At 33.4% G+C, this 70,656-nt stretch overlaps 8 protein-coding genes and 1 long non-coding RNA gene across 19 annotated transcripts in view; 5 read left to right on the top strand and 4 right to left on the bottom strand.

The window, feature by feature from the left end:
- Nucleotides 1-3,584: 3,584 nt before the first annotated feature.
- Nucleotides 3,585-4,214, bottom strand: LOC129877162 (histone H3.2). The gene has a single exon (XM_055952648.1). It carries the CDS (start codon nucleotides 4,142-4,144, stop codon nucleotides 3,734-3,736), a length of 411 nt encoding a protein of 136 aa, XP_055808623.1. The 5' UTR covers nucleotides 4,145-4,214; the 3' UTR covers nucleotides 3,585-3,733.
- Nucleotides 4,215-5,796: 1,582 nt separating this feature from the next.
- LOC129877494 (dirigent protein 22-like) lies at nucleotides 5,797-6,977 on the bottom strand. Its single transcript, XM_055953003.1, has 2 exons — nucleotides 6,674-6,977; nucleotides 5,797-6,085 (listed from the first exon to the last, which is right to left on the bottom strand). The coding sequence occupies exons 1-2, from the start codon at nucleotides 6,962-6,964 to the stop codon at nucleotides 5,804-5,806; spliced, it is 573 nt and encodes a 190-aa protein (XP_055808978.1). The 5' UTR covers nucleotides 6,965-6,977; the 3' UTR covers nucleotides 5,797-5,803.
- A 993-nt stretch (nucleotides 6,978-7,970) lies between these two features.
- On the top strand, nucleotides 7,971-17,100 carry LOC129877756 (OPA3-like protein). Its single transcript, XM_055953283.1, has 4 exons — nucleotides 7,971-8,334; nucleotides 12,101-12,235; nucleotides 16,015-16,101; nucleotides 16,760-17,100. Exons 1-4 carry the CDS (start codon nucleotides 8,206-8,208, stop codon nucleotides 16,916-16,918), a joined length of 510 nt encoding a protein of 169 aa, XP_055809258.1. The 5' UTR covers nucleotides 7,971-8,205; the 3' UTR covers nucleotides 16,919-17,100.
- Nucleotides 17,101-19,360: 2,260 nt separating this feature from the next.
- On the top strand, nucleotides 19,361-23,547 carry LOC129876309 (transcription factor VOZ1-like). 3 transcript variants are annotated; one of them, XM_055951718.1, is made up of 5 exons: nucleotides 19,361-19,588; nucleotides 20,112-20,373; nucleotides 20,747-20,884; nucleotides 21,956-22,472; nucleotides 22,576-23,547. In XM_055951718.1, exons 2-5 carry the CDS (start codon nucleotides 20,146-20,148, stop codon nucleotides 23,124-23,126), a joined length of 1,434 nt encoding a protein of 477 aa, XP_055807693.1. In that variant the 5' UTR covers nucleotides 19,361-19,588; nucleotides 20,112-20,145; the 3' UTR covers nucleotides 23,127-23,547. The 3 variants fall into 3 exon arrangements, with proteins under 3 accessions (XP_055807693.1, XP_055807694.1, XP_055807695.1); XM_055951719.1 differs by lacking the exon at nucleotides 19,361-19,588 and adding an exon at nucleotides 19,720-19,829; XM_055951720.1 differs by lacking the exon at nucleotides 19,361-19,588 and adding an exon at nucleotides 19,800-19,877.
- A 1,050-nt stretch (nucleotides 23,548-24,597) lies between these two features.
- On the bottom strand, nucleotides 24,598-27,947 carry LOC129877509 (transcription elongation factor 1 homolog). The gene is made up of 6 exons (XM_055953022.1): nucleotides 27,832-27,947; nucleotides 27,694-27,741; nucleotides 26,068-26,191; nucleotides 25,576-25,646; nucleotides 25,133-25,154; nucleotides 24,598-24,934 (listed from the first exon to the last, which is right to left on the bottom strand). Exons 3-6 carry the CDS (start codon nucleotides 26,178-26,180, stop codon nucleotides 24,865-24,867), a joined length of 276 nt encoding a protein of 91 aa, XP_055808997.1. The 5' UTR covers nucleotides 26,181-26,191; nucleotides 27,694-27,741; nucleotides 27,832-27,947; the 3' UTR covers nucleotides 24,598-24,864.
- A 13,985-nt stretch (nucleotides 27,948-41,932) lies between these two features.
- Nucleotides 41,933-44,510, top strand: LOC129876902 (cyanidin 3-O-galactoside 2''-O-xylosyltransferase FGGT1-like). Its single transcript, XM_055952380.1, has 2 exons — nucleotides 41,933-42,074; nucleotides 42,906-44,510. Exon 2 carries the CDS (start codon nucleotides 42,921-42,923, stop codon nucleotides 44,298-44,300), a length of 1,380 nt encoding a protein of 459 aa, XP_055808355.1. The 5' UTR covers nucleotides 41,933-42,074; nucleotides 42,906-42,920; the 3' UTR covers nucleotides 44,301-44,510.
- Nucleotides 44,511-44,884: 374 nt separating this feature from the next.
- Nucleotides 44,885-50,651, top strand: LOC129875971 (uncharacterized). Of its 7 annotated transcripts, none has more exons than XR_008763262.1 (3): nucleotides 45,896-48,254; nucleotides 48,973-49,060; nucleotides 49,969-50,651. XR_008763262.1 is itself a non-coding variant. In XM_055951236.1 (2 exons), exon 1 carries the CDS (start codon nucleotides 44,979-44,981, stop codon nucleotides 45,336-45,338), a length of 360 nt encoding a protein of 119 aa, XP_055807211.1. In that variant the 5' UTR covers nucleotides 44,885-44,978; the 3' UTR covers nucleotides 45,339-45,346; nucleotides 49,969-50,651. The 7 variants fall into 7 exon arrangements, 2 of the variants coding, with proteins under 2 accessions (XP_055807211.1, XP_055807210.1); XR_008763261.1 differs by lacking the exon at nucleotides 45,896-48,254 and adding an exon at nucleotides 48,261-48,679; XM_055951236.1 differs by lacking the exons at nucleotides 45,896-48,254; nucleotides 48,973-49,060 and adding an exon at nucleotides 44,885-45,346.
- A 9,480-nt stretch (nucleotides 50,652-60,131) lies between these two features.
- Nucleotides 60,132-65,039, top strand: LOC129877608 (GDSL esterase/lipase At5g45960-like). The gene is made up of 5 exons (XM_055953133.1): nucleotides 60,132-60,466; nucleotides 60,950-61,080; nucleotides 62,010-62,246; nucleotides 63,758-64,016; nucleotides 64,716-65,039. The coding sequence occupies exons 1-5, from the start codon at nucleotides 60,160-60,162 to the stop codon at nucleotides 64,910-64,912; spliced, it is 1,131 nt and encodes a 376-aa protein (XP_055809108.1). The 5' UTR covers nucleotides 60,132-60,159; the 3' UTR covers nucleotides 64,913-65,039.
- Nucleotides 65,040-66,589: 1,550 nt separating this feature from the next.
- The window catches only part of LOC129877609 (uncharacterized), a 10,642-nt gene continuing 6,575 nt past the window's right edge, over nucleotides 66,590-70,656 (bottom strand). For all 3 annotated transcript variants that reach the window (XR_008763568.1, XR_008763569.1, XR_008763570.1), the window contains one exon: nucleotides 66,590-66,783. This is a non-coding gene — a long non-coding RNA (uncharacterized LOC129877609). The remainder of the gene's footprint in view (nucleotides 66,784-70,656) is intronic.

Raw genomic sequence — 70,656 nt, forward strand, 5'->3', positions numbered from 1 at the left:
AAATGCTTTTTTCTAAGACAAATGGCTTCCTTGTTTGAATCATCATTTGGAGTAACCTCTTTAGCTTTGGCAGATTCATGATTTGCGTGATTATTTGTACTAGCCTCTTTAGATTTGTCATAAGTAGAACCATCACCTAATTCATCCTTAGTAACTATAGCTCGGACAAAGTCATCACCGTAATCCACTTCACCACCTCTTACATGTGGAGAAACATCTTCTAAGTTAACCTCACTACATTTTACTTGGACATGATCATCACCATTGGCACGTTCTATAGCACACCATACACTGTCAAAATCATCACAGAACGTATCCTCTGTAACTTTGGCATGAATTAAGTCATAACTAACAGCAGCTTCTTCATGTTTGGGTGCAGCATGAACTATGTTGGTGACAAGAAAATCTTCATCAGTTGTAGTGTGAACAAGATTATCTGTATCCATTGTTCGAACAGATTGGAACTTGTCTCCCTTTTTGGCTTTAGGCAATTTGAACCATCCTTCTAAAGGCAGAGACAAATTCTTTAGAAATGAGGACTTCTTTGGAGCTTCTGCCAATTTTTTCTTGTCCTTTGTGGTGAAAAATGTTATGGCGATCACGCTGGATATGAAAAGCTGACAGATTGCACATTTGATCTGCTCATGTCTCTCAAAAGACGAAGCCTGTGTAAGGCCAATCATTTTCTTGATCCCAAGAACTTTGCGCGCCAAATCTCCTAGCTCATATCTCTTGTACTTTGAGTCATTGAAAAACTTGGCAGCCAGGTAGCCTATGTCAACTTTATCTTTAGTCAAGCCTAGTTCTTCAAATGGGAACATATCTTTCTTTTCGGGGATTGCAAAACCAACGAAACGGATCCTCTTGTCTGTAACAAATTTGAGGAATGAATCAGGTAGTTGTTCCCCAGAATGAAACCTGAGGATCAGACAACCTACTCCAAAACACAAGAGAACCAAGATTATCTTGGGATCGCGAGGGTGGCGCATGACATCAATCCCAACAACAGGTGGTTGTGCCCAAGTCTTACCTTCTGGGAAAAGAATATCAGCTGTGAATAATGATTCAAACTCTTTTGCCTTAAAGGTTATACCTTCTAGTTTAACCTCGAATCGATTGGTTTTCAAGTACACAATTCCTGCCATATCTTTGATCTGGTGAATGATATGACTCTAACTATGACTGGCATGAGCTGATGGGAACAAGAATAGCAATAATCAAAGATGAATCTCACAATGGATGCAGGAAAAAGGAAAATTCTTCAAACCATGATGATATTTTGCACAAATATTGCAACGCAATGAGTGATGAAAACTAGCAAGATGGAAAAACAAATTGGGAGTCAATGGTATCCTAACCACAAATAGAAAGGGAGAAAAATGAGGGAAACTAGTGGTTCTTGAGAAATAAACCTGTGAACATGGATGGTTCTCATCTAAAGTTGTTACATTTGAGAGGTTTATGTTTGTCAGTTTAGGAGATTTCACATCCACACAAATTAGGAATTTCACCATGGTAGTTATCTCAATAATTTGAGGATTTTCAGATAATTACCGTGAACCAGCCCCTCTTCACTTGAACAGATTCATTCCAGAACAGAAAACCAATTTGAGAATCAGAATCGCGCTTGGAGCCTATCGCTAGATCAAACAACACACCAGCGACCAGACTTGCTACGCTAGTAGGGCTTGTGGGCAAAGCAAGAGATCTTATTTTAGTGGACGGGTGAGGCCCACAGTTCTAATAGGTTTTCACTTGTGCTTTCCGCAGCAAAGCAAGTCTACAAGCCACTGCCACTGCACTGAGGTTATCTGTTCCACTAAAAAAGGAGATCAGTAAACCTGACTTCAAGGACCTTTTTCTAAGTATTCATAGCCAGAAGTTTAAAGATTAGCCATTTACCATAATTTCCATCTTCTAATTAAAATCATACATCACCACAACAACAACAACATACCCTGTGTGATCCTACAAGTAGGCCAGACTCTAACCTTGGAAGGTAAATTGGCTATTTCCAATAGACCCTCAGGTAAAGGAAAAACATATCAAAGCAGATACTATAGAAAGCATGACAAAACAAAGAAAAAAAAAGATAAAGGAACAACAATTACAATAAATTTGTTTGATAATCGAAATACAAGAGATAGTAGATAGTAATAGAAATCAAAGGACTAGAAACTACAAGCAAAAATACTACAACTACTAATATGGAAGGATAAGCAAGACAACGTAAGCTATCTACACCACAAATACATGATTATGTTTTAATGAACTTCAAAGCACAAGGACATAAATAGGAGAGAAAAAATAAATTCCACTAACATCATATGAAAATCACTATGTTCACACCATCACCATAAGATTTTAACCAAATCAAATCCAATCTAAGAAGCTGAGAATGACTGATTCATAATCTCTCTACAGAGCAAAAGAAGTTTAAAGATCAATTGCAATCACTGACCTTGTTCATGCAAGAAAAAAAATATAGCAAAACTTTCTAAATGCACATAAGTATATAGACACAGACTTCAAGGACTTTTCTTAAGGATTCAACATGGCGTAAAAAATAGTCATTTACCATAACTTGCATGGCCTAATCAACATAGTTAGACCGCACATTCATGTTTAATAATGTGATAAAACTTTGAAGCAAAAAGACGTAAATACGATGAAACAAATTGCAATAACCTGAGATGAAAAAGATATTGAGCATTTAACTTCATTGAAGCAGAATATTACTGGATACACACCCATGCTATCTATGATTCATCCTCGATGTAACCTTCACAAAAGTTTGTAAAAAAGCAAACTTTGTGGTCACTGCATATTCAGATCATTAGAACTTCGTCAAGCTGACACTACAGACTATTTACCTCCATATCAAAGTAAATTCTCGTAATATTTTCTGTCTTTCCATCCAAGTGACATGCTTTATCAATGACACTCTTGGATTATTACCCACTTAACGAACAAGATCTTATAATACAATACTCTACTTTAAAGTAATGCAAGGAGTAAATATAGATTCTGCCATTGAATGGAAGATAATTTGTGCTGCAAGACAATCAACAAACAACAACTACAACAAAATAAGTGTTGAAAGTAATAAAAATTGGAACTTCATCCAACATATTTACTCACTACTCAGTGCAATATTTCAATTTCATCTTGCAAATTTTTTTGAATTGTAACTAGTTATTTAGGAGACTTACAGGTTTCTCAATGAATGAAAAAGATCAATCCTCACAAAGTAGATGAACTCCTTTTGTCCACAACCAAGATATCCTTTAGAAATGCACATCATTTCACAAACCTTAGCAGACATCTAATATGCTAAGAAGCTAATTATGAATAATTACACTATTCATAAGCATTAGAGTTAAGAAGAAGGCACACTAACAGGCCGGCAAGCTAATTAGCACCTCTTATGGGTGAACACAACCCAATATTTATTTCTAAACAAACACAGCAAGATGACATTGCAAATACTTAGATATCACCTCTTAATAAATAGAAGACAAATGATAATCAAATCTAAGAAAGAGAGAACTACACCTCCCACACACATAGAAAGAGAGATTCAATTGAACGAAATGATACTGATATTTCATTGAAAAAGACTTCATACATATTCAGAATCGAGAAAATTCTGAATCAACACATTTTCAAAACCCAGTAAAACGCACCAACTATATACCCAAAATCCACTACTACCACAACCAGAAAATCCATTTTAAGCTCTCTCACCCCTAATCCTCCTAGCAAGCTGAATATCTTTCGGCATAATAGTAACCCTCTTAGCATGAATCGCACAAAGGTTGGTATCCTCGAACAATCCAACAAGATACGCTTCAGCTGCCTCCTGTAGCGCGGCTACAGCAGAGCTCTGGAAACGAAGATCGGTCTTGAAATCCTGAGCAATCTCACGAACCAAACGCTGGAACGGAAGCTTTCGAATGAGGAGTTCAGTCGATTTCTGATACTTTCGGATTTCTCTGAGCGCCACAGTACCTGGCCTGAATCTGTGTGGCTTCTTCACTCCTCCAGTAGCTGGAGCAGATTTCCTGGCAGCTTTTGTTGCCAATTGCTTCCTTGGAGCTTTGCCTCCAGTTGATTTACGAGCAGTTTGCTTTGTACGAGCCATTGAAAATTTCGGGTTTTCAAAGAATTTAGGATTTAGAGTTTAAGCTTTGAAGATTTTGTTGTGAAATTATTGAGAATAATGGGAGAGTATTTATAGAGGAGATTTTTGAAAATTTCGGCGGGAGGGAGGATTAATCGTGGCCGTTGATTTTGTTTGAAAATCAAGTGACGCGGATCGATGACGTGGAAGAATAAGGAGGTGATTCTGACCGTTGGTTTTGAAAGAGTTTAATTGTGAATTAACGGTTCTGATTGATTTGAAAGAGGTGTGAGATGCGGATCGATGACGTGGAAGGTATTGTGCTTCTTTGTGATTAGAGGCGTCGATAGTGATTTGATCGAACGGTTCAGATTGATTTAAGAAGGGATTTATGGATCGATGACGTGGACAAATTGAACATAAGCAATTCTTTCTGTTTTGTTTTTTCTAAAAAGTAATAATGTTTGGTTAATACGTTTTTCTTTTCTTTTTTGGTTAGTTTTACAACTATGAAAAATTGATTTTGATTAATTTTTAAAGTGAATTTTTTTCTCACATATTTCTTTCAAGTAAAACGAATGTTCAAACCACTCACCATAATTTCATACACCACTCACTATAATCACGTCATTCTTAATAATAATTATTATCTTTGACAATTATTACAATCAACAGTTGTCATCACTAGTCATTTTTTACAATCATTTTACCAAACAATCATTAATCATCATCGACAATTACTGTCATCAATCATCACTATATATAAATTGTTAATCACATCTATAAATTATTACTACCACCATTAACCATCACTATATATCATCCACCACAGTTATCAATTGTCACCACTAACTACCACCATCGTTAGCCACTACTATCAATCAGCATTAGCTACTACAAATAAGTAGTTAAAATCGTTAACCCAACTACTTACTCATCCCAATTCATCAATTGAGGTATGATTTAGCCATTAATGGCTTCATATCGTTTCCACCCACAAAATTCATCGATCATACGATTCAAACTTCGTTATACGTCATAAAATTACTAACTTTAGTAGCTAGATTTCCATGATAAAAATCTTACTTTGGGTTGTTTGGTGAAGTTGTAGTCCCCTTTTTCTCTCAAAATATCCATAAAATGTTGCGAAAATAAGTGAATTTCTTCCCCTACTCTCCCTCTCAAAGTACCTTTAAATTTATATCCGACGAAAATTTGATCTTACGCCTATGTTGCGACCACCAAGCCAAATTTGGATTATTTTTTTCCCAGTCTTATGGTTGTGTGATGCATAAGTTACGGTGCAGTCTTAAGATATTTTTATTTTGTCCGTTTTGAGTAGATTTCTCAAGTCATCCTATCACATTACCAAGTTTCATATCATATTGTACGTCTATTAACATACTAGCTACTCCATCAACCTCAAATAAGTTATGAATTAGTTATAAAATGTACTGAGCATTACAAATAAGTCCACTCATGATAAGACGATCGTCCAAAATTATATAAGCAAACACTTTTAGATATCCAACCGACATAAAACATAACAAAAACATTGTACTTTATTGTTTTGTTACTACACACATTATTACATTATTTCCATCACTTCAAGTCAATGTACCACAAGTACATGAGCAATTACCAAAACAAACTAAACAAAGAGGGAGGAAATTAAGGAGTTCAATAATGTAAAACCACAACATGACATTCAATTATTACATCACGAGTAGTGGCATTGTACCAATAGGTTCTCGCCGTGAGAGTACCTCGTGCTAGTCGGAAAACACCGGAGCCACCAACCACTGGCAACTCACGATATTCGCGAGACACCCTGTTGTGTCCGAGGATACTGAGTGTGCTACCGTTGTACTTACCTTGGGTGAACACAAAGTTGAAAGTCATAAGTAGTTCCCTATCTTCAAATGAGGTGAAACCATATATCCCTTGAGCTCGACCAATTATCTGTTAAAAATATAATTGAGTAAAATAAAAATGTTTTATGATAATTTAAATATTTAATAAGATAATCACAAACGACAATATGATATCAGAATAGGTAAATATTTTGGTTTAAATCTCACTATCATTCATTATAATAATATTTATGTGTTTGACTATTAAAAACGAATCAATCCGCATGTGGGCACGTTACATTGCCAAGTAAGGAAAAATGTTCAAATTTACCCTTATTTGGCCTTCCCTTTCACAATTGTCTACCTTGACTCTGGTATTTACCACAGTAAAGTCACGCAAATAAATAAAAGATTCAAAATTTACTCCAAACTATCAAATTAATTTATTTTACCCTTGTACGATAATTCAAAGTATGCCCCTAAACAACTGAAAGAGTTCAAATATACTTCTATACAACTGATTTTTTTGGATATATCCTCACATGCTAAGTGACTTGACCAAATTTTTCATGGTAAAAAATCATTAAACGAAGGAACATATTTGAGATGAAAAATAACATTAAAGCTCCTATGAGCTAAAAGGTAAACGTAATAACTTTAACTTGTAAATAAGATGGTCACAAACTTCAACATTTACCTCGGAATTGATATTTGGTCCAATAGTCATTGGATTGTCCATCATCCTCACTAAACCAAAAGATGTGGGAGACAAAGAGGTAATATTGGCCTGTGCTATCTGAATTGCTGATGGATTCTTTCCACTCACAATGTCATGAAAATAAAAGTGAAATTTGGTCATTTTTTCCTTTGCATATGATAACTTCTTGAACCATTTTTCAACTTCTTTTGGGCTTAAATTGTCCCCAAGAGTTGAAGGCAAATTAGTAATTGCAATTAACAAGCAAATCAAGAACAAAAACTTCTTCATATTTTTCCCTTCTCTCTTCTCTTGTTTACATTCATATGAAACTAGCTATTTATGTATATATATTTGCACACATAGAAGTTTAAGTTAACTTGGGAAAAAAATGTGAAATTTGAGTTGACCTTGGGAAACTCATAAACAGCTAAGTATTGACCAAATAAAAAATGTGAATCTTAAGAACCATTAATCAACTTGACTTTCATATAATATGCAGCTAGAAACGCTCCAAAATGCTTCTTATTGTGAGTTTGTGACCATGCCCCGAATGGGCGGGTTAATAATATGCATATGTATTGACCAATTCTCATGTTCTAACTTTAAATTTTTCGGAGTTCGAACGTCTGAAGTTGAGTACTAGCTAAGAAATTTCAAATGAAAGTCTAAAAGTTCAAACTTTTGAAGATTGACTTGTTCAATCCTCAACTTTAGACCCGATAAATTGAAGTTAGAAACTTCAGGCTTAGGATCTCAAGTTTAATTCTAAAGTAGCTAAATTTTAAATAACACATAAATTTTGATTATGTCTTAATTATTGATACTTCAAACTGCTATTTCTGCAATAATTACCCACATTTCTTAGAAAGAAAAATGTCGCAACACAACAAACATAGAGCCCGTTTGGATTGGCTTTAAGTTGGTCAAAATCAACTTAAAGCCCCTTTTCAGCTTTTGGACGTGTTTGCCTAATGCTAACTTTAAGCCAGAAAGTTCTTAAAGTCAGTCAAAAATGAAAAGTTAAGATTCCTAACTTTTTTTTTCTAAATGCTTAAAGTCATTTTCTTTGACCATGAAAATTACTTTTGTATCCCTTATATTTTAACTAAATCCAAACTACACTTTTTATTCTTTTAACCCTAAAATTCACATAATTTTCCTCATTTAAGCACTTTTATCCAAACACTCAACTGATTATTTATAAAAATAACTTTCAGCACTTTAAAGTTCTAAAAACACTTCATATATAAAAGTTATTTTTTTTAAATCCATCCAAACGGGCTCTTAGTCAATACTATTTCCCAATTGGATCATCCAAAGCACCATTTCTTTCTTTTTCGAATTTCCAGAGTTAACATTGGGCACACGCAGCAATTAGCTTATTCCTCAAGAAAATGTATCTACCGGACTGGTCAAATTCCGGGGATCAAGCAAGAACAACAATATATAAATATAAATACAAAATTCCCAGATCAAGTAATTTAATTTTTGTGTTAAAATTAAGGTAGAATGCAAAAAAATCCAAAGTGATGGTCCTTCCATTATTGAAGTTAGGAACACTTGCTTTGAAAACTTTGAGCAAACCCGTTGCTGCTCGGCTCAAGAAAGAAGCTGGGTTGCATCCAAAATTCCGAAATTTCATCATCAGCATTGCACAGGTAATAACCATGAAATACCCATTTTAAAAATATTATGTAGTAGTAGTTTGTGATACAAGTTCTTTTTTTTTTGTTTGTTTGGGTTAGTGACTGGAATAATTTAAGGGTTTATCAGAAACAATAGCTACATTTTATCTTTTTTTAGACCCTACTGTGTGGGGCTATAGTGGGTATGTTTGTTGTTGTTGTTGTTGGGTTGGTGACTGGATTGAGCCGAATGTTTATTGAAAACAATTTTTTTAACTCTTGAGGTAGGGGTAAGGTCCGCCTAGATTTTCTATTTTTTCTAAACCCCACTGTGAGTAACTAGACTGAGTATGTTTTTGTTGTTGTTGGGTTGGCGACTGGATTGAGTTAGCAGATGGTGTATCCGAAACAACCTCTCTACTTGTGAGGTAAGACTAAGGTCTCCTATATCCTATCTTTTCCAGAATCCACTGTGTGGAACTACACTGGATATGTTGTTGTTGGGTTGGTGACTGGATTGAGGATGTATTAGAAACAATCTCTCTAATAGAAATAAGGTGTGCTTACATTTCTACCTTTTCCCGACTGCACTGTGTGGGACTACACTTAGTATGTTATTGTTGTTGTTGTTGGGTTGGTAACCGGATTGAGTTGAGGGTCTATCTACCTGTGAGGTAGGAATTAGGCATGCTTACACTTCTATCTTTTTGAGACCGCAATGTGTGGGACTATACTGAGTATGTTGTTGTTGTTGTTGTTGGGTTGCTGACTGGATTGAAACGAGGGTGTATGGAAATAGTCCCTCTACCTGAGACGTAGGGGTAAGGTCAATCTACATTCTATATTTTTCGGACCCCACTGTGTGAGATTAAACTGGTATGCTGTTGTTGGGTTGGTGACTGAATTAATCAAATACATATAAATTTAAAACTAGTTGGGGTTGATTATATGAATCCTTTTAGGATTAGTCTCATTTTTGGTCGAGTCCAAATAGGATGAGTTGGCTTGATGATTGTATATTGATTTGAATTTATTCTGTCATGATTCCTTTTCTTGAATACAAAAATAATATATCCAGTGTAATCTACAAGTGGGGTTTGGGGATAGTGGTGTGTATGTAGACCTTACCCCTACTTTGGGAAGGTAAAGAGTCTAATTTTGAAAGACCTTCGGCTCAAATAAAACTTCAAAGCGAATAATGAATATAATGAAGAACATAACAGAGCAATAGCAAATTGAATTTATTTTATTGTGATTCTTTTTTTGGAATATAATACTTAGTGTAATCTCACAAGTGGGGTTTGGAGAGGGTGGTGTGTACACAAACCTTACTCCTATATTGGGAAGGTAGAGAGTCTGTTATCGTAAGACCCTCGATTTAAATAAAGCAATTTAAAGCAAATAATGGAAAAAAATGAAGAACATACAATAGCAATAACAAATAATACGATAACCGAAGTAAAAGAAAACAATAGATGATAACTAAAAAAAAAATAAGATAATAGGAGAGTGATAATAAAGCAAAGGGGACAACAACACCATACCTAGTGAAATCCCACAAGTGGGGTCTAGGAAGGGTAGAATGTACGCAGATCTTATCACTACCTCGTGGAGGTAGAGAGACTGTTTCCGAAAGACAACTCAGATGTAGCAATTTCATATACCAAGACGAAATATAACAAGTCACAAGAAAACAATTCAAAGTCTACCAAAAGGAAGCCACAAGTACAACAAAATAGTGCAATAATTGAAACACAATGCAAGGATAGAGTATTGAAAACAATAATAAATAATGATGAATATCAAAAACAATAACTAAAGTAACACAACTAGTACAATGGCAAACACCAACCACCATAAGCAAGACAACACTACACTACCTACTAACCTTCTATCCTAATACACGTCCTCCACACCAGTGGCGAAATCAGAATTTTTAATAAGAGGGTTCAAAATCTAAAAAGGTAAGACACACGAACTAGTCAAAGGGGGTTCGGCATCTACTATTTATACATAAAAAAATAATTTAACCATGTATAAATAGTATAATTTTTCGCCGAAGGGGGTTCGGATAAACCCCCTGGATACATGCTGGGTCCGCCCCTACTCCACACCTCCTATCTAAGGTCATGTCCTTGGAAATTTGAAGTTGAGTCATATCCTATCTTATCACATCTCCCCAATACTTTTTCAGTCTACCTCTGCCTAGTCTCGTACCCGCTATAACCAACCTCTTGCACCTCCTCACTGGTGCATCCACACATCTCTTCTTCATCCAAACCATCTTAGTCTCGCTTCTCTCATCTTGTCCACCATGGAGACCACTCCCACCTTAATCCGAATATCCTCGTTTCTAATCTTATCGTTTTTAGTATGACCACACATCCACCTCAACATCCTCATCGCCTCAACATGCAAAGGGGACAACAAGTAATAATAAGAGATTGTTTGTTTTAGAAGAATTATGGATTTTTGCCGTTAAAATGGTGAGAAATTATAGATTGTAGATTTTTCTAACTTGATATTCAATTATTTGTAGAAGAACTGTTGTGGGCTCACCTTTTCTTGGTTGGTTTCGGGTTTTTTAAGTCAAGAGATTGTAGGTTTTAGAAGAGCTAAAAACGTAGGAGAATCATGGTGTTTTTTGTTTATGGTGAGGACTTATAACTTCTTGTTTCCTTCCAATGTGCCATTCAATTATTTGAAGAAGAATTGTTGGGGAACTTTACCACCTTTTGTTGGTTCTGATCCACATTTAGCTTTTCCAGGAAGTTGGATCATCTTAGAAGGCTTAATGTTTTAACACTTGGGAGATTTTCTTCCACAGGTCAACTAAGAGGAAAAATTTGTTCTCTGTCATTACAATCTCTCACTGTTTAGCTATGAGTTCAGTTGCATCATGGAAAGCTTTTTTTGTTTTCTTTTTGTTTTGAAGAGGGTATAAATTCTGCTGTTTTTGTATTTGATATTGCGATTAGTAGACGCTAGTGCTAGTTTAAAAGAGTGTCCAATTCAAAATTGTGGGGTGACTGCTTTTCGCTGGAGCCATACATTGAGTAATGGTCTTAAATTGATATGAACAGAATTGTGTCACTTTCTTGCTTCAAATGTTGGAAAGTCTCTTCTCAAGTATTTATTGTAGTATATACATATAAAATGCAATTAGTCACTGAAAGACTGCAAATCTTAATGCCATGCAAATTGCTCTGTTAGAAAGACTACCTGTTGCGTTTAACATATTCGTAATTGACTTCTACTAATTGTTCATACAAGAAAATGGAGAAAGAAAATGTGATCTAGACATTGGCAGGAACATATTAGCATATTGATGACAAACTACAGTGACTAGAAGATGCAATGGTTAGAACATCACAAACATGATGGTTATTTTTTGAAGAATGTTGTGTCCATTGATGCGTGTGGTATCTCCATTAAGGGACTCTATGTCTTATATGATTTTGTTGCATGCGTCTCACTTTTGTGGTTAATACTGGTTTGTATTATTATTCATGAGTTTATCTGAAATTTGTTGTCTAGGCAGTTCTTGCAAAATAGCAGTTCATTTCACGTGTTTCTGTTTCCTCTATGCTTCATGTGGTTATACATGTAGCACACTTGCATCCCTCTCTGAATAATTTCTAGATAGGCTTCAACACATTCCACGTAGTTCTTTTCAGATGTGAATACTCTAGTAGCCTTCATTCTTGCAAAGTTATTCTCCACTTTTGTTTTTACTTTGACTTGTTAAGAGTTTCTGCATATATATATCATCTTTCATTACATCTATTGCTGAATCCAGGCGAATCATCGAATGACAACAACCATGCAAAGAAGGATATATGGCCATGCAACTGATGTTGGAATACGACCTTTGAATGAAGAGAAAGCGGTTCAAGCAGCTGTTGATCTTCTGGGGGAAATTTTTGTTTTCTCGGTATTGTTTATTCTCCTACTTGATTTTCGCAATAATGTCTGCATAGTTAGCTATCCTGATTCTTATATATTACATATGTTAACTTTTGTGAAACCGCAGACAAGCTTTTTGCTAAGCAGTTGAATGATACAAATTTTACACATGTAAGACTTTATATGTTCTCCCTAGTTACCCCAAAAAGAAAAAAAGGAACAGATTATGCTCTCACTCAAATAAGGTACTCCCTCCATTTCAATATGTTTGTTTTAGTTTAACTTGGCACGAAGTTTAAGAAAACATTTTTTTTTTTGAATCTTGTGATCTTAAACTAAAGATGTGTGTAATGTACAAAATGCCTTTTGAATCTTGTAGTCTCAAATATGTCATCTATGTAGGATGTTGAGTATAAAAAATTACCAAATATAAGAAGTGACAATGTTATTTAAATAGACTAAGTAAAGCAAGACAAACAAATTGAAACGGAGGGAGTAGAATTTATGATTTTCAGACTAGCATTCAGTTGAAATATGTTTTTTTGATAGTCCTCTTAAGGCTCGAAATTTATGATCAAAGTAACATTTATCAGCCACTATAAGTGCGAGAATAGCCTAGTCCAACTAAACAATTTACTCCTTCTCTGGAAAATTCCAACAACAACGTACCCAGTGTAATCTCACAAGTGGGGTCTTGGGAGGGTGGGTGTACGCAGACCAGTGTAGTCAAAGGCGCGCTTTAAGTGCGCTTAAGCCCTGAAGCGAGGCTCAAAACGTGTTGAGCGCTTCGCCTCGCTTTATGTGCGCTTAAGTGTCGTCAGCAAGGTTCTAAGGCAAACTTTTCCTTGCCAATGAGCCTCTTCTAAAGAAGTGATACTAAACAATTGATGTTTCACTTTATCATAGTTTTTTTTCCAATTTCTTTGGTCATATATTTGTCATTCATGTTTATAATCATTAGTCTTGGACTAAACATATATATTTGTATTTTTTTTGTCCCTTTGCGCCTTTTTTCATTAAAGCCCATGCTTTATTTGCACTTTGCGCTTAAAGCCCCAACAAACCTTAGAGCTTTTTTGCGCTTTTCGCCTTTGATACACTGACGCAGACTTTACCCCTACCTTTGTGGGGTAAAGAGGTTGTCTCCAATAAACCCTCGGCTCAAGAACATCGTTTTTCAAAAACTTATGAAAAAAATGCAAGAGTAAAAAAGCTATGATGAAAATACAAAGGCTTATAATTCTCATCTTCCATTGATGTGTGTGCATTGCCTAGACCAATATGACTTCTAAATTTTTCTCTGTACAACTCGCTTAAAAATTATCCTACCAAAAAGCCGGCTATTAGTAGTACAGAAGGCACAAAGAGCCAAGAGAGAAGTACCACCTTGTTTAGGAAATTCTCATATCTCAATATTCATAGCAAAGCTTTGTGCATGTGCACAATATCTGATCTTGATAATTAAAGAATTATTGCTTTGGGTGATTTGCTTCAAAGAAATTAAAGTCTCAGCTACCTGTCATGTCAAATTGGCAATACAGTTTTGAAGGCCAGAGTTGTCTACTCTATTTCATGCATGTGCTGATTTTTTTTGGTAACTAACTGATTATATTAATCACCAAGTGAAACATTACAAATCTATAGCCAATCAACACAACTGACTATCTTCCAAATTGGATAAGAATCTAAAATCCTACCAGTTAACTAAAGCAGCGGGAAACTTAAAACATGAGCTGGTGGACATAATCCCTGATGCTCCTAGGGCCTCTCACATTGCACACGAAAGCTACATTTGCAGCAATGCTGTACCACTCTTGGTTCTTCTCTTCAAACTTCTTTTGGTTACGTTCAATCCAAATAGCATACACATCTTCAGTATACATTAAATAGCTGGGCTGTTTGAGTCTTCCCTCTAGAGCTCTTGATGACCCACTGGAGATGCTGAATCCAGTTTGCATTAATAAAAAGTGGTCTTCTTATCCAGTGTAATAGTTGGTCCAGATTTGCAGAGGGTATTCACAGTGAAGAAATAAATGATCTCTAGTCTCATTTTTTTTCTTTTTTTTTGCATAGTACACATAAAGGAATCACTTGTAGCCCCCAGTTTGCTAGCCTGTCAGTACTGAGCATTTTCCCTTGTAGTTGCAGCCAAAGAGTGAACTGAGCTTTAGGTCTAGCTGCATTACAAAACATCATATTTTCCATGGGACCCGAGGTCTATCTCCAAGTAGTTGAAGGTATATCTGCCTAATGATACTCTTGAGTAATTGTTGGATTGATCTGCATTTGCTGAATTGTAGTTCGAGCTTTTAGTATCTTTCTCACCATCCAAGATGCTTGTTGGGGAATGGGAGCAGAGAATATGGTGTTGTTCTTTATATAAAATATATGAATCCATTTTATCCACAACTTATCTTGCTTTTGTGCTAAATCCCAGCATGTCTTAGCAATTGCTGCTTTGTTCCACATGTGAATGCTAATGAGATTTTGGCCTCCTGCTGATTTTGGCAAACATACTCTATCCCAAGCTACCAAAGATTTTTTTGTGATTGTATTTGTTCCGGACCACACATAAGATCTACAATAAGAGTATTGCCTTCAGCACCTTGGAAGGGATAACAAACAATTGAGCCCAGTATGCTTGTACTCCAAACAGTACTGATTGAGCCAATTGAACACTTCCAGCATGCGACAACTTCTTCGCTGTCCACGAGGAAATTTTTTCCAGAATTTTCTCTATTTGGGGTATCCATTGGACCAGAGACAGCTTCTTACTTGACAAGGGAATACCCAAGTACTCTAAAAATGTGCCGATGTTTAGAATCTCTAAATTGCTTTCTTGCAACATAATTTTCTCATAGATAAAGCTAAAGGGCTTTTGACGGAGAAATCCTTTAATTCCAAGCTAGCATCTGTAATAAACATTTGAAACTACATTAAAATCTGATAATGTAGTAGCCAAATACGTGTCAGTGGAGGAAGATAAGAGAAGGTGGGAAGTTTTTAGGGTTGGTTTTGGGTGTTTTTGAAGTGTTAACAGTTCAATAAATGATTTGATTCATCTACTTGCTTGCCCAAAAATATTTGTTTAATGACCGCACTAAGTTCTTGAAAAGAAAAAGCTCCAAGTCTTGACAAATTTTATCTTGTACTTTCTGTACTTGCTGGCACAGTAAGAGTTGGCGCAAACATGCGAGGTAAGAATGCACACAATAGACCTACTTTGGCTCGGCCCTTTTTGGACCCTGCACATAGTGGGAGTTTAGTGCGCCATGATGCCCTTCAGTGCTTGCTGCCACTAAAGCAGATACTCTATTGTCTCACAATTTCTTAATTGGATGGTCAAGCAGTTTCTAAATTCTTTGGAACTAATATGTTAATGGAAGATAATGCAATGGAAAAGTTATTAGTCCAGTAGGTAGCTGGCTGATGCTGCTATTTTGAAAATCCTAAAGTTTCTTGTTAACACTGTGGTAGAGTAATCAGGTTTAATCTAATGTTGATGCATGTTGCATCAGGCATCCGATTAAACGAATGCTTGGTCACTGGAACATACAGATTATCTTATGCCATGACACACTTTCTGTATGTCATTTTCAGTATAATAACAAGCCATTAACACTTTTTTTTGTCTTGAATTTATTTCTGTTCTGTGGCATCCACACATACACACAATCAATGTCTATGTCTTGAATATCTTGAGACTTGTGGTCAACTTTAACCCTTGAAACATGACTTGTCGTTGCCATCTGCTGCCTGTGCATCTTCTAATTAATGTTTGTGCTACTTTTCCAATGTGCTGAATAGGTCGCAGGTGCTATTGTTGTATTTGAGGTGCAGAGGAATTCTCGGGCAGAGGCTAAGAAGGAGGAACTTCGTAGGCAAGAAATGGAGGTAGTCCTATCATATTCTTCTTATTTTCTTCTTGGCAAACTCTTAAGTGTGCTTTATCTATTATCTAATCTTCAAGCTTGACTGCTTTATCTTCATCTGAAAGTGTTTTAACACTGTCCTCTTGATGTTTCTCTTAAATATGTATGTTATCATCTCTCTTTGAAGTTTTTCCTTTTATATTCTATCTAAATCTGATTGCCTTGGATGACGACATGCATTAGCCTGTTGATTTGCCTCTCCACATTTAAGTGGCAGGGTATTTTTGCACCACTAACCACTAGTAATGTCAATATTACGTGCCTTGGTCTGTTAATCTAACTCCTCCAACTCTTCGTGGTGCCAATATGTATCATTTTCCACCTGCACTGTTGCATACAATTCAAAGTCAATCTCAGAGAGATACACCATCTATTAGAGTAGTACATGTTATTTTATTTTATTGCTTCTGGTACAAGATATCAGCATGGGGTTCCTAATTCAAAAGATTTTCTTCCTTTGTTCCTTTTGCTTTTTTATATCTGATGATCTGTTGAATTATGTTCGTGTTACGTCCCACCTAAGTGCAAACTTAGAAGGTTCTTTATTTTGTATAAGAACCTGAACCTTTCTTCCTAGACATGTGTTCAAGTTATATCTTAGTTCAACGGTTGTATTTCAGAAATTGAGGCAACGAGATGAAGCATTGGAAAAAGAGATAAAGGGCCTTAAAAGCAAAATTCAAGAGCTGGAACAGCTAGCTAGGGGAAAGGGACTTCCTGGTATGTTCAATTTCAGACTTACTCATATTGAAGAAGGCAAGTCAGCAACAGCAGCATGATCTGTTTGCTCATTTTTGTCTACATAGGAATCATTCTTTCTTTTCATTCTTTTGATCCAAGTCCTATTTGGCTATTTTTAGGAAACCTCGGCCTAAGCTTCTAACTGCTCACTGTAAATAAAGTTGAATCTTGAATTAGCCATTGTTATGAAAAAATTTGAATGCTAAATTTGGTGAAAGTAGCCTAAATTTTGCTGTGCCACCTTCGTTTCGTGCCATGTTCTACTGAGTTTACATTCATCCACCCAACCAGATAGAAAAGTTGATGTCTGTGACGACATACGCTTAAGAAACTTATCTTCAACCAGCATCTGATGTTGATGCTAGTGAAAAGTATGTCTAGATGCCCCCTTATCTGCAGATATCAGTGTAGACCAAGCATTTGACTATCATGGAATCTTGAAGATGATAGTGGGGGTGTACCCTTTATGCCTTCCTTGCCTTGTTCTCTCTCTTTTTGTTATTCACACACCACAAAAGGCCTTTCTGCTGAATGGATCTGGATGCTGCTCATAAAGGGCTGAAAAAGGGCCAATCTCTCATTACCACATCATCAGAAAGAGTCCTATTCTGCACTTTGGTTCTTGATGAGAAGTGTCAATGGGAATCATTTTTTCTTTTTTTGTCTTTTTGTCTATCGGAAACAACCTCTGCTTACACACTACCCTCCTCAGATCACACTCGTGGGATACATCGGGTATGTTGTTGTTTTTTTGACTTAGTGTGTTTGCAGCTCTTCAAGATTGCCTTGGAAACAAGTTGCAAACTTATTACATTACTTATAGTAGTAATAAAATAAGGTTGTGTCAAGGGACAAGGAATCTGTCCAACTTAATAATAGGCATTTTACTAGTTTGACTGTCAAAGGCATTACTTTTGTTTATCCAAAAGAGTTTTTAAAAAAATTATCCGATGTTTACACTATATCGCATGATACTGATAATAATATCAGCAAACGAAAGTTTTCATGTGCTTTCAGATATGTTGAGCTCCACATATTCTTGTACAATCAAAGTGTGATAGTTAAGAGATAACTTGAGGTTACAAATATGTATTAGTTTATCATTGTTAAGTGATTGGAAATGCATAAAAAACGTATTATTTATTTATTGATTTGATTTAAACATGGATGATCGTTAGTATTATGTTTTTCCAGAGAGATTGTTATTTGTTTTAAGAAGGAAATTGATATTCCCACAACATGATTGAGAATCTCATTGTGAAATTGTAGTCCTCAAACTTTCATATTGGGAACAAGATTCTAATTTTGTCCTTATTCTTACACAATGCAACTGTATTCCACCCACTAATTGTTGGATTGATTTAGTATTTTTAGTTTAAATTTTATATTTATATTAAATTATTTAATAAATATATGTATATATAAAAAGTAAAAATTTAATTACTAATTGCTTTACTAAAATTTAAAATTTATAAAATTCAAATTCTCACTTCATCTGGATCTCCACTTGGCCCAGTCCCTTTGGCGGTAATTAACATTATTCTTATAAAAATAGTTATTTAATGTTATTTTTATATAATTTTTAAATATATAACTTTAATTTCCCTTTTACATTCTTCTAGAGGAGCAGAGAGAAAAATAAAATGTCAAAAATGACCCATTGATTTTTCGTCCTTTGATTAAAATTTTGAATTTTGAAAATAGAAAAAATAATTTGTAGAGAGTGCTTTGCTTTCTACTTGATGTAAATCAAATTAATTTCATAAGGCAAACCTATTTGCACAACGACTTTTAAGGCGTAATTATTTTTATTTTTTTATATTGTTATTCGATATAAGTAAATCATAAGAAAATTAAAGTGAATTCTAGACGAAATTACTATTTTTTTTTCATTCGTAACCACTTCTTGTTTAGACATACTTATTGAGGTTTACTCTTGACAAATCAAACATCTAAAGTTCAACACTGACAATCCAAGCTTCATGGTTCAGATACAAATACCAAAAATTTAGTCTTGACAAATCAAATTAAGCAAAACTTCGCAGATAAGCAACGTGCTAAACTTTAAGCAAAACTCTAATACACAAATCGTATTGCAACTTCAATGGCATATACCAAAGTTATTTCTAAAATGACTAAACTTACAAAAATGTAAAAATTCAACAGTTTTAAATGAAAACTCCCAAAAATCAACTTACTAATATAAATTTAAATTAGTCGAGTCGGTTAACATCCATACGAACTCACTAATAAAAAAAAGGAAGGATTAATATAGGTTGTGGTATAGTGGTAACCTTTATCAGAGACCTCAAGTTCAAGTCTTGGACATGATGAAAATCGTGTTGAGAGCGTCATCTCTAAATAAGTCTTGCAATGGGCGATTCAAATTTAATCAAAAATTTAATGTGGACTTCAAACACCAGTGGCAAACATACATATATGCACCCCTGCCTCATGCTTTTGCCGCGTAGACATGAAATGTCATCAAAATTGCTTTTTTTACCCTTTCTTTAGGTATTGATAGGAACCACAAACCAGTCTTGTTCTACTCCTCTATAAGCTCAAAATTCCAAGAAATTTACGAAGCAAAATCCCAATTCTTCTCTATATAGAAGGATCATCGAGCAGCATTCTCACTCTTTCTCTCTATCTTCACTTGGATTTGTTCGGTTTGTTCTTTATCTCCACCGACGTACCGCCAACTAGTGGTACAACCCCTTTTAGTTTTGTTCCTTTTTTTTTGATTACTTTTTGTTTGGAATGTGATTCACTGATTTTGGCAACTTGGGTGTCTTTTTTTCTCATTTTTATTCATAAATTCCAGTAGAATCTGATGCTCCAATTTGCTTTTGATTCCGAAATTAAGGGATTTCAAGTTGTTGTTTCCAGCTAGAGATAGTGCAGCTTTCTTGGGGTTTTAGTAAGATCGAGTTTTGAGGTTTTACTTGGGTAATCTTTCGTTACTGATTTGCGTTTCTTTGGGATTTGTTTATGATGGTGGGTTGAGCTTGGATTTGATAAGAAATTAGTGTTTGAATTTTAGTACTGTATTAGATTATGACTTGGGTTTTGTGGGTTTTTTTTCTTCTTGTTGTTTGAGGTGTTGGGTTTCTAACAGATAATCTGTACTGGTATTTGTTTTTTACATATGGTTAGGTGTTGTGCTGGGTATGTATAAAAACAAAATTGGGATGTTTAGAGCTAAGTACATTTACTTGTTGGTTTTTACAGGTGAGGAGTTAAGGGTATTGTTCTGTTTGATTGGATGAGGAAGGTTTCGAAGAGGGGTGCATGTAAGTCTGCATCACACCAGCTCTTCAAGGACAGGGCAAAGAACCGTGTCGATGATCTGCAGGGTGTTTTAACTAATCTACAATCTGCAAGGAAGGAAAGCCGAACTTATGATGTTGGATTGCTTGAAGAGCAAGTCCACCAGATGTTGCGTGAATGGAAATCTGAGCTTAATGAGCCATCCCCGGCTTCTTCTTTGCAGGCAAGAACAAACATTTACGTCCCTTTTAGGTCCGAGTGCACTAAGAGGTTTTATCTTTTGTACCTGTCCATGGTGGGTGCATTGCAAAGGGAAAAAAAGCACGTTGGTGTGTCTTCTTATATGGAAGCTTGTGTGTTTAATGGTGTTGTGTCTTGAAGCATGCTTGAGCACATACATATAGAAAGTTTAAGCATATAGCGAGTGCAGATCAGTTTCACTATGTTAGTCAAGAGACAGTATTTATGAATATTGTAGGCTGTGTGAATTTATGTTTCCTATATCCTTTGTGTTGGTTTTGTTTATTGAAAGTAATATTGTTATGCTGGCGTAGAGGTATACAATTATGTGTTTTACATTATGGCTTCCTTTGCAGGGAGGAAGCCGTGTTTCATCATCAGCAGATATCTATAGACTGCTATTGGGTGAGGAAGAAGATGATGCCACCAGTGCATTAGCCGCACCTAAGCCTGAGCCTGATGCTCAAAAAGTTAGTGTTACTGGTTTTCAAGAGGTATGCATTTTACTAGAAATTTCATCTTCTGCAATTGTTGGACTCTTCTGATTGGTATAATCTTGTGACAGAGTGATCTTTCTGTAGATTAGTTTGAGTATGACTGGATTGACGTTTGATATTTGGACCTGGTAATTACAAGGAGGTTGCTGCTTCTCCTTGGGAAACCTTTCACAATTGATAAACTTTTATATCTTAAATCAATGGGAAGATTATTTCTAGCCCGCATTGATCAATATCAATTAGAATAGCAGTCGTATAGGTTCCTTGGTTCTTGGATGCTTCTCCAGATTGTTATATTCCCATAGAATCATTTTTGGTTTGTAAACTAATACCCCCTTTTATTCCAATTTACTTAAACCTATTTTTCCAATATGGAAAGTTTTCTTTCTTCAAGAATCCAAAAGCTGGTGATGGTTAATGTTGACACGACAATTTAGTAAATTGCCCAACTTTTGATACGAATTCAACTGCTCCATTTCAACTTTAAATGACACTTTTTCTATGTTATGATGTCCTAAGTTTGTCGACACACTTCTGCTAATAATGTTATTTATAATCTTTCAACTAATCAAATTTTAGCTTCATCGTAATGGCTTCTCTATCAGCTAGCTATTACATTAGTATTTTCTTCCACCACTACTAATGCTTGGAGGACATCTTTTAATGTTCGATCAAACGACATGAAACAAAACTGAGTGTGTCATTTAAATTAATCTAAAATGAGTGTGATGTACTCTTTGGCCTTTTGGGAGAAGTGATGGTCTAATTTGGTTTGAAGTTCATGTCTGTCATGGCTGCTATCTTGCTTGAAGTTCTCTTACTTAATGCTTTAGTCGGCCCAATCTTTTGTGATCTTTTTCCTTAACCATTATCCTACAGCATGTTTCTCATTTATGTAAATAGCATCCTGACCCTTCTCTTCATATAGTTCTTGTATATATCCTTTGTTGGTTGATTTCTAACTTGTGAAGATTAGGCTTCTTGTAATCTTTTGTTTTTCAGCTGGTTTAGCATGCCCGTTAAAGTGATCAATTAATTTTTACCTGTTAAGCAATTTGTTTGCTGTAGGGTTTCAATGTGACTCAGGTGCTGCAGGAGCAAGGTTTCCAGTTGGTTGATCAATGCAAAGGCTTGCCTTTAATGGTTAATAATGCAGGAGTTAACAATCTTGGCATTGCAACACAATTGGATTACCATTCTTTTGATTTGCATCAAGAATACGACCAGCAGTACTTACCTGGATTTGATGCTTTAAATCTTTGCCTAGAGGATGCTATGCCTCCTATTCATATTAGTCCTCCACCCTCTGCTTTCCTGGGGCCGAAATGTGCACTTTGGGATTGTCCTCGACCTGCGATGGGGTCAGACTGGTGTCAGAAGTCGCAAGACTACTGCAGTGACTATCATGCTTCTCTTGCCCCTAATGAAGGCTATCCTGGGAGGCCTCCAGTTGTTCGGCCAATGGGTATTGGCTTAAAGGATAATCTGCTTTTTCAAGCTCTCAGTGCAAAAGCACATGGAAAAGATGTTGGTGTTCCTGAGTGTGAGGGTGCTGCCACGGCAAAGTCCCCTTGGAATGCACCCGGTGAGAGTTCTGTGGCATATCTGTATTTCTGATTGCTGCGATTTTGTGTTTTTAGTTTTACTTATAAAATCTGATATCCACTGGTTTGTTTATGCCTCTGCAGAGCTATTTGATCTTAAAGTTGTTGAAGGTGAAATAATTAGGGAATGGCTTTTCTTTGATAAGCCTCGAAGAGCATTTGAAAGTGGAAACAGGAAGCAGAGGTCATTGCCAGATTATAATGGACGGGGTTGGCACGAGTCAAGGAAGCAAATGATGAATGAATTTGGAGGGCTGAAGAGATCCTACTACATGGATCCACAACCGATGAAAAATCTAGAATGGCATCTTTACGAGTATGAAATCAATAAGTATGATGCATGTGCCTTGTACAGATTGGAACTGAAACTTGTTGATGGGAAAAAGATCCCTAAAGGAAAGATAACCAACGTATCAGTTGCTGATCTGCAAAAGCAAATGGGAAGACTTACTGCTGAATTTCCTTTGGACATCAAGCGAACTGTGAAGGGCAGAGCGAAGGCCAATATGAAGAATGTGGGAAACATTCATGCAGCTCCGGTTCCAATTGTTCCAACTATTGAAGGATTTGATTATGGGAATGGCGATCCTTATGACTATCTTGTAGACGATCTGGATGGCTACTTCATAACGTAGTTATATACATTTGATGATTCTCTTTTCAAAAGAGGCTTTTCGCCTTTGTATTATACGCCAGTTTCGTCTTAAAGACTCGAACATCCGGTGGTAGAACTGTTACCCTGGTCCGTTTATTTATCAGCTGGGGTCAACCGGATGCCTCCCTTTTCTGTGGGCTCATGGTCAATGCTTCTTTGTCATGTGAGACGCGGTCCCATACTCCCATCTAACTGTGGAGCACATTTAACTACTTGGTTATGAAAACCCTATTTACTTGTTCTCAATTTACATACTTCAGAGCCAAGCTGACACTAAATGTATTTATGTTGTAGTGTCCAATTTGGTGACCCAAATGTAATGGTCATTTTCTTTAACATCTGCTTTTTTATGTGTAATGGGGTTCCATTGTTATGATTTAATAGCTTCTTTGTAATATTTACCTTAACTGTGTTCAGGTAGGCCTACACTCCAAATGGAAAGATATGCTCCTTTCAACATTGCCAACTCTAATAAGCCTTGGTGTGTAGAGTTATGTGATAAGTGGGAGGTAACAAGTACTCTTGTGAAATAATAATCAATTGGTCTAGATACTTCCACCTATTATGTGTTGACCTTACCTTAATGACAAGGTCGGAACGATTTGTCAGAAAGTTGGTTGCCTTATCATGAATTAAGTCTGGTGGTTTCGATATCCCGTAGAATATGCTTTGATATTAGTCACAACTCGAATTCATTAGTAATTCTATCCCTTCCGGACCAAAAGTGAGGAAAAGTTGAGCAATTTTGAATGGAAAGGTATGCTCCTTTTAACATTACTCTAATAAGCATGGAATAACAGCATGCTAGGTGATTTCATTTAATATATCTGTGTTGGTAAAGGGTAACAAATACTCGATAGAATAAAGGTATGAGCAAATAAATGGTCTGGATGCTTGCATCCATTTTAGGTTTAAGCTATGATGTGAATTATACACTTAACCCAAAATTTTATTTTAGGCACATCTTAATACTTCAATTCATCTTCATCGTATCATCTAAGCACCTCTAGAATTTATGTGTCACGTTAGCATCGAACGTCCACAAGACACAGGGAAAATAATTTAGAGTGTTTAATTGTCAATTGAGACCACGCTGAAATGTCTAAATATGCCCTCTTAAGGTTGAAATGCTTATTTGAACATATCTTCATGTATTATGCCTTTATTTAAAGTTCATCTTGAATGATTATTTGGTTGGCTTTATAACCATGTTTAGCATTACAAGAGTTTGATTTTTGTCTAATCTTTGGTCCTAGTATAAAAACTTTGGCAGTGCATCCAAGTGTATCCTCATTAGTCCTTTTGAAATTTAACAAAAACTAGACCATCCAACTTCAAGCTTCTAATGCTGATAAATGACTCAAAACTTTGATCATTGATTTCAAACTTTCAGATATGGTTTGATCAGTCACTATGGTGAAGGGCTTAACATGTACTTGACAGTAGGTAAATACGTCGTTAAGCCAATTTCATAGAAACGGTTATACTTGCACAAGCAAAATATAAACGAGATAGGTTCTGCATCTATTTCAAACTATTTAGACTTAGAAAGTATCTTAAATGGAGTTACTTATAAGACCCCATAGAGGCCTGGATAAGTTCAGGTTCTTCTGAAGCAGTGAGACAGAACTATTGCCAAAATTGAAGTCAAAGCTTGAGGCAGCTTTTAAATCATTTCTGGCTATTAAACAGTCTACATACAGTCCTGAAGCAGTTCATCAGGATCTATAAGACACATCTTCTTCATAGTTGTTGACTCGTTCACACTCGTCGATCCATTCACTATATCTGTGTGTTCTCAACAAGGATAGAGACATGAGAGATGCAGAGAAGAAAGATAGTTTACAGTAAATGTATGTTAATTTAGAATAAATATGTATACTTCTCAAAATAGTTCAACTATATGGTAGTGGGGGCTGTAACACACACAGCTGATATACTATATCCACCACTGAAGAAATCAATGGCAAGGTTAGGTGCACTTACATATCAATAGGCTCTGTTAGAGCTGCAAAGACAAAAATACAAAAAGAAAAATTCATTAGCAACTCAGTTATACTTATGCGAGCAAGTCCAAAATGAGACATTACAAGGGTGAAAAGACATGCAGACCAAGGAAAAAATCTTTCCCCAATACAAACTCCGCATGAGCAAATGCAATATGCAGTCTTATCTGATAGAAAGCAGATCCTTTAATCCACACTCTGTTAGGTAAACTAGAAAATACTCATCCATCGAAGACATCGATAAAGATCACTCTTCTAAGTTATTCTCATTTCCTCTGACTACTTTTTCATGGAAGTAGTAGGTCACAAGTTATGCATTATATTTTCCGTCCCAGTGGTTTAAATCATCTAATCAAATGTCATTACAAAACATAAGCATAGAGAAATTAATAGATACACAAGACGCCAAAAGTCTAGATATACCTGTAACAGTGGTGCTGAAGCTCTCTTGGCAGATCCTGCAATTTGCCTCGCCAATCAAGTTTTTCATATCACTAAATACCAGGAAAGACAAACTAGTCAGATGAATGAGTCAACACCAATTACAGGTTAAATTAACTGCTGATGAAGAATAAGGAGTAACGCATGTCTTCACTGATGAGTTGAATTATTAAACGCATCAAATGGATGCAACCAAACATTTCTATGTAAAACTAGCAGGCATGGAATGCATTTAGCATGGTGACAAAACTTATTCCTCTCCTTCCTTATGTCTATTGATTTTTGGCTGGATAAAGGAGGAGGGGGGAAATAGAAATTCACAAGGACCTTTCTAAAGGCACTGCAACTTGCCTGATTTAAGAGTTATCAGCAGCATCTAAAGTGGTGAGCAGATGGAGAGGGAAAAGCTCAATCTGTCCCATGCCTATGCAGAAAAAGGAGATTGGACATGAAAATGCTATAGAATTAACTTACATGCGACATTCCACACTTGTGCCATGGCTACAGAAAGGACAACTGAAAACAGTATCAAGTTTGTCCATCCTCTTCTTTGGAGGTGGCTTTGATTTTGATTTCCTCTTGCCCATAGCTCAAGTTACTGTAAAGTGCATTTAAAAACACAAGTCAGCTGCACGAGCATTAAAACTAACTATTAATAGGAAGTTTGAGTACTTAACTATTCTAAAACCCATCTTAATTAATTCCATTCTAATCAATTAAATCTGTGAGCTTAAAGTTACCAGTTTCAAAAAAAAAATTAAAACTATGAGCTTTTAAGTTACCGTAGCTCGTATTTCTCAAAAAAAAAAAAAAGTTACCATTGCTCATTGCACCAAGATAGCAGCAGAGAACAATTATGCACTAGACTGATACTAACATAGTGCCAAGGTTGCAAAGAATTAGTTATACTATATATCCATAGCGGTTTAACACAAGAAAACATGTCCATCTCTTATGTTTTCCCCGAAGGAAGCATGATGAGAGGTCCAGCTTAGAGTTATAATTGTATGCATAGTTTACTCTATATATTCTCTGAATGCAAGTTGAAAACTAGAGTAAACGAGACCTTGAAGAACATTCAGCTTTTGTTGGGAAAGAAATAAACATTCAGCTTTCGAAAATCCTACAGCAACAACATCAAAAAGAAGTGCAACAAAAGAGCCTCAAATTGTTGGATCCCCATTTTGAATCCTCGTTAGAATGTCCTTTAATTAAGTCATATACCAGAAAATAAGAACTTTTGGTAACCGAACCAAGATATAAAACTGCAAGCATGTGCAGAGAATTAATTATTATTTTTTATAGGAAAGCTTAGCGTAACAACAAGCTAGATGAACTGAAATTCAAAGCACCCAAGAAATAACAGATTTTTTCTGCAACATCAAGATGTGCTCTCTGAGCAACTTACAGCTGAAAATTGATCATTATACTTCATGAAAAAGAAATAAATCAACAGATTCTCCAAGACAGATTTATTACAGATGAAGAGTACTTTGTAATAACTTCAAAAGGCTAATCAAACATATCATTCAACCGATCCACCATTTAAAGGCCATGCGCACACCTCTAAATACACATATATTCAAATTTTATTCAAGTTTTCTAAATACATATAGTAAACAATTGATTTTAGAGAAAACTAAAATGTAACAGATTTCGAATCACCCAAAAAAATAACAGATTTCTCAACAACACCAACATGTACTCTCAGAGCAATTTACAGCTGATTTTTTTTTCTTTCTTTAAATTGGGGACAGGGGAAAGGGAAATAGGGGAGGGAATTACAAGGTGAGAATCGAACCCAAACCAACACAAAAAACAAAAGTTAAAACAAAAGTTCAAGTAGCCAACCAACTAAGATTCAACTTCATAAAACAGAAACGAATCAACAGATTTTCCAAGACATAGATTAATTATAGATAAAAGGGTACTTTGTATTGAAATCAAAAGGTTAATCAAACATATCAATCAACAGATCCAGATTTTCTATACACATATAATCAAAGATTATTTTTTTCAAATTAATCAATTATATGCAAATCGGGAGCAAAGGGGGCATTAAAATATCGTTTTCTTTAAAAATCGGAAGAGAAATCAAACCTGAAATCGATTGAACAGCAACAAAAATCAAAATCGCCTTTCAATAATCTGCAAAAACCAAAAATTGAATCTTTTTATAAAAAAATTTTCATAAAATAGAAATTCAAAAAAGGGGTTTTCAGAGAAAAAGGGAATCACCGTTTGTCAATTGGAAACCCTTGGAACCTCAAAGAAGCGAAAAAGCGGCCATTAATTTTATGGCGTTTGAAGGCCTTTTTATTGCAATGAGGAATGTATTTATACCTTGTCATTTTTTTGATAAAAGAAAGTGTATTACATAAATTAAACCAAAAGAAATGTACAAGGAGAAGTAATAGTTGAAAGCATAATAATTGGTTCATAAGAAATTTTTTATTGCAAATAACATACTCCCTTCATTCCAAATATAAGTGAATTTATGAGGCAATATATACCTATTAAAAAAAATATTCAAGGATATAATTTAAATCATATTTTTTATTATTGCTTTTTGTAAAATCATAAATATAATTTTGCAAGTTATGCGATTTATTTTCTATAAAATATAAAACTTCAATAAATAAAATGTCAAATATGAAAAAAGTTTCAAACATTTATCTTGAACTTTGAACAATTTAATTATTTTGAATAATAAAAAGTACTTCAAAAATTTACTTAATATGAAATGACCGAAAGAAGTATGATTTAGCGTATGAATTCTAAGAAAAAGTAACAGCTTATAGAGAGTCAGAAGTAAGCATAGTAAAAGACGGTACGTTCTTGGAAAGTGAAAAGTTTTGCCGTGAATGATTGACCAATTATAAATAAATCTTACTCATGCTCTATTATGATATCAGATATGTTATATACGATGAATTATAATCAAGATGATGAAAGGTTATTTCCAAAATTCTTATTAGTTTTTACTCACCATAATATAATATAAGATACATTGAGGGACAATTTAGCTATCCCTAAATTATGTGGCAATATAAGAAGACCAAAGATTGTATTCATAATTTAAATTGAAATTAAAAGAAAAAATAATTATTAATGTTGGAAGTTATTGAGGAAGAGCTGTAGATCTTCTTTTAATGATTGTCAATAAAACTTTATTAGAACTTCTATAGATTATTAATTCGATTTTTGAAATTTTTAGCAATAACAATATAAATGACATCTTTATTTAATTTTACATGTCATTATAATTGTAATAATATACGTATACAATTTTTGATTTATTGCATTAAAGGTTGTAAATATATATATATATATATATATATATATATAAAGCTAAATATAGAAAAAGTGATGTGACACCTTTCTATGGTCACCATTTCTATTTATCTTTTTTCTCAATTTTTAATTTTTTTTATTCAATTCTTAACATAATAATCTACTAAATACCTCTAATGCATCTATTAACCTATAATTAAAGAGGTTAATGGAAAGTTTAACATAAAGAATATCTTTATTGTTGCACTAGAAAATGAATAGTTATAATGGTTGTCTAGAACTTATTGTAATCAATCAATTTAAAAAGTATAAAAAAATAGGTAATAGAGCATATAATCTGAATCATTGCAAGAAAAGTTTTACTACCTCTAGTGTCACGACCCAACCCGTAGGCCGTGACTAGTGCCCGAACTGAACACTTGTGTACACACATATTATCTATAATCAATCCGTAACTAAACATGCTATGGAAATTATACGGATGAAATGTTGTCTCAAAACTGTCACACACACACACACACACACACACACATATATATATATATATATATATATATATATATATATATATATCAAAGCCACCTGTCTCCTAAGGAGTCACAACCATCAAAAGATAACATAGTACGTAAGCCGACAAGGCTGTCATAATGTATGGAAAGTTCCAACTATACATACGCAAGCCGATAAGGCTGCCACTACATACAGCATCCCAAAATATGTATATACGCAAGCCGACAAGGCTGCCACTATGAATGGGAACGTCCCAAACTATAGGTCATATAGACACAACTGGACATATATACACACAACCACACATATGTCTACAGACCTTTAAGAGTATCAACAGCATCATATGACGGGACAGGGCCTCGCCGTACCCCTAGATAAACATATATATATATATATATATATATATATATCAAAAAGGATCTGTACCAAAAGTCTAGGCTCCAGGACAATGGAGCATCCAAGACAGCTGAAGAGAAGTCTTAAGCTGGCGGATCACCAAAGCGAGTATCTGCACCTACGGGCATGAAACGCAGCCCCCCCGAAGAAGGGGGAGGTCAGTACGAGATATGTACTGAGTATATAAAGCATGAAATACAATAAGAAAGATCATAACTGAAGTAGAGAGTCCAAGAGACAAGCATGATACCTATGCCTTACAAAACAAATCATGCATATCATTATCATATACCGTACCCGACCCATAATGGGACTCAATAAATGATGTAGTAAAACTGTGCATGATAACATATCCGGCCCGAAACTCTATGAATAATACAATAACAGTATGCATGAGTGGAATATCATGAGCAACTATATACAATTAGATTATCATCTGAGGTTCAATAGAATAATCAAAATGAACCAGCATTTGAAAATCAAGACCGTAGTCATCTCAAGTACCCTTCGAATGTCATTATGAATTATACCAAATATGAATTATACAAAAATATGACGTCTGGAATCCTACACATGTATCAAGACATAATGATATAAGTTCTTAGAATCAAGAACATTAGCCATCCTAGTGTCTCTCAGAATAGGAGCTTTTTTGGAATTTATATATTCGTCGTCCGTTTGTTTCATATGGATCATGCCAAAAGAAAGAAGGGTAGCTTTACATACCTTGAACTCTATCTAAATATCCAACGTGTACTTCTCGAGCTCGTGGGTCTAAAATTAAGATAACATAGGCCACAGTTAGATATCCACATCACTTACTAACTAATCCAATGACACTTAACAAAATTCGAGCAGCATTTTCCTGCAAATTTAATAATCCTCGAAATTCTAATTTAGCCAAACACCAATTAAAATATCAATAACAACAATACCAACAATTTTATATCAAACTAGAATTAAATTCATCCTTAAGTTACTTCCAAAACAGCCCAATATACATTCGGATGTCAATATTTGTATACACTTCTTTATTTCCGTATATCCATAGTATATCAAAAACAACAACTACTACAGCCAATCCCTCGATATTCCAGCCCACAAAACAGTTCATAACAATCATGAAACAGTTCCCAAAATATCATCATAAAATAGCCACAAATATCATACCAAACAGCTCCAAAATATCGTCAAAAAACAACCACAAAAATTATGTAAAACGGCCCCAAATATTGTCACAAAATAATCCGGTATACGCTTTGTATACAATATCTTCATAGACTTTATTCTTCCAAATTCAAGAACAACAACTCATCAACAATATCAAAAACAATATTAACAATTATTATACATCATAACTCAGTTAATTCCATTTATTTAATCCACCTAAAATAACCCCTTAATTCATAAATCTCAACAAAACAACAAATGAGTTTATAAAGCTATTTTCTCCGTTCTAATCCGTTAAAACTCTAAATAAACTTGTTAACAATGAAAAAAGGACTTTAATATTACCTTAAGTATGCAACAACCACATTAACCCTCTCTTTCTTGGCTAATATTTAGCTCAAATTGAAGGCAACGCGACGTACAACACTTTTCTCTTTATGAGCTTCGGGATTCAGGCTCAGATTTTGGTCAAAATTGGCGTTTCTCTCTAAGATTCTCCTCTCTTCTCTCTATCTGGAAATTCCTGGATGTTTTGGTCTGAAAAATGAAGGAGAAAGCTAAAAAATTTCCTTAAATGGCGTGGGTATTGGGCCTGACCCGACTTGGAATCGGGTTGGGCCGAATCCACTATTCAGCTCAACTTTTCTGCCTTCAAATATTCATATCTCCTTATCCTGATATCAAATCCAGATCCACAACCTATGGTTGAAAAACTATTTCAATTATCTACAACTTTTATTTTGAAAGTTTTCCCAAATTCCCAAATGCTGAAGGGGTTATGGCCTCCCGAAGTCAGATCACCCGAAAACATAACTTATTTTTTTTTTTGGATGGCTTCCACTTTGATTACAAACAAGTCGTGCCATTTTAAAATTCGAAATTAAAAATCCTTGAATTTATGTCCATTAGCTCACAAATAGTCCAATGTACAAAAATACGGAATATAACATCAAGTATATCAAATTTTTGATTTTTTTGTACAAATAAAATTAGGCAAAGGAAAGTACATAATCTGAAGTTAGATTGACAAAATCGAAGAATCATTGAAAGAGAAGATTTACTACTTCAGGTAAATTAAATTTTTGAAAAGCTTTACTACCTGAGTATATCAAATTTTTGATTTGTTTGTGCAAATGAAATTAGGCAGGAGAGCAGATAATCTGAAGGTAAATTAACAAAATGGAAGAATCATTGCAAGAGAAGATTTAATACTTCAGATAAATTGAATTTTTGATTTATTTGTATAAATAATAATTATGCAAAAGATTAAATCAAGAACTCATAGCAAGAGATAGGGGTGTTCGAACGAGATCGAAAAATCGATCCAAACCGATAAACCAAGTCAAGCTGATTTAACAAATCGAAAACCAACTCGATTTGGTTTTAGATTTTTAAAAACCGATAACATTTGGTTTGGTTTGGTGTTGCCCATAAAGAAAATCGAACTAAACCGAACCGAACCGATAAATATGTACATATTTAAAATATTATATATATTTATATATGTTTATTAAACTTTATCTATTTTTTAACTTCTTCATAATTTAGGACCATTCCAAGAAAAAAGTCTAGCCCATGTTTTCCAAGCCCATTTACCTTTAAAATAAAAAAACCTTACTGAATAGTTAGCATAAATAATTTTTTCCCTCGTTAGATTTTCAGTTCCCTCTTATTTTCTCCCAAACCCTGTAAACCTCTATTCCGCTCCCAGTCTCTCACAATAACAATTGAGTGCAAGAAGCTTTAATCCCTGTAAGTCTGTAACTTTTTTTTCCTTTTGCTTTTTTGGTTACTTTTTGTATGTTCCCTAGTCTTTGTTTGTGTAATTATTTTTGTGTATTTGAAGTTTACTTGAATGAATTGCTTCTCTAGCCTTTCATCTTGTATGCGTTTTTTATTTTATTTCTCTGTTATTTTAGATTTTCTCTACTAATTTAGGGTTTTTCTGTTGATTTAGTTTTTATCTAATGATTTTGAATTTCTCTATTTATTTAGATTTTTGGATATATTTTTTCAGATGGAAACTACAACTACTCAAAAAAAGGTGGAGCCAGTGGAGGTAACCAACAAAGTATCTCCAACTACTTTGCTGGAACCTGAGTTTGACGGTGATAAAACTCGTGATATTACTCCAATCATGCTAAAAAGCGGAAACAAACAACTCTTTGCGATCCCGATCGTAGCCTTGTGAGTAGTGACAGAAGAACATTCGGCGTTTGGAAACACTATACAGAACATCTTGATAAATGGGGTAAGAAAAGGGTAAAATATAACTACTGTATTAGTAACTTTGCTTCTGAAAGTACGAATGAGACATCAATGCTATGGAGACATTTAAATGAGGTTTGTCCTGAATCCCCTCTTAGAATTATTGACAGAAATCAATCAAGAATCAAGGTAGTTCAAAAAAGGGGAACAAGCATATAATATATGTACTGTAGAAAGGGTTGTGATTAACGTCAATGAGATTAGGAGAGCCATTGCTGAGTTTGTCATTATTGACGAACAACCTTTTAAAGTTGTTGAAGGGGAAGGTTTTAGGAGATTAATGGCAGTTGTTTTGCCTAATTTTCAATTACCTTCTCACTTGACTGTTACTAGACAATGTTTGAAAATATATCAAGAAGAGAAAGAAAAGCTTAAAAAGCTTATTCATAATCAACGTGTATGTGTTACTAGTGATACGTGCACATCACTTCAAAATCTAACTTATATGGTTGTCACTGTCCATTGGATTGATGATGAATAGAATCTGAAAAAGAAAATTCTCAACTTTTTCCAAACATCAGATCATAAGGGTGAAACAATTGCTAAAGGGATTGAGGTGTGCTTATTTGATTGGGAAATTTATAACATATTTACGGTGATCTTAGATAATGCAACTGCTAATGATTTTGCAATTAAACACTTGAAGAGAAGAATTGAGGATTGGAAATGAGGCATCTTAGGAAATGAGTTCTTACATGTTAGATTTATTCTAAATTTGATCGTGAAAGAAAGACTCGGTGAACAAAATGAGTGTATTTTTCGAGTAAGAAATGCTATCAAATATGTTAAGTCCTCAGCTAGGGCTGCTTATTGGGCGGATCAGACTGATTATTATGCTTAACGGTTCGACTTAACGGTTATCGGCATTTAAAAGTACTAATTCGCTAGCCAACCTATAAGATATCGATTGGTTTGATATCAAATTAAAAATTATCGGACGGTTAACGGATGGTGTATCGATTAAGTATAGGTTACCAAGTAAAAGGCAAAAGTAATCATCACTTTCAAAAATTAGTTGCTGGTGACCAAGTTTGAACCCAACATAGAGTTTTCAACAGTCAACACCATTAGATTCCCACAAACAAAGAGCAAATCAAATTGTTCCAAGAAGGACCTATTCAACCTTTCCCCATGCATAAGAAGTTAAGAACACAATTTCTTAGTACATAGTACATAATACAAAATATCACAAAAGCAAAGGAGCCCCCAGACTTAGTAGAGCAGCATATTAATCAAAATAGAATTGCACAACTTCTCTCAGTATATAAGAGCTTTTCCTTGCACAATTGTTGTCTACTGGTGCTTTTTCTATTACAGCAACCAGAAAGCAACAAGTATCCTACAATAAAAAATAGAATTGTTAATATGTAAAATTTTAAGTGCACTCAAACAAACAATTTTATACCAATAGTTTAATAACGTCAAAATCAGTGAAGCACATATCAAAATTAACAGAAATAATCAAATAAGATTCGAAGCCGATTTAGACATAAAGTGAGGATTTAGTACATTAACATAAAGAATCAGTGAACCAAAGATCTGAAACCTCAAAGAAATTCATGCTTTAGCCAAAATTTACAACAAGAGTAAACATGCATCAAAAGAACATATTAGAAAATCAATAGATAGAAATGAGAAATTAAAAAATGAGAAAACAAACCTACACGGATCTTTCTAAATCTGTCTTTAACGTGCCAAAATCTCAGACTTTAGTCTTTGTGGCATTCACTAGCTGTCGCCTTCTGGTCACTGTGATGGTTGGCTCCATCGGAGTTGTATTTACTGCTATCAATGTTGTCTGGCTCACCAGAGTTTTGCTTAATGAAATATTGCAAGTAGAGGAGGGCGGAACGAGAAGAGGTGGAGGCGTCATCGTCGTCTTACTTGTCTTCGCGGTGAAATTTCATCGGAGACACTAGATGAGAGCGAGAGGATAAAGGCGAAGAGGAGGAAAGATAAGAGAGAGACAGCGGGTTTGGAGGTTCGACGGCCTAAGAGAAAGGAGAGGAGGTCTGGTGGAGGAGAAGACAGGGCGGTGCCACCTCTTGGCCTCACAAGAGAGAATGAGAGATGAGACAAAGGCGGCAAGGGTCTTATACTCTTATACTCTTATTTAGGTTTAGGTAAAATTAGGGTATAGTAATATAGTTTTTGTCTAATGTCTTATACTCTAAATGGGCTTGGCCTATTAAGGCTTATCTTTAGGTTTATAAATTATAATTACCATACATATTTTATATGTTTAGGGATAAAAATATAATAAAATATAATAAATTCTTAATGGATTAACGGTTTACCCAATAACAAAAATGAGTAATCCATCCCCCACACCGATAAGTAGTTAATTATAAAATTTAAATCTATTCTCCACCCGCTAATTCGATAACCCAATACCAATAAGCCAATAAACCAATTTTGCGGTTGGGTTATCGATAGCGGTCGATTTTGAACAACCCTATCCTCAGCTGGAAGGTTTGATTCCTTTAAGTCATTTGTCGAGAAGGTTAAGATTGACACTCATGGTCTTTTGACTTTAGATATTGAGACTAGGTGGAACTCCACATATATGATGCTAGATACAACTGTAAAATTTGAAAGGGCATTTTCAAGAATGTATGATGATGATCACAAGTACCTCAAGTATTGTTTAGAAATAAATAATGTGGGAGGGCATCCATCGATAGATGATTGGAAGAATGTTAAAGTTTTCATTAAAGATTTTCTACCAGGTAACTTTGAAATTCTCAGGAACTTCATATGTTACTTCCAATTCTTTCTTCCATGAGATCTTTAATCTTCAAAAGATAATTTACAAATATGTTTGTAGTGAAGATTCTATTTTGAGTGGCATGGCTAAAAAGATGGAGCTTAAATTTAACAAATATTGGGTACTTTTGAAACTACGAACAAGTTATTATTCATTGCTGTTGTTTTGGATCCTCGATACAAGTTAAAATATGTGGAATATCTGTTTAAAAGCTCTTATGGTTGTTTAGTGGGAGCCGAAAAATTAAAAAAAGGTGATAGATACTTTGAGTCGCTTGTATTATTACTACATGAGTTCTTTTTGTGGGACTCATACCGATAAAATTGATGGTCAAACAAGCTTGAATGATTAAATTGATACCATGCATAGTGACGAGATGTGACAATTCCAATAGGAGAAATATTTGGCAGATGAAGACAATACTGAAAATAAATCAGAACTTGAGAAGTACTTGGTAGATGATTTGGAAAAGACCAAAGAGTTAGATATTTTGGCTTGGTGGAAAGTTTCTTCGGCTAGATATCCAATTATTTCTAGGATGGCAAGAGACATTCTTTCTATTCTTATTTCTACTGTTGCTTCTGAATTAACTTTTTACACCGGTGGTCGAATTCTTGACTCTTATCGAAGTTCTTTATCTCCAAAGATAGTAGAAGCTCTTATTTGCACTCAACAATGGTTAAGATCAACTTTCAAAGAATGCAAGCTTGAAGATCTTTTAGAAAAAATTCAAAAATTTGAGATAGTTGAAAAAGATAAATTTACACATTTAACTCTTTATGAATATGTCTTTTATGTTTTAAAAAGTTTTAACGCCTACTTTGTTAATTTTTTTTTTTTAGAATATGGTGGCACAACCTTAAGCATTGATTAGTTTGAATGTTGCAATTGAAATTCGTAGTGCAACTATTTTGCTCTTTGGTAGTTAATTTTCAGGTTTTTGCTGCTGCTTCACCTAAAGTACTTTTGGATTATGCTATTGACTTATTTTTTTGTATTTAATCACACTTTTATGCAAGCAATTAAGTGATCTTTCTCTGGTGACAGTTGGGTATATGGTTCTTTTGTGTTGAATGTGGATCATTCGGAGGACTGTTTAAAGACCTTGTTATTTTTCTCAACTTGATTAATGAAAAAGTAATGTATATAATTAACCTTTTATTGTCTAGCCTTCTTAATTTTGTTGTTGTGGAGGTTGTACTACTATGCAGTAGTTGCTATCTTCCTCGTGGTGAAAATTTTATAATTTCTTTCAAGGCTGTTTTTGCATATGCTGCTGTGCTGATCTGTGCTTTCAGTTTTCTTTCAAATAATTTCATCTTGGAGAGAGGTAAAGTAGCAGGTTTTCTATTGACCACAGCTAGAATGCTTCAATTACTTCAAGCAATAGTGAAAAAAATGATGCTTCTTGAAGGACTTCTTTTTGTTCTGGTGGTTCCTCTTTTCAGATTCGGTATCGAGCTTGGACAGTCAAAACAGGCTGTCAATTCTTTATTTTTGAAGGCATTTCCTTTGTGGACCGTAGGAGTTGAACAATCCACCAACTTATGAATTTATGTTGCTGATATTTTGCCCTTTTTAGAGCTTATCATTTTAGCTTATATACTTTACAAGAACATCAGACATAGTTCCAGTCAGGACATATTCAAGTTTGTTATTATTGAAACCATATTTGCTTCTCTCTTATAGCTCTAGCTTGGACTTTAGATGGTAACTTATTTAGCTTATATACTTTTCTTCTGTCCTCACTATCTCTGAACGAGTTTAGGTATCTTTGAAGATTAATGACAGTTGTTTTGAAATTCTATTGATTTGCAGTATGAAGGTAGTAAATAAGTTTGTCAATTTTTTTGCATTATAAAATATATTATTTCAACCCGTAAAAAATGAACCAAACTGATAAAACCGACAAAATCGATCAAACCAAAACCGATAGAATTTATACTATAATGGTTTGGTTTGGTTTGAATATTAAAAAAATCGCCTTAATTGGTTTGGTTTAGTTTTAGTCAAAAACCGAGTCAAACCGGACCATGAACACCCCTAGCAAGAGAAGTTTTACTATCTTACGTAAATCAAAATTTTGATTTGTTTGTATAAATAAATTCATTAGAATATACCTGTATAGATTTGACCACTTTATGTCAACAAGAATTAAAACAGATGGATCTAAGAAAATAAGAACAAAATTCTATTTAAAAATTCAATATATCGAAAATCGAAAGACATCAAAATGTCATCTAACATTCAATTTGTGAAGCATGAAAATGAAGTTCACTATGAAGTATTAGTTCTCTCATTCTAATCTTTTTGGTTTATAAATGATGAGGACTATAGAGTATTGAAATGATATGAAAAGTTATAAAAAGAAATAAATTTCTGATCCTCTTTTCTGAAAGTAAAGAATAAATTTAGTGTGATAATTAGAGAAGAATAAAAAGACAAGGCAACAAATTGCAAGATAAAAGGAAGAAGATAGTGAATTGAGTAAAAAGGAAGGAAAAGAAGAAAAAGGAAAGATTTTTTTAAAAAAATATATTACAATAAAAGGAAAACACAGAAAAGGAAAGAGGAATGAAACGTTACTTGTTGTTTTACTTTTCTTTAGCCACTTCTCTCTTTTTCTATTTTTTAATTTTTAATTTTAACATTTAAAATAGAAAAAAGTTATAAAAATAGATAAATTAAACTATATATTAAAAATGTAATATCATGATATAAAGGTGAGTATAACTATGTAAAAAAAGTAAATAAGATAATATTTTATCAATTCTTCTGATTTTTTTAACGTAGCACATTAATAAGAAAAAAATACTTTAAAAAGTCAAGAATACGAGAAAAAATAATTATTGTTGTTCAAAGAAATATTTTTTTCACAAATTTTATAGATAAAAAAAATAATTAAGCAAAGAATAGAAATTTCATAAATAATATAATAAATTATGATAGTATGGGAAGAGAGATGAATATTTTTTTTTTTTAGAAAACTTTAAAAATGGAAGGTAGAAAGAGGAATGTAAGGAAAAGTAATAAATTGCCGCTTAGTGCCTCATCTCTTACCTATAAAAAAAGGGAGGAACTTTATTAGCACGGATGACTTGCTTGCATATCTTTTTTGAGATATAAAAAGGGATTCACATACAGACTGACATTAAAAGAAGCGCTTTCAGCACACACTTAAACAATTGTGAATGAATCTTTTTCTCGACGGATCAGAAAAAAATGAGTCTGGATCATATGTGGGAATGATTTGGAAGATCCAAAACTGAGCAGTGGCTTGAAAAATAAGACAACACTTGATGGGAATTGAGGAGTAGTAAGGAATACAACAATAACAACAAGTCCAGTATAATCCCACCATGTAGGGTCTGGGGAGGGTAGAGTATACGCAGACCTAACTCCCACCTTGAAAGGTAGGACGACTGTTTTCGAAAGACCCTCGGCTTAAGAGTGAAATTCAGTCACCCTCTCCGCTTTCATAAATAAGGTATTTAATTTATTTACTTTTACAGATTTTATGGATAAAAAATAATTAACTGAAGAATAATTTTTTTGTGAATAATAATAATAAATTAAGATAATAAGGATGAGAGATAGATAAAAATTTTCATTTTAAAAAAATTTAAGAAATAGAAAGTAGAAATAGGAATTTAAGAAAAAATAAATAAATTGTAATAATGATGAGGAGAGATGAAAAGCAATAAATTATAGTAATAATGAGAAGATATATAAAAAAAGATAAATATATTTATCACAATATAAAGGTAAGGGATTACTATAACTATGTTACAAAAAATTAAATAAGATAACGGTAAATTATGATAATATGGAAGAGAGATGAATAAGATATATATATATATATATATATATATATTATTTTTTTTTAGAAAACTTTAAAAATAGAAGGTAGTAATAGAAATGTAAGGAAAAGTAATAAATTGTAGTAATGTGAAGAGAGAGACATAGATAAGGTATTTAAATTTTATTTTATTTTATATTTTACAGATTTTATGGATTAAAAAACAATTAAGTAAACAAGAAAATTTTCGTGACTAATAATAATAATGAATTATGATAATAAGGAGAAGAGATAAATACAATTTTTCATTTTAAAAAACTATAGAAATAGAAGGTAGAAAGAGGAATTTTAAAAAATTTAATAAATTAAAACAATGATTAGGAGAGATGAAAAACAATAAATTATATTAATAATGAGGAGATATATAAAAAAAAAGATAAATGCATTTATCACAATATAAAGGTGAGGGATTATTATAACTATATTACAAAAAATTAAATTAAATAATATTTTATAACTTCTTTTGAGTTTTTCAACATAGAACATGAAGAAGAAAAAATATTTAAAAAGTCAAGAAAAGGAGAAAAAGAATAATTGAGATTCTTGGTCAAAGATTTTTTATTTTTTTTCCAGATTTTACAGATCAAAAGAAAAAAATAAAGGAAGAAAGAGAAATTTTGTGAATAATAATATAATAATTATGATAATAAGAAGGAGAGATACATAAGGTTATTTTTTTAGAAAAATTTAAAAATAGAAGGTAGAAATAGGAATTCTAGAAAAAGTAATTAATTATAGTAACAATGAGGAAGGAAAATAAATAAATTGTAGTAATAGTGCAGAAATAAATAAATAAAATATTCGAGACGTATTTTTTCCAAATTTTATAAATCAAAAGAAAAAAACAATTAAAGAAAAAAGAGATTTTTTGTGAATAATAATTATAAATTATGCTAATAAGGAGGAGAGATAAAATAAGATTTTTTATTTTAGAAAACTATAAATATAGAAGGTAAATTGGTGTGAACTAACATTTTTTAACTTTAATTTTGATGTAAGCATTTATATTTGTTATTTAATCAATTTATAGAATTATTGTTTATATACAAAAATTCTCTCTCTCATATCTCAACTAAAATTATAAAAATATCATCTTGTGATTAATGTCTTTATGATCATTTATAATAACTAAAACGTGAAATTAAATCTATTAGAATTTGAAAACTTAAAAATATTTGAATATTAGAAGAGATTTATTTCAAATCTTTAATATGACTTTTTATTCATTATATACGAAAGTTCTCTCTCTCATATCTCAACTAAAATTATAAAAAGATCATCTTATGATTAATGTCTTCATGATCATTTATAATAAATAAAATGTGAAATTAAATCTATTAGAGTTTGGAAAAAAAAATCCTTAAAATATTTTTATATTCGAATATTAGAAGAGACTTATTTCAAATCTTTAATATGACTTTTTATTCATCGCGCTTCCTAGTTCAATTAGAAAATATAACTCATTGATGCTGATGATGCATTTAGATAATCACTTTCCAATCAAGTGTATCGAGAACAATTAATGCTTCATTTATTTGTTATTTATATTGTATTTTTTAATAAATAATTTATTGGTAAAATATTAATAATATATTTCAAAAGCTTTTGACATGACTTGATGATCATGCCAAGCGACACATAACGAACATGTAATAGAGATGAGTCATATAATCTTAATTAAAAATGTAACGCATGTCGTTCTGTTGATTAGTGTAGGAACATGTGTCACGCCGTAACTATATATGACCACTAATTTATTTATTTTACGTCTCATCGATCCATTGTACCTACTCTATTTTCGACTTGCTAATTTTACAATATCATGTCATATTTAATATAATAACATAGCTATATCCTTTATTTCGGCAAATATTTAATTTGACTTGAGTTATTCTTCAATTCATATAATTAAAAACCTCTGAAATAAGCTCATAGCTAGCCACGTGTCTACTCCTATTTTTTCTCAACTAATTTGTTGCAGGAATCTTGTGATCCTTAACATTTTCCTTTCTGGTATTTTTCTTTAAAAACATTGATCATGCATCAAAAAACCTTCCTTTTTTTTAGCCCTCTTCTTTCAATTTTTTTTTTGTGTAGATTTTAGTTATAAGAAATTTCCCTACTTGATTAATTTGGATTCATGTTGCGTACAACTCATTAAAGGAGAAACGCTTTCTGTCAAAAGTTTCCTCAGTGGTTCATGATTAAAAAATATTGGTAATTCTTCAGCCCCTTCTTATTTTACTTTTTTTGTTTTTGTTTTTTCACTCGATATCTGCTACTCGTATTTACATTCTCAATTAGTGTGGATTCGCCCCGTATAACGCTCGTTTAAGGGCGAACTTTTCTTGATCTTTTCTATACTCTGATTAAGAATGGAGAGATTCTATTCATTTCGCCGCAACTCTTATTAATTGTTTATTTAGCTTCTTTTCTTTTTAAGAATAGGAAGACCCTTTCTTACATTCTCTTTGTGGTTTACTTTGGAATCATTTTCTCAAATAGAGAAATTAAAGTTTATAAGATAATTAGTTTGTTCGGCAGAATTCAGTAGTTTTAACTTAATTTTTGTATTTGTGTTAAAAAAATCATTTAATATGTTCATATAATCTATCAAGAACCTAATAAACAAAAATAATAATTGTACTCAAAAATCCGTTAACTAAAAATTTTGACTCCACCTCTGATCGTCACGTTAATTGTTGCATTTGTGGTGTGCAGATTCATTATAGAATGAACCATGAAGCTCACATGCCAGATAGTAATGCTTTTTGTTTGTGCAAATCTAGCATTGATGTGTTAGTACAAAGTACCATTTCATTATTTTCTGTTAAAAATTGAGGAGTTATAATTCCTACCGAATATTCATGATTATCTGAGCTTTCTGTGTGTATTAACACATGAATTTTAGTGGAAAACGGTCTACGGACTTTTTGTCGATTAATGCTTATCACTATATTGTTTATTATGTTGTCGATTAATGCTTATCAACATATTTACTATTAGTATATAGAACTTAAACTTCGATGCAAAATTGTTGATTTGCAGATCAAAGAAGATTAAATGGAGGACAAGAAACTCACATTTATTATGTATCCATGGTATGCCATGGGGCATCTTACTTCATTTCTTCATCTATCCAATAAACTTGCACATAGAGGCCACAAAATTTTCTTTGTCCACCCTACAAAGACACTTTCGAAATTGGGAAAATTCAATCGTTATCCTGAACTAATAAACTTCAAATCCATCATAGTTCCACATATTGACGGACTTCCACTAGGAGCTGAAACAACTTCAGATGTTCCTATTTTTAATCAGAATCTTCTTTGTCAAGCATTGGATCTTACATTGCCAAAGATTGAATCTTTAATTCAAGAAATCAAACCCCATTTCATTCTTTATGATTTTGCATATTGGATTCCATCCGTGGCTCGAAAATATGGAGTTAAGTCTGTGCATTACTGTTCTATTACTCCATCATCTGTTGGTTATCTTATGCGTGGCGAAAAGCCAACTTCAGAAGCTGAAATGATGGAACCTCCATCTGGTTTTCCTGTTGATTCATCTATCAAACTCCACAAACACGAAGCTCGTTTGATCGTAGCTTTACATTCGATGGGAAAAGATTCTAGTAGCTCTGGCTCTAACTCTGTATCGTTCACCCAACGTTTGCTTTTAGCTTTTCAAGACGGGGATGCCATTGCATTCAAAACCACTCGGGAAATAGAAGGAACTTATTGTGAATTTGTTGAGCACAAGTTCAAGAAACCAGTCGTGTTAGCCGGGCCAGTATTGCCTGAACCAATAGAGACTTCAAATACAGAGGAAAATTGGTTAAAATGGCTCGAAAAATTCCAAGAAAAGACAGTTATTTTATGTGCATTTGGTAGTGAATGCAAGCTCAAGAAAGATCAATTTCAAGAACTTGTTTTAGGACTTGAACTTACTGGTCATCCGTTTTTCGCTGCTTTAAAACCCCCTTTTGAAGCTGATACAATCGAAGAGGCATTACCGGAAGGTTTCAAAGAGAGAACACAAGGAAAAGGCATTGTTCATTCAGGTTGGGCAGAGCAACAATTGATGTTATCTCATCCTTCTGTGGGATGTTTTGTCACTCATTGTGGCGGAAATTCGTTATCTGAGGCTATGGTTAATGAGTGTCAATTGGTTTTAGTACCAAATTTTGGTGATCAATTCATAAATTCAAGATTATTTGGTGGAGACTTGAAAGTTGGAGTGGAAGTTGAGAGAGGTGAAGAAAATGGATTGTTCACTAAAGAAGGAATTTGTAAGGCAATCAAAATGGTAATGAATGATGAGAGTGAAGAGGGGTGTAAAATAAGAGCGAATCGAGCGAAATGGAGAGAGTTTTTATTGAGTAAAGGGCTTGAGGATTCTTACATTGATGCTCTTGTGCAGAACCTACAATCTCTACTATAATTTCTACTCGGAGCATCTCTATGTCGTGAGTTCCTTTCTGCAAGAGTCTGTTTTCACAACTCCATTTCGTGACTTTCTGGTCACATGACAACAACTTTACCAGTTACGCTAATGTTTCTCTTTCAGAGATCATCAGTATGTTAACTACATGAAAATGCTTATGTATTTATCTTTCATAAAATATGTTGATTAAGGTTGTTTGCTTTTGTTCTTTCTGATTTCTATTTTTAGATGTTGGTTTCTTGTTTCTACTACTAGTGACATCTGTTATGGAAAACCTTTTACTGCTAATAGTGGTCATTTATGGAAAACCATAAAGATGATATTTCCTTTCCTTTGTTTTCCCTTTTTTTGCACTACTACTTATAAACATTTATCCAAAAAAAAGAAACACAACGCATCAAAACTTTTTTTATATTATGTATAGAATCCAACAAAAAGTTGAACCATAGAAATATATGATACACCTTTTACTTTTTTTTTGCGAACTTTTTTTCTACATTCAAATTCATGATACGTGAAAAAGGACAAAAATCAAATTATAAAAATTTATTATACATTATTTTATATTATTTTTTTACGGATTAAACTCATGACAAAAAAAACAAGTGCTTTCAACCTTTATTCAGGCAGTTCTCAGAAGCTACCATCACTTCTTCCTTCAGCTTCCATCTCACCATGACTGACCATCAAAACCCTAAGCCCACCGACAACCTCCCTCCACCGCCGTCAACAAATCCACCTAAAATCTACGGTGGATTTTCCGGCGCTCCACACTTTCCAAACCCACCAGATCGTACAAACCCAGACGCGGCGACACTGAGAGAGCAATGGAGATTCGCTATTAAACAGTACAGTAAATGGTATTCACACGCTTGGGGAACTGCAATTTTAGCTGGGCTATCTTTTTACGCCCTTGGTTGGATTATCAAAGGCTCTAATCCTTTGCCCTCTTTCAAGCACGAAGAGGCGGATACTAAAAGTGCTTCTTCGTCTTCTGATGATGTTGGTGCTGTTCCGGAGGTCAAGCGAAGTTGATGATGACGGTAATTTCATTTTAGGTTCGTCTTAGAAACTTGAATTTCTCAAAGTTTTTGTTTGATCCTGTTTTTTAGTCATAATAAATGCCCTTTAGCTTGACCTCAATATGTATTCCCACCAATTTTGGGTGTGCATAAGTAGATATTTAAGTTTGTGTAAAGTAGAACCGTTCTACATTACATGACATAATACAAATCAGTTCAAGTGTTTGCCACGAGAATTGTCAAGTAAGATGAGTGTCGTCAGGTAGGACGAGTGTGTCTACACGTTCTAACTTACATAAGTTTAAGAGCCTAACTAGCTGTTGAATCCAAGTTAAAGAGAACGATTATGTATTATGTTGTATTTTTATAAACCCGGAGGTTAAAAGGGAAGATTAATGCACCAGAGTATCTTTTTTTTAAATTTGAGTTTGTGTACCATGCTCAGTGACATTTACAATAATAGCTAGGCTGAATCACTTTGGGTCGATTAGATGAACTCTCTATATCCACTTTTGATCAATTTCATTTCATTTATACGAGCATTTGGCTAATTGAACCCTCTTTTCTTAGGTTGAAGGCATGCCTGATGAGTTCGTTGTCTATTTATCCTTTTCAATTAGTAGGCTTGAGGGTTTGTTTGAGTTTTAAATACAATGTTTGTTTTGATTGTTACTTCAATTTTATTATGTCATATCGTTAAATCCGTTAGGTAACAAGGAAAAGTCTCATTTTGTGTAACTGTCAATTTGGTATGATCATGTTATTACCCTTTTCTTTTCCTTCTCATTTGTCTTTACTAATTGTTTACTCTCTTTGTCCCAATTTATATGACACACTTTTTTTTTTAGTTCGTCCCAAAAAGAATGACATATTTCCGTAGTTGGCAAATGCTTAATGACACTATCAACATTTATCCATGTTGGGTCGCACTTATTTGAAAAAAAAGGTTCACAAAAGTGTACTCTTCTGTTTAAGTTTTGTAAGGATATTTATGGAACTTTGCACAGTCTTTCCATATTTCTTAAACTCCGTGCCTAGTCAAACTACATCACATAAATTGGGACGAAGGTTGTAATAATTTTATTTTAACCTTTACCTTGCCTTTTTATAGTAGCTCTACTCCGTACTCTTTTTTTCTTGTAAATTTATCCTTCAAATTGTTTATATGTGACATTATGTAACGACAGAAAACAATATAATATTTTTAAACATTGTATTCATTAAAACAATACAATACGATACAATACACCACAAAATAATACAATTTGATACATTATGAAACAATGCGTAACAACCATCCAAACAGAGTGAAAGGAATGGATAGAAGCTTTACTGGGAGTACCAAAGGGTTGTTTCCATGTTTGTCTGAGAACGGATTAGAAGTTGTAAATGTGGCTTAGTAATTTAAATTTTGGAAGCTTAGAACAAATTTTACTATCCAAAAGGTGACAGTTGTCTTTCGTGTCTGAATTTTGGCTGCCAAAATGCCATTTTTGTCACCCTTCTGTAACTCTCGTCCGAGATAAGTGAATATCATCTCTAAGGGTATTTCACAGTCTAGAACAAGTTTGAGAAAGAGTGCTTTGTGTACATTCCAGCCTCTTAGAGCTTGCTACTTTACCTGTTGATTTTGAAAGAATCCATCTTTCTCTGGACAAGGACAATACCTCGAGGAGAAGAAGTTCAGATTTGAATCCTCTTTCTTTCTTTTATTTACCCTCTAACTCATTTGGACAAAGAAGTGAAACTGCTGACCCTCCTTCCTTTCTTTCTTTTTCCTTTTCTTTTTCTTTTGTAAATATGTTTAAATCCTTTTTGATTGTTCATGTTTTATTTTCTCCTTTTTATGCCCAAGATTGACATTCTTCCTTTTGTCATCTCATTAATGGGAGGAAAGACATCCTGAAAACCCCACATGTTCTCTTTCTTGTAAATATGCCACTGACGTTTTGCAATATGATCTTTTTATGTACATGCTCATAAGAAAGATCAGGAGTTCTAATCTATGTCTTATAATGTCTGTTCGAGACATCATATGCCTAAACCCTCTCCATTGCTAATCCACTCCCTGACCTTACTTATAGTTTCATTTCCTTCATTTGAATCTAATGTTGAAAATCTGACCATTTATGCATTCATCTATTCTATCCTGCTGAAAACAGAATGTAGCCTGCTTTGCTCTTTGTATATGTGAAGGAACAAATAAGCATGCAGAGCTAATATTCTTCCTATGATCACTTTATGCATATGTGATGGAGAGATCTTAGCTGCAAATAATGAAGCCTGTCTGGAGAAGTGTCAATCTAATTCTGGATGCATTGCCTAATGCTTCTTATTTTGTTGGATAGTAACAAGCAACTAGTAACTAAAAGAATCATGTTATACATGGAAGCTCTTGACATGATTTTGACCTGACTGTCCCTAGACTGAGAATTCTATCTCCATTACGGACTCTTGTTTTGCCGTGTTACTTTAATTGCCACTGCCTTTTAGCTTTGATAATTAGATGAACGGCTGTGCATATAAGTTCTATTGACCTCCTAAATGTTGATTGGTATCTTGTTAGTGAAATATCATCCCAAGTGCTAATGGTTTTTGTCCTGTCTGGACCAACTTGTCCTTTACTATTTTTTTTTTCTTTTTTCTTTGTCTACTACAAGTTTTATGCTTTTCCGGAAGAGAAAACGTGATCTCATTATGACATTAGATAGTCGACACTCAACATCACCATTCTTTGTTTGCAAATATCTACTAGCTACTGTTTCTCTGCATTACCTTAGTTCTTTGTCAGCTCTCCACTCTCGTTCCTTGTACCATGTTGTGCTCTAGCATGAACTGGCAAATACATTCTCAATTTCACTTCCCATGTGGGACCATTATCTCTTGAATCTTTGAAGGAAACATTGGAGGAAAGATGACAAGCTCAGAGGTTATTTCTTTTCCTTGTCTTTTAAGTTCTGCATTTAATGTGTTCAACTTGTCAATTTGGGAATTAGGGTAGTTCAGATGAAGGAACTGAAAATGAGATAGAGAATTAAGAGCTCTCTGGATTACTCTTTCCCATGTAAAGAGGGTGGAGTAAAATGAACTTGCTCTCAAAAACAAAAGAATGTGGAGTAAATATAATGTTGCACCCAAGGGTGTGGCCTAGTGGTCAATGAAGTGGTTGAGAATCCTGAGGTCTCAAGTTCAAAACTTAGCGAAGACAAAAAAAATCAGGTGATTCTTTCCATCTATCCTAGCCTTGGTGGACAGAGTTACCTGTTCTTTCCATCTATCCTAGCCTTGGTGGACAGAGTTACCTGGTACCTGTTGCTGGTGGGAGCTGGCAAGTATCTCATGGATTTAGTCCAGGTGCGCGAATGCTGGCCCGGATACTACGGTCATCAAATAAATAAAATATAATGTTTTTAATTGACTAAGCTTGCAAAGGCAACCTCTTGTAGCCGTACTTTTAGATATATATTGTAGCATGTTTGGCCAAGCTTCTAAAATCAACTTATTTTGATTTTCAAAAGTGCTTTTCAAAAAAGTACTTTTGTTGAGAAGCACTTTGTGTTTGACCAAGCTTTTAAAAATTGCTTCTAAGTGTATTTCTCAAATGTGCTTTTCTAAAAAGTACGTTTGGCTTTGTTGCTCTGACTCAGGTGTGGGAATCAATCCAGTGTGGATCTAGAGGTCGGATTCTTCATCACATGAATTTTAGGATTTGGGAGTATGGATCTGAGTGTACAGGTGTTAGTAACGGCCAATAAATCTATATTTCAACATTTAAAGGATATATTTCAATTAGTTAAAGTTATTGAACTAAAACTAATAAAACTTCGTTCTTTATAAACACCAATGTTTTGTTCTTATCTCGAGTAATAGAAAAACATCCTCATACTTTATATAGCTACATATAGATATGACCTAAGCCCCAAAATCAAAGAAATAGCCGATCAATCTATACTTCTTGGTCACAGAATGTGGTCAAAGTGCCCAAGTAAGTTGACCATATCCAGTATGGATCCCACCACACCCACACCCATGTGTTGTGTCGACATGGGTGCAGTGGGAATTTTGTAGAGTCTGTGCAACATAGCTTTTTGGAAAAAGTTTTCTCAAAAACATCTTCTGCTTCTACTCAAAAGTACTTTTCTTTTTTCTAAAAGCTTGGCCAAACACCTCAACTTTGAAAAGAAGGCACCTTTTCTGAAAGAAGAAGAAGCACTTTTGGCCTTGGAGAAGCTTGGTCAAACATGCTAATAGCCAAGGTGTTGTAGAGCAATTGAGTACAACAATTTAGGGGTGGTAATGGACGACTTGAATTGTATGCTAGCTTTTACCATGATTGTGTAGTCTCAAATGCGCTCAATATTATCTTAAATCATTGTGATATTTTGTGGAAAAAAACAAGCAGAAAATAATAATGAAGAGAATTCATGAATAAAAAAAAATCATGAATTATTAGTGTGTTCTGCCGTTATTTTACTATTCTGAATAATTTGGAGGGACAAGAATTCAGTGAATGAACTTCTGCCATTGTAATGCCGCAATTATCACTTTTTTCTTTGTTTGGTTTGGTGGTTCATCAAAAGTAGTGTTCTTGAACAAAAAATTAGTTCTCATTTCTGAGTATTTTTGTCTTTTGGATGGCACAGGTCTGTGGTGTTGTCTCTTTTACTCATTCAAATAAGGTACCCATGAAGAGCTGAGGTCTCTTCCTCCCCTCCAACCCCTGCCCGCGGGCTTCTTAAAATTTACTCTCTGCAAGCTCTATGTGGATGGAACTGCAATCACTGCTAACACCTACTTCCTTGGCAAATTCAGTGCATCTACTTCCAGGAAAAAGAAACACCAAATTGTAATAGGATGTGTACCAAGACCAATATCTGCTGGTCTCCGCTGAGAGTCCAGGCAAGTCTCAACTGTGCCTTTTTTCCTTCAACCTTTGTCTCCTGCAATGAGTTCAACAATGTAACAAGAAAAACCATAGTATACTGAGTTATTCTCGTTAAGTTGAGTTTTGATGCCTATTTCCTGTACAGTAGACGTGCATATCAATTATATTGTAGTTTGGAGTTGTTGTCAGTTGACGTTCTGTGCAGTGCTGATAAAATTACCTTACCATTTTCACAGCTGAAATGTCGTTAATGCTGATTTACACTTGGGAAAAGACAAAACAAATGGTTCTTAAGCAAAATTTTACTTCCACCCCCCATTTCCCGTAGTTTGGTTCCTCGAGTTTTTGTTTTTGCTAACTTACAGTTGTAGAGTGAGGAGTGCTATACAATTTTGTACAGGAAACCCGAAATTCTCAGCAGTCCTGCATTTTTCTGCTGTTCATATAGTTACACTGAGAGAAATGTAGTAGTGAGTGGCTGATCAGTGCTCAACCGGAACAACATCCGCCCTTCTTAACAGCATATACATGTGGATCGTTTGTCCTGCAGGCCATCAAGAGCCTTCTTGCTAACCACCCGGTAAATCTGAGTCAACACTTCTGTAAAGGCGTTTTCCACATTCAGTGCCTCCAGAGCAGAGGGAACAGCACGCAGGTGGCGGAGATCCGCCCTGTTCCATACTAGCATGACGACAATGTTCTGGTCTGTATGATCTCTGAGCTCCTTGAGCCATCTCGTGACGTTCTCAAATGTTCCCATAATTTCCTTTTCCCCCCCTTAGTTTGTACGTAAGATTAATTAATAATGGAGTGTTTCTCTATCTTCCTTTGAATTAGAGATGAGAGAGAGGAGAAGTAAAAGAAGATGAATATTCATTAATTGATTTACTATTAACAAATAATGCATATTTATCCTGGAAGGTTGAGGGGAGAAAGAGAAGCTGAATAGAGGAGAGGTAGTAAAGTTTTTAAGTTAAAAAGAAAACATTCTTTTAAGTTCAAGTATTATATGGTTATTATAGTAGTTAGTTCGTAGAATTAATTTAAATAGCCGCCATCAATTAAAAATAGTCCAGAGATGTATGATGTATATATAATTCATAAATAATATGTCTACAAGTGTTTTAATCAGGGTATGTTTTATGTATATCGGTTAGGAAGTGCAAATAATGATTTGTGTGAAGATCCCTTTAATCAGCCTATAATTATTTTCTTTAAAACAAATATTACCCGATTATGTCGAGAATTTGCAAGTGAAAATGTTATATCAGGATACACATTTATTTTCAGTGTTTATGTCAAATCATATAATTTTATTCTATTATTAAGTGATTTAATGAAGTGGTGTTTGTGTCAAATCATATAATTTTATTCTATTATTAAGTGATTTAATGAAGTGAATGCACGGTCCTAAAGGTGAAGCTAGAGTATTAGTAACAGGTTCAACATAATTAGTAACTTTGATGTAAATATTGTATTGTGTTTAAAAACTCTACTTAATATTTTAAAATAATTTATCCATAACTGCATAATACTCTACTTTCTCATCCTATATTCAATAATTGGCTCACAAATTGTAGAATAATAGAGCTTCCCCTCATCATCTCAATTGTGTGATTTTATTCATTATAGAAATCTGACAAGGAGCCCGTTTGGATTGGCTTTAAGTTGGTCAAAACCAACTTAAAACCCTTTTTAGCTTTTGAACGTGTTTGTTTAATGCTGACTTTAAGCCATAAAGTTCTTAAAGTCAGTCAAAAATGAAAAGTTAGGATTTCTAATTTTTTTCTTCAAAATGCTTAAAGTCATTTTCTTTGACCATGGAAATTATTTTTATATCCCTTATATTTTAACTAAATTCTCAAACTACCACCTTTTTTATTCTTTTAATCCTAAAATTCACATTATAAACACTTTTATCCAAACACTCAACTGCTTATTTATAAAATAACTTTCAGCACTTCAAAGTTCTAAAAACACTTCATACATAAAAGTTACTTTTTTTAAGCCCATCCAAACGGGCTCAAGATCAATAAGATTAAAAGAAGTAAAATTTACTACAAATTATGAGTTATACCTAATTGGGGACTCGATCCCGACCTCGACCTTGACTTGGGGCTTGATCCTAACCCTCGGCCCAATCATGAATAAAGACCTGACCTCTTTGTCACGCCCCGAGAGGGTACCCTAGACGTGACCGGCACTTAGGAACCATTTCTGACTCCCAAGCAAACCACATAGCTTGATCACACATCCGTTCATTCATTCATTCAGCGGAAAGTTTAAAAATAAAGAATAATTTAGCGGGCAACTCAAATCACCTATCCAACTCAAAGAATAAAGGCCATGGGCCAACAGATCAACTAAAATATTTGTCATTAAAAATAATTTGACAAGAATAACTCAAGGATAGAAATACTCAATCGATCCATCACTATCTAGTCTATGAAGCCTCTATCACTACTATCTAATTGGTGCCAATGACATGCTCATGGCTACCTCAAATAAAAATGGAAAGGGCTAATTCGACGCAAGATTACACAAGCGGTGTCCTCCGAATGTGGGGAAGGACTTACCAATATGTTGAGTATGTATAGATCCTCAATGATGCTCCTATTGACGATATCTTAAACCTGTCTCTGCATCATGAAACGATGTAGGTCCGAATGAACGTCAATATGTGAAATGTACGAGTATGTAATATGACAGAATAAAACATACCTCAAGAAAAAATAACATCGGTCCAAATATCTCAACCTAGAAAGATAAGAAAGACTCAATCAAAGTGTCATAAGTCTAAAGTAAGGATACATTTTTAGACAAAGACCAATCATATACCATACAATTCACTCCAATCATGTACAATACAGTTCAATCAAATCATATATCATCCGATTCAATCCAATCGACATATCATCTAATCCAATCCGATCATATGCAATCGACTCAACAATCAACTCAACAATCAACTCAAAGGACTCAACTCAATAAATATGTAACAACTCACTAAAGTGTCCTAAGTCTAACAAGAAATGGTTTAGATGGGACCAAGTCACATGCCACTCAACTCAACTGACTCAGAGTACTATCAAGATCTAAATGAGAGTTTTTCTTATCCGACAACCATCACTTATGAGCCAGTGATAGTACAACAATCAGACGTTGTTGCCTCATCCGTCCATATCTTGCCAGGGCATGAACGCCTCCCTAATCATGGATTTCATCGATTAGTCAAGTCTTATCATTTCAGGATAATAAAATGAGAAACATCCGACTTTAACGGTTCGATCCCACGGGAAGCATCCAACTTTAACGGTTCCATCCCTACTTAATTGGCGGCATAGTTTCTGGGGTTCGTGAATGGACTATACTCTTACCCGCTTCGGTGCTCGATACTCCTCCCATGACTCCATGCTCATAAGACTCCTTCCAATCATCTCAAACAAAGCCCTCACGGCCAGTTTCATTTAGAACCTTGTCAACTCATCAACTCTATCCTCAATTTAACTCAATGGAGTCATAATGACAAGTCTCATTGGACTCTTTTCAAAACTCAACTCAAATCCGGCCTCATTGGACCTTTTTTCAAATCGACTCATCTCAAATCATCAAACTCTTCTCTTTAAAATTTATAGAATCTCAATTCAATGAATGCAGGAAATATTATGTACATTAAAAATATAATTTCAACTCCTCAACTCAAACTCAAAATAGATATTTTAATGTAAAAATACTCAACTCATTTATACTCAAAATATTCATGTTCAAAAATGATAATTTAGAGGCTCCTCAAACTCAACTCATACTTAAACTCCCTTTTAAATCAAAATGAAAATAATCATTCTTTAGACTCAAAATAGTGTATAAATAGTTTATGCAAAAAGGTTCACAAATCATTTGTTTAAAGCTCCTTCTCAAAAGATTATTTCTTTTTAAAATATTCATAAGACTCCAATCAACTCAAATTATGCAATTCACATATCACATAATCATATTAGACTCCAATCCACTTCATCACATAACATCCTCATCAACATAACCTCTTCATTCACATCATCGTCAAATATCATCATTCATATCATCATCATATCATCATCATATATCATCATTCACATCATCACCAAACATTATCAACACATCAAAATCAAACATCTACTCCAAAATCCTTATTTTAGTCCTATGTTCAATTTATAGAAGCGAAAGGACATTCTTAACTATCCAAGTCATTCTTTACACATATATACAAAACCATCCATCTCAAACTCAAGACACATTATGACCAAAAAAAATCTCATCTTGGGTTCATGTGAAGGAAACATGAATCCATACTCTCAACAAAACTCAACTCAAGGATACCATCAACACATATTAATTTATATGCAAAGATCCATTTGTAGTCAATAATATGAAAGATAACTATTTAGTAACTCAAGTCATTAAAATCATCAATCAACCAATAGTATCTAAAAACATTCTATAGTTTAGGGAAACTTTCAAGAAAACCTTCCTAGAAGGTTCAACTCTTTCACAACTCCTATTCAACACATCTATGGGCATATGGAAGAACTCAATCCATATTTTAGGTTAGCCTTACATACCTTGTTTGAAGACTTTGAAGAAACCTTGATGTTAGGTCTTCAATGGAAGGCTTGAATTCTTGAAGCTCTTGAAGGCAATCTTTATTGGAGAAGGATTTGAAGAAGAAGAAGAAGAAGAAGAAGAGAGGAAAAATATTAGGGCTTTTTAGAGAGAGAGAGGGAGGACTGAAAAATGGTCCAAAAACGTCCAAGGATGGTGTATATATAATTAGGAAAAAGTCCAAGTTGCCCCTCTTCAAAAATCTGGAAAATTGAGCAAAAATCTTGCTGGCGCTATAGTGGCGCGTCGTGCCACTTCAATGCAAAGCCAAAATAGGCTTAAAACCCTGCACATCTAATAGTGGTGCATCGCGCCAAGGACCAAACTAGAGGCCGTTTTCTGGCGCTATAGTGGCGCTGGGGGCCACTGGAGGGCCAAGCCTAAATTTCGCCCAGGCATGAAATTCTTACAGTACTAGTCTATAGTAAAATGACCATAACTTTTGATTACGAACTCCAAAAATTGCAATCTTGATGGATTTGGAAAGAAAACTCAAAGACCTTTAATTTGGTAGGTCGTGGTCCACCCAGTTCATTATATTCTAGGAGATATGGTCGTTTAAAGTTGACCCTTATACTAACTCATCCGAAAACTTAATCGATTGGAGTTCTTTGGACTCGAGTTGGTGTTAGAGATCCCTTATGACCCCTAAACACATCTAACACACTTCAAATACTTAGGAATTAATCCTAACTCATGTGTATATACTCCACAATACTCGAGTTCGATCCTACACGTACATAAGAGGGTCTAAATCTTAGGAAATATTTTGGGGGGTGTTACACTCTGACTCTGACCTTGACCTAGGATCGACCAATCTTGACTCAAGAGCTGAACCCCAACCCCTAACCAACCCAAGACTATCCTGACCTCAACCTCGACTAAAGATTTAACTCCAACCTCAACCACAACCTCGATTCGGGACCTGACCCCCACCTTGACTCAAACTTGGGACCTTACCCTCGGCCAGACCTGACTTGAGACCCAAACTCTGACTCGACCCTGATTTGGGACAATCCCTCTCCCAACCTCAACTCGAGATTCAACCTCGATTCCGACCCAAATGTGGGATTTGGCCCTAATCGTCAGCGGAATCCTGACTCGAGGCTTGAACTCCAACCCTTGACCCGATCCAACCCCACCCTCGACTCGGGACATGACTCTCACCTGGAACCTAACTTGGAAATCAACCCCTGACTCAGAATCGTGACTCAAACCATAAACGTATATTTTCGTATCATAATATTCTCCAAGTTATGACCTAGACTCGAAATCCATTCCATAAATAAGTTATTCCCTTATTTTGTGTTGGTCTTTAACTTATGTCCCTCATAATAATTTTTTTACGATATAAGTTTATATTTTTATATCATAATATTAACCCACTTATAATTTGCATAATTCAATTTCTAAAAAACTTGTACCCATGAGGCATAAATTTAATTAATAAAAAACAGAAAATAGAAACCAGCTCATTTTAAGGACAAACAAATTTAATGGAGGGCCCGTCCATTTTTAGGATGTGAATTAGCAATGAAAAATATTATGTGGTTCATGGCCAAACAAAATTAATGAGAGGGATGATTGTGTAAAGGAGTGTAAAATGTCCTATTGAGTTGTCATTGGTCTTTAAAGCCCTTCAAGATACTGGTGTTTTGCTAGTGGGTCAATGCCCCTTTTAACACATTATCTAACCACTACATTGGAATTGGTGGTTGTTTTTCATTTTTTTTTGTACCTACCTTATTTATTTCTACTACAAATTAGGTACTAAATAATTTGTAGTTTGATTTTTGTATGAAATTTAATTTATTGATCTGTATTTTCAATTTTTGGAAATCTATAACTTCTTTTTACGACTTTTCTATCTTCACAAAGATAGGAGTAAAAATTGTGTACACATTATTTTCTTCAGATTTCACTTGTGCGACTATACTGACTATGTTGTTATTATTGTTGTTATAAAGTTTTCTCGTCAAATCTTAATCAGCAAAACTACAAATTCCTCAAATTATTTTGATAAAATCTAGTTATTGTAGATATTTCCTCATTTTCGTCCGGAACATTTTTTATTTCCCATTTATAAAAATTATCACTATTGTTTCATTCTTCATCTAATTAGATAGATTAAGTAAATTAACTAATAATTTTTTGGAACCTCAAAAAAATCCGCAATTACTATTCTTTGAATATCCACCGAGTAAATCAACTCTAATTAGATACATGTAATGTAAACTGCATTTCTATTTCTTTTGTCAAATCACATGAAATTTTAACTTGATATATGAAATGTATGAAATACATATGAACTCGTGAAAAATAGCATTTTTAAAATCTAAATTAACAAATACAAACGAATTTCTTTTTGATAAAATATTCCTAAAAATAACTTTTTGCGATTTAGAGCCCGTTTGGGTGGGCTTAAAAAAAATAACTTTTATGTATGAAGTGCTTTTAGAATTTTAAAGTGCTGAAAGTTATTTTTATAAATAAGCAGTTGAGTGCTTGGATAAAAGTGCTTAAATGAGGAAAATTATGTGAATTTTAGGGTTAAAAGAATAAAAAGGGTAGTTTGGGAATTTAGTTAAAATATAAGGGATATAAAAGTAATTTTCATGGTCAAAGAAAATGACTTTAAGCACTTAGAAAAAAAAGTTAGGAATCCTAACTTTTTCTTTTTGACTGACTTTAAGAACTTTCTGGCTTAAAGTTAGCATTAGGCAAACACGTCCCAAAAGCTGAAAAGGGGCTTTAAGTTGGTTTTGACCAACTTAAAGCCAATCCAAACGGACTCTTAGACTTATTAATTGTTATTAAGATTTTGTATTGAATATCAAAGCAAAATTGACTTTATTTCTACTATTATATTAATTACGATGATACATATTTCAATCTTCTTAGTGACAATTTTTTTTTTTAAAATGCATTATGAAATCTCATAAAAGATGAATATTGATACCCTTTCATATATAACAAATTGAATTACCTATAATTTGAAACATAAGATAAATTATTTACTACAATAAATTCAAGTATATTAATAATGCGATATAGTTCTTCAACATTACCAATATATATACATTATCTAAAGCGGATTAAAAAAAATTCCCCTGACGTTTGTAATATATTTTTATATATGTTTTTCGTTAATCTATCACCTCAAAAAAACCTTTAGTATTATTTTTGTACTCAAATATACCGTTGAATAATTGAAATGGTTCAACAAATCGTTTCACACTAAGAATGGAAGTTACGTAAAAGTATATTTAGACCTTTTAAATTATTGTTCAAATAATTGGATTTGATTGCTACCCAACGATGAATGAAATCTATAAAATCAAGTTCTTATATAATGATGGATGTACTAGTTGACCATGATTTAATAAAGACATACTTCCTCCGTTTAAAAAAAATGACCTCCTTTCGTTTTTAATCTGTTTTAAAAAATATAATCCCTTTCCTTTTTTGGTAAAACCTTAATTTCAACTTTCCACATGGTATGTTTAAAGCCGCAAAATTAAAAGGTATTTTGATACATTTGACATAACTTTAATTTATGACCATAAGATGAAAACGTCTTATTTATTTTCTTAAACTCCGTGTCAAGTCAAACTAGATCATTCTTTTTGAAATGGATAGAGTAATATATAAAAAAATATGTCAATTAACTTGGGCTCAACTGACATATATGCTTTCAAATTTTTGATGGGCATAAGTAAGCACTTAAATTTGTATAAAGTTAAATAAGTAGACATACATATCCTACATGAAATAACACAAATCAATTTGAGTGCATCTCACGCAAATAGCCACGAAAATCAATTCAAGTTCCGATTATTTGTGCACACATAAAATTAGATAAAATAAATATCAGCCAAAACCAAATTAAAAAAATACATTTATATATTATACCTTCTATAAATTTTGGAACTTAATATGGAGGTATCAAAATCAAGAACTCATAACGAAGTGATGGACAAGTGGAATGATTTTGATTGATATTATATTTCAACAAATTCCTGAAATTTTCTACTAAAGAATTTTCTCATTTCAACAAATTCCTGAAATTTTCTACTAAAGAATTTTCCCATAACCTTACAACATATACCACGTATAAGAATTCAATTATATTTTTTATTATAGACAAAAAAATAAAAACAGTCAATCGATTCACTAAGCTTTCACTATGTGTGGAGTTCAGAAAAGCAGAAGGCAATTTATGATTTGAAGTTTCTAAGTTTCCAATAATTTAAATTTTAAAAAAAACTTCCTTATATTTGCTCAAATGGAATCAAGCCCCCGTACAACAGATATTTATTTATAATTTAATTAATTTCTCAATATATATATATAGAGAGAGTTAGTCTGTGCAAAGTTTTCTTGATTTTGTATACGATATTTTAGATCCGCTCCTTTGGGAATGGATCAAATTACAAGAATCTATCCTATAAGATTATCCTATACATTTTCATAAAAAAATATTTTTACGGTTGGAACTCCTGTTCTGTGATACTTGTTTTGCCAAGATGCACAAGAGAATAAACTTACAAGGAGAAAATCATGCATTGTGGCTGAATAATTAATAATGGAAAGGAAAAAAAAACAGTTAAAAAATTAATGAGCTACTTTTGGGTCTATTTTTATGTATTATATATTGAGAATAATATTTTTTGTTGTAGTATCAATAATAGCAGTGGACCTATATTTCATCAGTAGGAAACAAGTACAAATTTTAAAATTTGTGGTCAAAATTATAGATCATAGATTTGAGGGACAAAAATTAAAACATCATCCCAAATTAACGGGTGGATGAGAATGACTCGATTGAAATCATGTCCAACTAAATGTTGTAGTAGATCCTAAAAAGTTAATTTTTTTTATAAATTTATTTTGAATCAAGATTTTTTGGACTCAATTGTGAGGGATCAACTCTTGAATTGATCAAAATATTTTGATTTTTTTTAGTTTTCGTGATGGATGAGATTCTGTAATAAAGAATTTATGGCTGACTAATATTGTCCATCGACTATCGCTATTTAGCTATTACATTTATTTTTCACGTTTTTTGTTATAGGCATAGAATAAATTTCGGAATTGGACAAGTACGAAAAGAACTTTAAAATCCTTGATAATACGGAAAGGAAAGGGACCCTAAAATTTATATTAAATTTGTATAGAGGTCCACTGCTATTATTAATAGTAGTACACACAACATTTTTTTTTTCATTATATATACATATAACACAATAATAGACGACAAAGCTCATACAGTTTTCCAACATTTTTTTTCTCCCATTATTATTCTTCCACAATGACTTTTTCTTGTAAGTTTATTCTCTTTATGCCTATTCTTCTAATTTTTATTTTCCAAAATATAGTTCAAGGTCGAACATTATTATTAAACAATAATAATAATAATAGTTATAAAAAGTTTCAAAGGCCATTGAACAATTCAATTTCAGCTATTTTTGTGTTCGGAGATTCTACGGTTGATTCCGGCAACAACAACTACATAAATACGGTCGTAAAATGTGATTTTCCGCCATACGGACGCGATTTCGCGAACCACATTCCCACCGGAAGGTTCACCAATGGACGTCTCGTTACGGATTACTTAGGTACATACATACAGTCAAATTTTTTTTTAACAATGTCGTTTGTCTGAATAATTTTTGATTGTTATATAGCGAATATGTAATGTTAAATAACACGGAAAATCACTTCAAAAGAAAATTTTGATCATTATAATGAGATGTTGTTATTATAGTTGATATTTTATCGTATTTTCCAGGTAGGGTAAAGGAATTTTAATATTATCACCAACATATAGAAGTTTGAGTCTTTTTCTTAACAATGTTATCTAGTTGGTATAATATTATATATATATATATATATATATATATATATATATATATATATGTATGTATACAACAACAACAACAGCCACTCAGTGGAATTCCACAACGTGGGGTCTGGGGAAGGTAAAGTGTACGCAGACCTTACTCCTACCAAGGTAAGACGACTGTTTTCGAGAGACCCTCAGCTATATATATATATATACACACACTATCAGTATATATAACTTAAATATTTTGTAACAGCTTCGTACGTGGGAATCAAAGATTTTGTGCCACCCTATTTGGACCCAAGTCTTAGCTTGGACGAAATCATGACCGGAGTTAGTTTCGCCTCCGGTAGCTCTGGCTTTGATCCTCTCACAGCTCAATTAGTGGTACGTCCCTCGATCTCATTTATATATATATCTATATATATGAAAGTTAGCGATAGAATCAAAATTTTCATTAAATGAATTCAAGATTTCGGTGATGGAGAGATGTTTCGAAATAATTGTCTTTTGTAGACTAGTGTAGTTGTAGTATAATGACAAAAGTTCAAACTTATAATCTGGCACATGAATCATAGTTGTATTGAATTTTCTTTCTTACTAGTAAATTTCTCTCTAACAACCAAACTTGTACTACTTGCATTAAGCTTTCAAAAATATAAAGTATATAGTTTTTTTAATCAAGAAAATGAGTTTTTTATTAACTATAAAAATAGAAAAATAAATTTTATAAATGACATTGTACGCTAATTTTCTCCTATACTAACACACACTCCACCTCCACTTTCACCCCTGAGTCCTTGACCTAACCCCACCCGCTCCTCATCCCGCCTTTGACCCCATTTATTTTTATATTAATATTTATCTGAATTATATATAAATGTTCACGTTCGTCATAATATATTCTGCTTACTTACTAAATACCATAAAATAAACAAATAAATCCACTTAAATTTTCTAGAAAAGTTTTTCCTTTTCTACTAATGATGTAATTAGATAAAGACTAAGGTTTCATAACATGTTCCAACTTTAGGATTAAGAGAAAGAAAAAAGCCTAAAATATTTATTTTTGTGAAAGGGTATGTAGTCATTTAATTTTTCAAAAATAAAAATTAAACATAATAATTCAAATGTTATTTATTATTGGATAAACTGTTGATATTAATCTTAAAAGAGAAACGGTGAGTACAATTAAGCCATGAACAATCAATCATTATATCGTAAAAAATTAAATAGGTTCGATCTATAATAATTATGATCTTTTTATCAATTAATTATTAACAAGATTGTGGTTTGAATTTGATCATAATTGACAGGATGCAATTACAATGGAAAAGCAGCTGGAATATTTTAAAGAATACAAAAAGAGACTTGAAAATTCAATTGGAAAAGAAAAGACAAAATTGCTAATAAGCAAAGCAGCATTTATCATAAGTGCAGGGACAAATGACTTTGCTGTGAACTATTTTAACACCCCATTTAGAAGACAAAAATATTATAATGTCTCTCAATACCAACAATTCTTGTTGCACATGGTCCAACAATTTATCCAAGTAAGTATCTATCACATAATAAATTAAAGCCATGTGATTCTTATTTATAAATGTGAAAAGATAGTGCTAATATTTTTATAACCATGTTATTTGTTTCAATATTTTTTTTTTGCTATAGAAAATATATAATATATTATTAGAAATAAAGGCCTTTTTAATAGCGAATCAATAAAAAATTCGTGTTATATAACGTGATTTTTTCACACTATTTCTATTAAACCAGCTTATTGAAAAATACATGATGAAAAATAAATTCTCACTGAAATATTGAGAATTGCAACTGAACATTTTTCAGTGAAAAATTCAATAGGAAAGTGTGATTTTTAGTAGTGATATACTATGAAGAATTGATTTCAAAAAGAATTTAACCGTTATAATAAAACATTAAGTATTATAGAGAATGACTGTTATAATTTGTCCAAGGAACTCTCTATCACATGATCAATTAAAAACAGGTGGTTGTCCCAAATGTATGTAAATGATCTACCGTCAAATATTTTTATAACAATGTCGTTTATTTGGAACTTTTTGATTGCTTCAACGGAATACTACTATGTGTTTTTTTCTTTATAACAACGTCGTTTATGAAATGGATATTTCCTAACTATTATAACGAAATGTCGTTATATGTAATCCTCTTTTATATAATATCGTTGTTTGTCTGAAACTTCAGATAAATAATATGTGATATAACATTATATGAAAAATTATTTTAATTTTATTTGAATATTATAATAAAATATTATTATTATAAGCGATGACTGTTATAGAGAGACCTGACTGCATGTATTATATTTAGACATTTTTTATTTATTGAGGTTCTTTTAAAAAAAAAGTTTAAAAAATATTCATGGCATGTGTACGATAGATAGAGGTGAGGTGCTTTAGTAGGCCTTTTGGAAATGACATATATATTATATAAATAATTTAAGAGGCAAAACATTGATGATGATTTATGAAGTGGGGAGGGTTGAGTTAGGTGCTGTATCTTAATTACTACAATTAATTGGAGACAACCATATTGCACTACTTTTTTCTTTTGCTTTATTATATTCATTTATTAAAGTGCACACACATTATTTTCACATGTCGTGCATCTCAATTAATTTTATGAGATATTTTTTATTTATTATCAATCAGATATTTGATGACTTTATTCATCAAGGCTCAAAAAATCAAGAAAAAATTAACATTTTTTTTTATCATTTTTAAAATTTAAACATGAGACCTCAGTATTTCCAAACCATTTCATTATCAACAAGACAACATGTCTCACTTAGGTACTTGAATTTCTTTATCTTTTACATTAAGAGGCAAGGGAAAGAAAAATAGGAAGGGATTATAAAATGGAGAATCGACCCTCACTAAGCTATTAAAATTTCTCATCTACACTTATATTAGATATAGCTTTTAAAATTAAACAAAATAATAATCTAAATGGTATGTTTCAAGTTAATGTGTTTGATATTAATCTTTTGTATAAATAAACTTTATGTTAATTAATGTTCTAGGGTTTGATGAACGAGGGAGCTCAAGTGATCGGTGTCGCCGGAGTTCCGCCGTTCGGATGTTTGCCGATAGTCATCACGATAGATTCCGGCGATGCACTTCAACCCCGCCGATGTATTGAATCGTTCTCTATCGTTGCAAGAGAGTACAACTCACTTCTTCAACGTTTACTAAAGACTATGGAAATTCATGGCACAAAATTATTCTACGTCGATATCTACAATCCAATAAATGACATGATACAACACCCAATTAAATATGGTGAGTAACCCAAATTAATTAGTTTTCCATTTTTGGATTTTGGTCAGATACATCTTACGGTGTATTTGGTATAAGTTCAATTTTTCAATTTTTGTTGGTCAATTGTTTTTTGAAAAATATCTCTTTTAAATTAGAAAAATAACTTTCGTGACAAAAATAGACAAAATAAGTAATGTAAGCAGCATTTCATATTAATTATCTCGCCCAGTTGCCACGCTCCCACGTACGCCCTCGCCCTCGCCCTCTCCACCCACCCAACATCCCTCACCCTCACCCTCCAACTCAACCAACCCTACCTACTCAACATCACCCCCACCTCCAACACATTCCTACCATACATAAATGCTTTTGAAATAATTATTTTTTATTTACTTATCCAATATTTTAACAAATAAGTAAGAAAATCGTTTTATTTTAGGTAAACATTTTCTTCATTCCAAGCACACCCTTAAATTACAAAGAAATTCTATCATGTAATTTAACTTGCTGTAGCAAGTTGTCTGACTTTAAATTTCAAATTACTAATTCTACTTATTATAAGCAATTGTCTATAGTTTGACCTGACAGTATGTAAAAGTTCTTTTACGTTTTTAATGCATAAACGTTAAACTCTTCCTTTTTTACTTTCACTTGAAGTATATTTCATTTTTTTCCCATTCAACTTTTCCTAATTAATTAAGGACATATTTAATTTTGTAGGATTTACAGAAGTTACCGTGGGGTGTTGTGGAAGTGGATTTATTGAAACTTCAATTCTTTGCAATCCAAAATCAATTGTATGCAATAATCCTTCAAATCATATGTTTTGGGATGCTGTCCACCCAAGTCAAGCTACTTATTACAGTCTGTTTCAAGCAGTACGTCCTTCTATTGATGTTGCTATCAAGCAATTATAAACATTTGGTGAATGAAAAAACTATACAAAATTGTTCTAGGTTTTGATGATTAGGGTGGATGTATTCGGTGGTGGAGTCAGAAATTTAAATGAAAAGATTTATGTTTAGAAAAATGTATTATGTAAAGGGGATTCAACTACTTATATATATGAATTTTCTTTTGATTCTGATCCTATTTATATGGCATAATATATAAATATGACTCTTAACTTGGCTTCAGCTGACAGCTATGACCTTTAACTTTACTAGTGCACAAGTAGGCACATTAACTATCCAAAACTTAAACAAAATAGACACATTTGTCCTACATGACAATTTTGTGTCTTACTGACGTCCTACGTGTATTATGCTACGTACATGTGTGTCTACTTGTTCAATTTTACACAAGTTTAATTGCCTACTTGTGCACATCCAAATCTAGAGAATATAAATGTCAGCTAAAGTCAAGTTAAATGACATATTTATGTATTATGCTATTAGAGTTTGATAAATTATTAAAATAGTATATATTTTAAAGAATATCAAAAATGTTCACTTTTAATACACTTAAAAGGATCAAATTATATTAGGAGTATATCTAAAAGACCATTTTGAACCTACTTCAAAAAATAAAGGATTTTTTTGCCAAAAAGAACATGAACCAGAGTTACTCATTATTGGGGTCACTACTAGAAAATAGACCTATGGCAACAACACCTAAACCGTTGCACTAGATACCAAATTTGTTGCAATAGACCTATTGCAACAGTTTAGGGGACTGCTACATCTACTTGCATAGCAATAGATCTATTGCGACAATTTTGTGCAACGCTTGTCAAATCGTTGCTATAGATAGTCTATTGCAATAGTTAACCAACTGTGGTCGTAGGCCACTATATTGCAAGGGTTATTCCGACTAATACAATGATTCAAAATCGTTATATCATTTATGTCACGATATATTCTGGTTATTGCAACAATTTTTTGATGGTATAGCGACGGTTCATATTACATATTGCCACAGTTATTAGGAGCTTTTGCAACGGTTTTATTGAGCTAGTGCAACAGTTTGATGAGACTATTGCAACGCTTTATGAAAGCTATTACAACGGCTTTATAGAGTATCAATGTACCCATAAATAATTATTTTTACCTATATTATCATGAATACACTGAAACATAGATGAATTAAGAAAAGATAATACTAATCAAAAAGAATTATAATCCAAAATATCCAACTAACTAACTAACTAACTAACTAACTAACTAACTATATATATATATATGTATAAATAAATTATAACACAATTCAAGGGTCAACATCCATAAATTTGCAATGTCTATCAAAAGAGAAAAAATTCTTCAAACATTTGAAGGTCTATCAACAATCAATCAATACTGGATTCTTAATCTGTTTGGATTTGGATCAACCAATCTCCGCATAAATGATTACAAAGAATATATTATGACTTATCCAAAACTTGAAGTAGACAATATATACACTAGTAACAGATTATGAAAAATGTTGGCAATCAAATATGAAATTGTGAAGCTAGTAATCAGTCAATCTGAGTATCAGCTTGTAACCAACCTGTATGCAGTATCTGTGTTGACAGATACACATATAAACTTTTTATAAAGTCATACCTCATTAATTTTTGTTACCAAAGATCATACACCGAATATGAGAAGAAAAAACAAAAAAAAAGAAACAAACCGATGTACTTCAGCTAGGTTGTTCATTGTTCCATGTGTCAAATTGAATTTGTTAGGCACACCTATTATTTCCTCATATGAATACTGTCCTATGCTCATATGGATATTAGAAGAAGTAAAGGGTACAACAGAAGCATTTAAATGCTTCACCAAGCTCATCGGATCCAACCCCTTCTCTTCAAAAGAAATAAACTTGTAAGATATAAATGAAACAAAGTAATAACCTAGCAATTTTCATTATTCATCAAAGTTAGACACACAAACTGCTGCAAAATATGTTAGTAAACTGTATTGGAAAATATTAAACAGTAACAATAACTTCTGAAAGTAATAAAAGACAGAATTTGGAATGAATCTGAAAATAATAACAGTATTTGAAAAATTATTGTAAGAACAAAATTGAGCCCAGTGAATACACAGTGTGTCCTTAAGGAAGTTATTCCCCTCAAAGTACCCGAGGTTTTGGAATCTTTCCTCCCAGGATAGAACGATTTACTCACCAAAATAGAGGTACTGCAAATTTTGGTGACTGCGAACCACTCGAAGGCTGTATATCACACGATTTTAGGAAGTGCAAAAAGAAGAAGAAATAGAAGATGTTATTTCAGAAATTTTGTATGAACATTCTGAGGATTAACAGATATATATAGACTATTTGCACCTTTTAAGAAAAGGCACCTATTGGGAAAAAGGTTTGACTGTGGAGAAAAAGTTTGCAAAATATTTTTTAAATTAATACGGAAAAGAAACGGATCGCGGGTCACGGGTCAGAATTTTTTCACTTAATTAATTAATTAAATAAATAATATTAATTAATTAAAATTTAAAGGAAATTTGGTCGAAAAAAATTATCAATCAATCATATCAATTGACTAAATCCAAATCCAAATTCAAATCCGAAGCCGTAGCTGAAGCCGAGCCGAGCGAGCGACGACGACGACGACGCGAGGGAAGACCCTCTTCTTGACCCTTTAGCAATCATGAAGGAGTGCTTCTACTTTTAAGTAGAAGACTTTTCCTTTCCACCACCTATGTGGAACCAAAGCTTATTTCTTAAAGCAAGAGAGAACATATCATTTTTCCCTCCACTTTTTTTCCCTCAATTTCCCATTCAAATTATCTATTAAACCCAACAATCCCCCACATGAATGGGGAATTTCTACAAGATAAAGGAATGCACGGATAAGTGTGTGATATACAAGCGAAGATTAATTGCATCTGGATAAGTAGGTTTTTCTTTGAACTTTCCATAGTGAACTTATATAGGATATACTCGATCAATCGATAGATGCGATATCTTTGAACCGTCAAACTTTATTGTATAACTAGACAACATAAGTCACACAATTAAACATCAACCATCTATGGTTCTCACAGTTGTGTTCGTTTCAGCCATGAACACCGCCTGGTTTCGTGAATGCATAGAGAATGGGCCTTTACCGTCATTCCTCTTGAAGCGGCTTATACTTCACATTCACATAGGTGATTTCTAAACGTGTAATCCTATAGACACACTATCTAGTCATTTTTTATCAGGCTTAGATAATCATTAAAAAACTTTTAATGCTTTATTAACTCATTAAAAAGCCTTAAGGTTTTATCCTTTGTTTCTGAACATTGTCATCATCACGAGAATGGGTTGAATTATTTGACAATGGTGAATCGCCAATCATAACTTTGTTTGATCTCTTTGAACCTAGTTCTTGGGATCTCTAGTCTACTATGTAGAGTTACTGCCATGATAACTTGTCCTAGGCCTTAACCCCATTCTCCTTGATGATCTTTCAACAGCCTCTCTAGATAAACCTTTTGTTAGTGGATCCGATACGTTATCTCTTGACTTTACGTAGTCAATAGTGATAACACCACTAGAGAGTAGTTGTCTAATAGTATTGTGTCGCCGTCGAATGTGACGCGATTTTCCATTATACATAATGTTTCCTGCCCTCCCTATTGACACTTGGCTATCACAATGTATACATATGGGTGCCAAAGGTTTGGGCCAAAATGGAATATCTTCCAAAAAATTTCGGAGCCAATCTGCTTCTTCACCAGCCTTGTCTAAAGCTATAAATTCAGACTCCATTGTAGAGCGGGCGATGCATGTCTATTTTGATGATTTCCAAGACACTGCTCCTCCACCAACGATGAAAACATATTCACTTGTGGATTTAACTTCAAATGATCCGGTGATCCAGTTTGCATCACTATATCCCTCAATTACTGCGGGATATTTATTATAATGCAAAGCATAGTTTTGGGTGTGTTTCAAATACCCCAAGACCCGTTTCATTGCCATCCAATGAGTTTGATTGGGATTATTCGTGAATCGACTCAACTTGCTAATAGCACATGCTATATCTGGTCATGTACAATTCATAATATACATCAAACTTCCCAAAAGTCGTACATAGTCCAATTGTGAGTCACTTTTACCTTCATTCTTTTGAAGTGCAAAACTTACATCAATTGGAGTTTTTGCAACATTAAAATTTAAATACTTGAACTTATCAAGTATGTTTTCAATATAATGTGACTGTGATAATGCTAGACCTTGTGGAGTTTTATGGATCCTAATTCCTAAGATCTAGTCAGCAACCCCTAAGTCTTTCATGTCAAATTTGCTAGCAAGCATACGCTTCGTAGCATTTACATCGACAATGTCTTTACTCATTATCAACATGTCATCAACATATAAACAAACAATGACTTCATGATTTGGAGTGTTTTTAATATAAACACATTTGTCACACTCATTAATCTTAAATCCATTTGCCAACATTGTTTGGTCAAATTTCGCATGCCATTGTTTAGGTGCTTGTTTAAGTCCATAAAGTGACTTAAAAAGTTTGCACACTTTCCTTTCTTTACCTAGAACTACGAAACCCTCAAGTTGTTCCATGTAAATTTCTTCCTCTAATTCTCCATTTAAGAAAGTCGTCTTAACATCCATTTGATGGATTTCAAGACCATATACAGCTGCAAGTGCCACTAACACCCGAATAGATGTTATTCTTGTTACCGACGAGTATGTGTCAAAGTAATCAAGACCTTCTTTTTGTCTATAACCTTTGACCACAAGTCTTGCCTTATATTTATCAATAGTGCCATCAGCTTTTATTTTCCTTTTAAAAATCCATTTTGATCCTAAAGGTTTATTTCCAGGAGGAAGATTAACCAATTTCCATGTATGGTTATTCAAAATTTATTGAATCTCACTATTGATTGCCTCTTTCCAAAATGCTGAATCGGAAAAAGACATTGCAGCTTTAAATGTTGGAGGCTCATTTTCAAGCAAGAATGTCACAAAATCTGGTCCAAAGGAAGTAGATATCATTTGACGTTTGCTACACCTTGGATCCTCTTCGATTGACTTACTTTTCTTTGGTTCTTCTCGCGGTCGTTTAGATCTTTCACTTGAGGACTCACATTTAGTTTTATACGGATAAATATTTTCAAAGAATTCAGCATTATCTGATTCAATTATCGTATTAACATGAATTTCAGGATTGTCCGATTTGTGAACCAAAAATCGACAAGCTTTGCTGTTTGTAGAATAGCCAATAAAAGTACAATCCACGGTCTTTGGTCCGATTTTTACCCTTTTGGGTAAAGAAACTTGGACCTTTGCTAAACACCCCCACACTTTGAAATATTTCAAGTTGGATTTTCTTTCTTTCCATAGTTCATATGGAATAGTTTGTGTTTTGCTATGGGGTACTCTGTTGAGTATTCGATTAGCTGTTAGGATAGCTTCCCCCCACAAGTTCTGCGGTAAACCGAAACTTATTAATAAAGCATTCATCATTTCTTTTAATGTTCGATTTTTCCTTTCCGCAATTTCATTTGATTGTGGTGTGTATGGAGCAGTAGTTTGATGAATAATTCCATATTCTAAACATATCTCTTCAAAAGGAGATTCGTATTCTCCACCCCTATCACTTCTAATCATTTTTATCTTTTTATTCAATTGATTTTCCACTTCGTTCTTGTATTGCTTAAATGTATCAATTATTTTATCCTTACTATTAAGAAAATACACATAACAA

This window comes from Solanum dulcamara, chromosome 12 (assembly GCF_947179165.1).
Source record: "Solanum dulcamara chromosome 12, daSolDulc1.2, whole genome shotgun sequence".
Classification (NCBI taxonomy): domain Eukaryota; kingdom Viridiplantae; phylum Streptophyta; class Magnoliopsida; order Solanales; family Solanaceae; genus Solanum; species Solanum dulcamara.

What these genes read in the sequence shown, in the direction of transcription:
- LOC129875971 (XM_055951236.1), top strand. Translation starts at nt 44,979, where the DNA reads ATGACTGACCATCAAAACCCTAAGCCCACCGACAACCTCCCTCCACCG.
- LOC129877608 (XM_055953133.1), top strand. Translation starts at nt 60,160, where the DNA reads ATGACTTTTTCTTGTAAGTTTATTCTCTTTATGCCTATTCTTCTAATT. An exon ending in TGGTCCAACAATTTATCCAA is followed by an intron (nt 62,247 to 63,757) that starts GTAAGTATCTAT and finishes TTAATGTTCTAG; the next exon opens with GGTTTGATGAACGAGGGAGC. An exon ending in ACAACACCCAATTAAATATG is followed by an intron (nt 64,017 to 64,715) that starts GTGAGTAACCCA and finishes TTAATTTTGTAG; the next exon opens with GATTTACAGAAGTTACCGTG.
- LOC129877509 (XM_055953022.1), bottom strand. Translation starts at nt 26,180, where the DNA reads ATGGGCAAGAGGAAATCAAAATCAAAGCCACCTCCAAAGAAGAGGATG. An exon ending in CTTCAGCACCACTGTTACAG is followed by an intron (nt 25,155 to 25,575) that starts GTATATCTAGAC and finishes TTGTCTTTGCAG; the next exon opens with CTCTAACAGAGCCTATTGAT. An exon ending in CTAACAGAGCCTATTGATAT is followed by an intron (nt 24,935 to 25,132) that starts GTAAGTGCACCT and finishes GAGAACACACAG; the next exon opens with ATATAGTGAATGGATCGACG.
- LOC129877494 (XM_055953003.1), bottom strand. Translation starts at nt 6,964, where the DNA reads ATGAAGAAGTTTTTGTTCTTGATTTGCTTGTTAATTGCAATTACTAAT. An exon ending in GACCAAATATCAATTCCGAG is followed by an intron (nt 6,086 to 6,673) that starts GTAAATGTTGAA and finishes TATTTTTAACAG; the next exon opens with ATAATTGGTCGAGCTCAAGG.
- LOC129876309 (XM_055951718.1), top strand. Translation starts at nt 20,146, where the DNA reads ATGAGGAAGGTTTCGAAGAGGGGTGCATGTAAGTCTGCATCACACCAG. An exon ending in CCCCGGCTTCTTCTTTGCAG is followed by an intron (nt 20,374 to 20,746) that starts GCAAGAACAAAC and finishes CTTCCTTTGCAG; the next exon opens with GGAGGAAGCCGTGTTTCATC. An exon ending in GTGTTACTGGTTTTCAAGAG is followed by an intron (nt 20,885 to 21,955) that starts GTATGCATTTTA and finishes TGTTTGCTGTAG; the next exon opens with GGTTTCAATGTGACTCAGGT.
- LOC129876902 (XM_055952380.1), top strand. Translation starts at nt 42,921, where the DNA reads ATGGAGGACAAGAAACTCACATTTATTATGTATCCATGGTATGCCATG.
- LOC129877756 (XM_055953283.1), top strand. Translation starts at nt 8,206, where the DNA reads ATGGTCCTTCCATTATTGAAGTTAGGAACACTTGCTTTGAAAACTTTG. An exon ending in TCATCATCAGCATTGCACAG is followed by an intron (nt 8,335 to 12,100) that starts GTAATAACCATG and finishes TGCTGAATCCAG; the next exon opens with GCGAATCATCGAATGACAAC. An exon ending in TTCGTAGGCAAGAAATGGAG is followed by an intron (nt 16,102 to 16,759) that starts GTAGTCCTATCA and finishes GTTGTATTTCAG; the next exon opens with AAATTGAGGCAACGAGATGA.
- LOC129877162 (XM_055952648.1), bottom strand. Translation starts at nt 4,144, where the DNA reads ATGGCTCGTACAAAGCAAACTGCTCGTAAATCAACTGGAGGCAAAGCT.